Genomic DNA, 72,089 nt, shown 5'->3' with positions numbered 1-72,089 from the left:
AAGAACCAAGTAACAATCATCTTCATTGGGAAAATGACACCCAACATCCCTAGTTTATCAATGTGCGACTTCATCTCCAAGACGTGTGCACACACAAACCTTCCATCTTGGTGTTTGCATGCCAATAGAGCTTGAGTCACCTTGAACTTTTCAAGTCGACGAAAACGTGGATCAGGGAGAATCATGGGAGGTGGTGGAGGAAGAGAAGTATGATTTCCATTTCCACCATTGCACGAAGAAGGGATCGATCTTTCACCTTCATCGTTACGTGGAAGATCATCTTCAGACGAAAAGCCTTTTTCAAAGGATTGAGGAAGACCATAATTGTCAGAACTAGACATCTACAAAAAGGAGAAATTCAAGTCAGTTGATACAATCCTTAATACAACACCCAAATGAAATATTAAGGCTAGGACCCAACACAATAATTCACAATTCGGAAGAGGGATGCTGTAATCCAATTGCAAATTATTTGAAGGTAGGTAAATGACGATTTACCAATTCCGCCACGAAAACAAAATTTTTTTAAACGGATTAGGTTTTAAATGAAATTCCTAGATCTTTGAGATTCATTGAACTTTTCAATGGCATGTTTAATATCGATTATGCCCTTCAAGTTTGTGACTGGGATACCGAGGATCACAAACAATGTGTGAATAACCATGCAAATTAGCTTGGTACTCTCGATGTCATTTATCACCAAATCAATGTGCTGGTTAGCCACACACGCTCCATCAATTTATGATAATTTACGAGAAACCCATCGACATCCTTCATTAGTCCACATTAGTGTGTCAGTTAACCACACACGTTCCACTAACTGACCAATAAGGTGCAATGTGCAATTTCATGGGTTAGCATCAAATTCATATTTTCCTAAAGTAACTAAGATTGGGAATTTATATAAGGGTTTAGTTACTTTCTATTTTAATTATACTTATTAATGAGAGTTTGTGTCCTATCATACCCGTTCGGCTAACAACCCTCCACTAGTCAAGGGTGCGGTGGGTAAGAGTAGATACCCAATGGCGGTCATTTTACAGGTCGCTTCCTTAAACACCCATTATAGACCAGCTTCGTGAATGAGGTCTATTAACGGTAAGATTGACCTTTTCTTATACACACACACACATATATATATATATATATATATATATATATATATATATATATATATATATATATATATATATATATATATATATATAAATTAAACTTTTAATATTATAATGGTATAAGGGTGTATTTTAAACTTTTAAAATACTAGGTGGTTTAATCTTTTAATAAATTAAGCTTTTAATTTAATTAATTTTAAACCATGTCAAGGAATAATTAATTATCTCTTAATTAATCTTTTAATTAAATTATTAATAAAACCATGAGGGTGTATTTTTTAAACTTTTAAAACACTAGGGTTTTAGAATTTAATAGTTCATAACTAAAACTTTTAATCAAATTTTAAATTCCAAAACTTGAGGTTAAATTTTGAAACTTTTCAAAATTTCTAGATCAAATTTAAAACAATTAAGTTAATCATATAATTTTATCTTTATCATAAATTTGACCTAATCCAATTTATTTGGTAAGAAAATTCAAATCAAATTTTACAAATAATTAATTTATCACATAATCTTGTAATTATCTTAAAATTTGACAATTATCCTTTAATTAGATGAGGATATCCATTATCATATTACAAAATTCGAATTTAATCAATAAAAACAAATTATGGTACTTATCCAAATCTAATTTAGGCCAAAATCTGAAAATCTTCCAACAAACCCGATGCCACGTCGTGACAGGCCATGACACGTCGTGAAGCCCAACACGTCGTGTTCAACTATGAACACGTCGTGTTCATCAGGCAGAAACCAAAATCGAAAATTTTTTCAGCTTTGAAAACTTTACAACTACATCATATAACAGAAAAACACCCTAGGCTCTTATACCACTTATGGGTTTTAAGCATTACAACATTCCTATGGTGCACATGCAACCCTATTTGCTTTAGATCTAGGTTTTTCTCAAGTTATACATGCAAATTAATTATCCAAAGCAAAACCCTAATCTAGCATACTATTTTCGAAATTCACATATGAAATAGGGTTAGAAAATTACCTCACTTGTTATATTTTAATAACAAGAACAATTCTTGACATTTGAAAGCTTAGTGCCCCAAGTGTTACACCTCTAATTGAGTTACAAACACTCAACACAACAAGGATGAAGGAGAGAGGAGGAAAATCGGCCACCTTAGGGTTTCTTAAGCTTAGGGCCGAAATTCCTTGGTCTTGGGGTCTATTTATACTTGTGACTGCTAGGGTTTCAGGTGGAAACCCTAATTTGACTGCTTAAGCCTTAATCAGCCCATGGACACCTTCTAGAATACTCCTTGGACGAATTCTCTACGGGCTTACCATAGAATTCGTCCAACCTTATCTTCCAAGGTGATCCATCAGCCCAATTGCAACTATCAGTGATTTGCAATATCAATCCTCATTCATTTAATAAGTCTCTTTTGATCACTAAATTAATTTCTAATCAATATTAATTAAATAATATGATTTTCAAATAATATATTAATCTTATAATATATTAATAAAATCATTATGAATACCAATTTATTATTCATATAATAAATATTACTCTCTCTCTCTCTCTCCACTTGTCATTCTATCAAGTTGCACGAGTGAAGGCAACTCAAAAGAACCATGCTCATAATCAAATCAAGAACATACCAAAAATAGTTATGGGCTTAGACACCTAATCCAACAGATTATGAGCCTACTATTGTTATGTTGTATGTGTGATGGAAGATGTGGTGTATTGGAGAACTCACCAATCCTTGTGTTTACGTTTTAAAGTTAAATGTTTTCAAGTTGTTCCGGTGAAAAATGATGTGTCACCTTGTTTTGAGACTTCCGATGTTTTCACGATACCACTCTCATTTGAAGTTATGTTTTTATGATATTTAAACAAATGGAATTCTAATGTCCTTTTGAAAATATGATTTTGGAATTGTCTTGAATCATAATTGAAGGAACGATGCTAAGGGTGATTGGTGACTAATGGTTCCGACTATTTGATCGTATTTTTCTCCCAGAGCGTTGATCAGATATGTCACCAAGTCTTTCTTGAGGATGGAGTTCATTAATATTAAATAAGCAAGTCGGAAATCACCTTGTAACATACTCCCAAAAAATGTGTAGCTTTAACCAAAATCGAAGATGACTCACTGGTAAACAGTATCGCTACATATTCATAATTTCTTAATGCTTTCAAACACTAGAAAAAAAAAAAAAAAAAAAAAAATAGAGTCCCAACAGATTTCAACTAACTCATTTCTGAGAAGTTGTCTGAACAGGTTCAACCACCTCTGCTTCCAGCGTCTGTTGTGGTTCAGACACTACTACTTCACCCTCTTGCGCTTCCGGAAGCTTCCATTTGTTTGATAAGGCCATGTTCATCATCTCATAAATCTTTCCCCCAAAATGCGACGGGCTCTCAGGCTATGCATATAAAAATTATTTCAGTAATTTACAAATTTGGTACCCAAAGTTTCCAACTTTTACCATGTTTAGTCCAAACTTAAATTTCTTTTAAAATTAGCTCCTTGTGTTATTGTTTCATATCAATTTTGGTCCTTAGAACCTTGAACTAAGTGCCAAAATCAATATGAAACTTACTCCAATTTCGGACCAAAACGGTAAATTTCAAAAAGCACAGGGACCATTTTTAACAAATCAACGAAAATTATATCACTCACAGTGAAACCACTAGAAATCAAGGCAGTATCATATAAAAGGTCAATAGCTCTCATTGCCTCATCATCATCAGCATTACTCCTGCAAGCCTCCTGCATAATTTCATAAATAAAAAAATATATAATTACATTCCAATTTTAAATAAAATAAAAAAACATTTTTTAAAAATCATACAGTCAATGTCTGAATGATTGGATGTTCCGGATTAATCTCAAACACCCTCCTACTTCTCATGAAATCCAAGCTAGACGAGTCTCCAACCGTCTGTGCCTTCATCAACCTAGGATTTCACAAAAACATTTAAAAAAAACAAAAAATCTCGCAAGTTATTTTTTTATAAAAAATAAATAAAAAATCATACCTTTCCATGTTGGCAGACCAACCGAACTTTCCGGAAACAAGTACACAAGGGGAAGCTTTTAACCGATTTGAAATTTGTACACTTGCAACCTTGTCACCCAAACGTTTTTTCATCCAATCACAAACATGTCCAAATTCTTGTTTCATTTCTTTTTCCTTTTCCTCATTTTTGTCACCTAAAAAAGTAAAATAACAACTTTAGCAATAAATAAAAATAATCTTCTAGGTTTTGAGTTTTCAAGACTAACTAACCAATATCCAAGTCTTCCTTGCTGATGTCAACAAAGTTCTTTTCTTTATATGATTTAAGATTTGTAACAGCAACTTCATCGATAGGGTCAACTAAAAACAATACCTGTAAGAGAATCGAATAGTTATTAAATAAGTAAAACGACAATCTCAAAAATATTAATTTTTTTTTTTTTTGTAAACTTACTTCGAGATCTTTCTCATAGAGTCTTTCAAGGAAAGGTGTGTTTTTTGCACTTGTGACACTATCAGCAGCAATGTAGTAAATATCTTTTTGTTCAGGTTTCATGTTTTCCACATATTCATCTAAACTTATCATTTCTTCTTCACTTTGTGAAGAGAAAAATCGAAGCAATGGAGCAAGTCTTTTATGGTTTTCACGATCTTCAATGCATCCTAATTTCAAATGCTTCCCGAAATTCTCCCAGAATTTTTCATAATCCTAAAATAAAAAATTTTAAATTTTTAAAAAAAATGAACTTTATAAAAGAATGAAAAAAGATATAAAATTACCTCTCGGTTTTCACTCATGGATATGCCAAGAATCATGTCGAATGCCTTTCGGACCAATCGTTTCCTCATTATCCGTACCTTTTATTTGAAAAAATTAAATTTAATAAAAGATTTATTTTTAAAATCCAAATAAATTTAAAGGAAAAGAATATTAAATGCACTTACAACTCGGCTTTCTTGGAGGATTTCACGTGATACATTCAAGGGAAGATCATTGGAGTCAACAACACCTTTCACAAAGCTTAGGTATCGTGGAAACTAAATCAATATATAAAAAGAAAAATAAAAAAAGGTTAAAACCAAAAATATAAAAATTTACGTTTTTGTCCCTAGAAAGTAAAATCTTTACCAATTCTCCATCAAAGTCATCTGAAATGAAGACACGTTTGACATAGAGTCTTATGTTCTTGGTTTTTGGATTGGCAATGTCTTCTTTCCCCATGGGAGTGACAGCTGGCACATACAGAATGGATCTGAACTCCACCTCTCCCTGTAATTTATCAAATATTATTTACATATAATATAAAATAAAAGAAAAATTGACACAAAAAGATTGCAATTTTCACCTCTGTTGTGAAGTGTGAAGAAGCTAAAGGTTCTACATATTCATTAAAAGTCTTCTTGTAGAATTCATTATATTCCTCTGTTGTAACTTCCTTAGGGTTTCTAAGCTGCAAAAAGAAAAATAAATAAATAAATAAATAAATAACATTTTCACAAAATTTGAAAATTATTTAAAAAACATAAACCTTTAAAAACTTACCCATATGGGTTGTGTCTCATTAGTGAGATCCCACTCCCAGTATTTCTCAACAACTTTCTTAGTTTTCTTCTTTTTCTGTTACAAAAAATAACATTAGATAGAATTTATTTAAAAAAAAAACAAAAAAACAAAAAACCCTTACAGCAACATTGTCATCAGTCTCATCTTTTTTGGATTCAGAAGGATCTTCATCAACTTCAATCTCTTTTGTGTATCCCTTTTCTTGCCATGTGTAAATTGGAAATGACACAAATTGTGAATAATTTTTAATAAGTCTCTCAATTTTTTCTGGATGAGCAAACCCTTTATCATCACGCTGATAAAAAAAATGAAGAATTGTGTTGTTATAGAATTGATGATGAGAAATTAGTCAAATTACATAAACAAAAAAAGATAAAATGGTTTTTTATTTTTATATGAATACTTTTAGATGTAATGTGATGCAAGATCCTCTAGGAATGAACTTTTCAGGATCAGTCTCTTCTCGGATAATATAAGAGTCAGAATTTGCTTCTCCTTCCCAAACGTATTGCTTATCAGACTTTGGACTTTTTGTTGAGACAACCACCTGTTGTTATTATTATTATTATATAAATTAATTCATGGTGTTCTATAAAAAAAAGTAAATAAAGGGTTGAAAGATGACCATACTTTATCAGCAACTAAGAAAGCAGAATAAAATCCCACACCAAATTGACCAATCAAATTGCTGTCTGAACCAGCTTCTTTGCTATCCTGTGATTTGTGTAAGTATATTATTTATAATTCTCAAAATAAAATATTTATATATGCTGATAAATACAATAAATCATAAAAGCATATACCTTTAAGGCTTTGAGAAACTTAGCAGTTCCACTATGGGCAATTGTTCCAAGAGAGTCAACTAGTTCTTGGTGAGTCATACCAATACCAGAGTCCCTGAATACACATATGGAAATTAGCAATTTTTCAACTAAATTTTCTTTTAATTAAGATTCTTAACTTACTGAATGGTAATTATTCCATTTTCTTGATCGGTTTTAATACGTATGTCAAGTTCTGAAGCACCCTCCAAAAGCTGTTGATCAGTAACACTAAGGAATCGAAGCTTGTCCAAGGCATCACTTGCATTGCTGAAAGTATGAAAGTTTTTTATTTATGTAATTGTTAGATGAATAGATGATCAACATAAGGGCTTAAAAGTAAATTAGAAATTTGCAAAAGTTTGAAACTTGCCTGATAAGTTCACGAAGGAAGACCTCTTTGTTGCTGTATAGACTGTTAACTATAAGGTCCATAAGCCGACTTACCTGCAGCATAAACATGAGCATCATGATTCTTGATGATACTCAACTTTGTATCATAAAAATAAAAAAAATAAAAAAGTAAGACATATGGTTTCCATTTAACACACCTCTGCTTGATATTCATACTTCTCCACGGGTGGATTGGGTGTTTGAAAGTCAGATACTGTTGACTCATACCGTTTCCCAGTTGAAAGCATGTTTCCTAATTTCAAAGGCTTTGTGGAAGCAGGCCCACTGCTTGTTGCAGTTGATAAAACAGAGTACCATCTGCCATTGGCATTCCTCTCTCCACTCTGTTCATGTCAAGTATATCAAGAAGATAAGTGACAAATACTTTTTGAGCTAATTGATGATATAAAACCATTTGAAAAATAATCGGCAGGGGATCCATAAGATAGACGATATGCGCCACTAGGCAAGCTTTCCATTACACCATTAACTTTGTGTAAGAAGCTGAAGGGATTTACGTAACTATGATAGAAAAACTCATCGAACTCCAAAGGTGATCCTGTTAGAGGAATACCTTCAGCTAGCCCTCACCCATGTTTATTAAAAAAAAAAGTTTTTTTTGAACGGATAAAGTGTCATATGGAAGCAAACAAATCAATCCAACGAAAATTCTCGAACGAAATGAAGAAACCACATCACTCACTTTGTGATCACGAAAAATGGTACACAGCCTAACGGCAATGACGTCTAACAATACATACAATGATACAAACATACAGAAAGCTGATGCTGGTAGGAGATGAAAACAGATTTAAGAAAAATCATACCGATTCGTTGATATTAAAAGAACCAATGGATGCCCCAGCCACTGCATCGCGGCGGAGATGGCCACCGTAACGGAGGAGAGAGTTCACAGAACGCCTAGATAGCCTGTGCATATTTGTGGAATCGAAGCTAACAGAGACGAAATGGAAAGGTTCTCCGAGACTGCGCAAGGGTTTTGATAGGGTTTCAGGGGAAATAGGGGTTTAAGGAAGCTTCTGGAGATGGGCGTTCTTGTAAACCCGACCTGTATGGATTCGTATATTTTATTTCTATATCTCGAATAACAGCATATTTCTAACTTCTTTTATTTTTAAGTAATGTATATTAATTTTTTCTTGTAATAAATTGTAAGGTATGTTGTTATTTCACAAAAACAAAACAAAAAAATAACTACATAAAAAACGAATATATACATACAAAAATAAATTACTTGTGCAAAAATTAAATAAGAGTATTTTACTATTTTAAATAATTAGTAAAAAAACTATATAAACCCTAACATGAATAAAAGTAAAACACTTCAAACTATAAGGAAAAGATTTTAAGCACCTTATATTCATTTTAAAATATATTGAATTTTGACCCATTTTTGCTCGTTGGGATTGGTCAAAATAGCTTAGAATATAACATTATTCTCGTCTATTCGGGACGGGGCAGACAGCCCACATACATGAAGAGAAGTATAGAGAGGGGGTTATCCTGATCAAAACCCTCCACACCCCACGATGGATTTACAATTTGTATTTTTCCTGTTAGTCCATAAGGATTGGACACCCGTATGTCAGGACCATACAAACCTGTTACGTGAAATGCACCAAAACCAAAGCAAGCCACACCTACAAGAAATAAATATATTCCAGAGATTTTGGGCAAATCCAAAGAAGGTTTTCCTGTACGTTCATCTAAAAATATTTCTGGATCCCAATACATCCAATGTCGATGATCAAAACAGAGATATTTCAGACAGATGAAAAATGGTCTCTAAGGCTCTTTAAATAATTAAATAGTTTATAATATAATATTATTCTTTAAATAATTAAAATTCGAACTTTATGAAATCACATACAAAAACAAACTTTTGAAGCAAATTGATATGAGGACCCATTTCTTCGAAGGTAAGAGTTGATCAAAGGCTCCTATTCTTCGGAGGAGAAAACTAAAAGTCTTCAGAGTGGGATGTTAGAGGTTTCTGAGTAAGTTATATACATGGTATCAGCTTTATTGTAAGTATGGGGGCTGACGCTAGATCAATATACGAAGCAAAAAGTAACTCCTCGGTCGCAACTATGATCGCCAAACGACCCTTAAAACGAGACATTGCATGTAAAATCATCAGGGAAATTGTCATAAAAGCCCTTAAGTTTTCCAAAAAATGTCGGTTTTACCCTTGGATGAGTTTTTGGGGTATTAAAGTCGGATACTTTCACTAAATGTATCAAATATCTCATTTAACAGGTTGGACCCTTAGTAGCCGGTTACCCATGTGCTGATTTGGCACTTTAGGTGACATGTCAAACAACATGGGCCCCATTTTATAACCCTCTCCCACATAACCCTTCCCCCTTGTTTCTTGCATCCTCTCACACCGCAGTATTCTCCCACGCAAAATGCCAACATCTTCTGCAAAATCAAGCTCGAATGTGAATTCATGATTCAAGAAGAAGATCGAAGTGAAGTGTTGGTGTGAAGATTTATGCCATGTGTTTGTTTCACGTACACCAGAAAATTCAGGCAAGAAATTTTGGGGGTGCCCTAATTATAAGGTAAAAATCATTTTTTCCTTTTCTTTAGTAGGATTGCAGTAAGGGTATTATGCATTGACCTAATTATGTAGGGGGGAGGAGGTTGTGGGTTTTTCAGATGGGTTGACGATGAAGGAGTTCAAAAACAAGATATGATGCCAGAGTCAAATCGGATTACAGAGCAGCGACAAATGATGACATTAATGCAGATGGTTGTTGTTTTGTTAGGGGCTATATTATTCTTGCTTGTTCTAGTAGTATTCAAGATTTAATGGCAGTTGGTTGTTATGTCACTAGTATTGTGATCTTGAAATATGTAGCTTTTGATGGTATGAAATATGTAGCTTTTGATGGTATTTGATACTTTGGTAGGTATATGTAATGTTAGGATTGTAATTTGTAATGTATGGATGTTAATTGCAATGTATGGATGTTAATTTGTAGTGTATGGATGTTAAATGGGGTAGAAATTGGTTTGTTTTGTAAGTATATTGCATAAAATGGTATTGTAGTAAATGGATGTTAATTGCAATGTTGGATGATTAATTCCAGTAAATGGAATTTGGAGTACAAAAAAAGGTAAGTGGTATGAATTTGGAGTAGAAACTGTTGAATATACAATTGGTGAATGGTAATAATTGTAATTTCAGTAAATGTAACAAGTGGTATGAATTTGGAGTAGATTAAATTAAAATGGTAATTGGTATGAATTTGTAGTAAATGTTTAATTACATACTACCAATATGTATCCATTACAAGTGTAATTGGTATGAATTTGTAGTTGGTATGAATTTGTAGTACAAGTTTAATTAAAATGGTAATTGAATTAAAATGGTAATTGGTATGAATTTGCAGAAACAATTGGTGAATGGTAACAATTCTAAAAGATTGAACATAATATAGAAGGGGGTGTATCCATTGCATATAGTTTAATTACATACTACCCATATGTAGCAGCCATCCATTTGTACCAAAATGCCTAAACAATGCACAAAAAAGGCAACCTAAATGGTAACAATTGGATGCATGCTGCAATCAAAGTGCCAAAAAAACAAAGTTTACAAAAGTGGCAACCCTGCAATCAAAATGCCAAAAAACAAAGTTTACAAAAGTGGCAACTTATACCATTCCCACTACACCCCATCCCCCTTCTTGCTAACAAACTACTCCAAGTTGATTGGCTTTACAGAAGAAGAACCACCACCATCTTTGTCATAGACACCCTTCCTTAGCTTTATCTTGGTAATCCTCTCAGATGTTTTTCTTGTTCTCCTAACCATTGGGACAACCTCATGTCCTTCATCATCACCCTGATTTTCTTCATCATCACCCAATTCTTCAACACCACCTTCAGGTCCATCAGCATCACCTTCAGGTCCATCACCATCACCAATAGCTTCATGTCCAACACCTTCAGCTCCACCATCCAGACCAACATCATCATCAGAATGATGACCATCAATGAAATCATTTACATCCTAGTGTAAAAATATATAGTTAGTTCACAAAAATCACCAGAAAAATTTTTAATTAATAAAAGATAATAGGTCTTACCAGTTCAACTGGTGGGGAATCATCCAATTCCACTTGTACCCCTGGCATAGCTTCTATTTCTGCATTAACAATGTCTTCAAGTCCTACTTGTATCTTCTCTGGGAGAATATCATCCTCTTTGCCCTCAGTAAACTCAATAAAATCATTATCTTCCACCTCATTATCACCATTTAGTGGATTGGACTTTGTTTTGTTTGTGAAGTTAACCTCTTGTAAAATTGCATCAATACCTTGTTCAATTTCATCATTTATTGATTTAAGCTTCCAACCAATACTGGATCCTACTTGCCCAAAAGTTTCACTACCTTCCATCACACTTGTTTGGCTAGTTCCTCCTTCTTGCATCATATGACCATCCTGAATATGAATTACTGGAACTTCCTGCACAACACCTTCTTCCAGCACCACACATTCTTCCTGCACCACACCTTCTTTTACAACAGTAGGAACTTCTACAAATGGAACTTGTTGAACCACACTTTGACCCACATTATAACCTTCTTGCATGACATTTTCACCAATCACATTTTCACCCTCATCAGCAACTAGAACTTTTTGAACCACACTCTCTTGAGTACCTAAAGTTGGAGTATTATTCCCAGTTTTTGCAGAACTAATCCTCCCACCACCTCTCCTTGTGCACAACTTCTTCCTAGGTACATCAATACTATTTCTCCTAAATCTTTTAGAACCTACCTGTTGCTGATGTTTTCTTGGACTCATCCTTAATGTGTTATGTTTTCTTGGACTCCTCCTCACTATGTTAGAGCATGAAGGTTGACTTGGGACATTTGGCTGACCAGGAGTTGTAGTATTGTTTTCTCTCATTCTCTCATTTAGTGACTGGTTAGGAACAGATACATGGGGGATGGGATGTTTTCTTGGCCTTCCTGTCTTCTTTGGTGGGGGAGGCACATATTGTTTTCTCTCATTCTTACATGCCCTCTTGTTATGACCATATTCCAAACAATTACCACATCGGGTAGTTCTTGCAACCTTCACTTTTGTTGTTGAAAACTTGCTCTCCTTTTCACTGGCATGCCTCTTTCTTTTGGTAGCAGGCCTACCAGGCATCCTCCTATACATTGGAGGCAATGGATTAATGTACTCAGTTTGGGCCCAAAGATTGATGCCATCAACAGGTTCAATGTTTGTTGAGTAACACTGCCTAAATTTCTCTTTAGAGAAGTATGCATTGATGTATGCATCTGGTGTTTGATGGATAAAATTAATTGCTGCATTTGCATGCACACAAGGGATGCCAGCCAAATCCCACAGCCTACATGAACATGTCATATCATCTAAGTCCACCCTATAACTGTCACACCCTCTTCTGGCCTCAAACACATGCCCTTGACTATGAATTATTCCCCATAACCTACAATCAAGTATCTAGTTAGTAACAATAATTAATGATTAAGACAAGATTTAGAAAGCATAAAATAATACCTCATATTTTTCCCAAATCTATTCATTTTTTTCAAAAATTTTGGACAAACATTTGAATTCCACTTTTCACTTTCCTCATTCATGTAAGCAAACCTGTCCATGATATAAATCTGTATCTCTTCAAGCAAGGTGATCAAAGGTTTTTTCCTAGCATCCAATATTATCGAGTTGAAGCACTCTGAGATCCCATTCTCAACTGCTTCACATGTATAGTCTGATCCAAATAGGCTCTACACCATGTTTCTAGTTGCTTTGACATCAAGTATTGATATGCAGAAGGGTTCAATTTCTTGATGCTTTCCATATGCCTCTTGAAGTCACCTTGTGTGCAACTCATAGAGGCAGCCCAAAACAACTTCTTATATTCTAAACCTGTGAAAGCCTTTCTAAAGTTGGTGTAACGCCCACAGATTCGGCTAGTCAATTTAGAGACAATAAGCATCAAAAATGAGTTATTAATGGAATATTATTTATAAGGAGTAATATCAACCAATTGGTAGTATATTTTACAAGGGTTCCGTACATATAAAGAACGCCGAAATCCGAGTTATAACGAAGAAGTTATGGCTCGTCGAAGTTTTACGGCAAAACCGGCACGGCACCGAGAGACGTAAATAGTGAATTTACAATATAGGACTTTTTGGCCTTAGTGATCTAAATAGAAGTTGTAGTATACGTTAAACCGAGAGCGTGCATAAAAAGAACGCCCAAATCTGACTTCGTATGAGGAAGTTATGAATTTTCTAAGATTTGGCATAGCAGTGAACGACCCGAAACTCGAATTTTAGATCGAGCGGTTTTTGGTCTACGCAACCTAAATGAGAGTTGAAGATCTCATTTATAGGAAGTCAACGATAAAAAGACAGACGAAAACGGATTCCGTATGAAAGAGTTACGAATTTTTCGCGGTCATTTAACAGTATAATCTCCTCCTACTGTTAAATTTAATATCGGTCGAGAATTAGCCGACGGAATCAAAATGAAAGTTGTAGATCTTATTTTTGCCTACGCGTGGATATAAAGAACGTAAAAAACGGAGCTCGTATGCGAAAGTTACGGATTTTAGAAGTCGGAAGTGTGTTGTGCGAAAATGGGTGACGTGGCACAATCTTGGCCATTGCTTTCTCCCCATGTCTTGCCACCAGATGGTGACATGTGGCACCAAGTTCAGCCATATTTCACCCTATAAATAGAACCTCTCCCACCCTCATTTTCTTCACACCTTTCCCATTCTTTCTTCTCTCTACACTCTCTCTAAACCTCCCAAAACTCCCCTAGCGCTAGAAGAAAGCCCCGGAGCGCTCGACGGCTCCGAGAAGAAGAGCTTTCGGCTCGGAAGTTCTGCCCCTGCAGAGCCCGACTTCTAGCCAAACCTCCTCGTAGGTAAGATACGCCTACGTTATTTTAAATATAGTTTTTATTTAAATATAGTAATGTTATTAGGACCTTATAATAAATATTTGGGCTATTATTATGAGTTATATAAGTGTCGTTATAATATATTTTTAACCACTCGCGGTACGGGGAATCTGGTTAGGAGGGCCGTTTGGGTTGTTGGATTTCAGAAGTGCTATATGCCAAAATGATCATGCCCTCCGGTGTTCCATGTTTGGCCCCTGTCTCTACATAGTGGGTGAAAAGTATTGTGTTAACGCTTATATAATAGTAATAATAGTTAGACTATTAATTAGTATCGTCGAGCATTAGACTAAACTCTAGTGGTAATGATACTAGGTTCTGTCAAAGGAGTTGTTTAAAGTAAACGAAGTGCCGTCCGAGTACCGAGTCACCACGTTATCAGGTGAGTGCATAGTCTCTTTCATGAATATGATTTTAATACAAGTATTGATTGAAGTATTAATTATATGTTTATGTGCGAGTTAATTGATGTTGTCTGAAATACGTGTTAAAGAACATACCTGAAATACGTGTTAAAGAACATACCTGTTTATATAGTCATTCGTCGTTAATCCGGGAGAATGGATTTAAACATAAACACTTGTCCCTAATCCGAGAGTATGGAATGGGCACAATTATTGATCCGAGAGCATGAATTAGATCCGAGAGTATGGGTTAAGTAAGAGGTAAAATTTAAGGTCCGAGAGTATGGATAGTCTCGTTGTAAGGATTAACGGGGTGGGGTAAGAGTTGCTTATAGATATATGGTGAAATTGTATATTTTGTGAGTTCTAAATTTTATATATGATATAACATTGTGGGATTGAAATCTCTATGTACTCACCAGGTTTCCCAACCTAACCCACTCAAGCTTATTTGTATCACAGGTGTCGATACGAAGTCACATTATACTGAGAGATTATAGAGATGTAGATCACTAGTGTAAATGAATGTAAGTTCTGTTTATGCTTATGTTTCTGTATTGACGATGACATCCCAAATGTTTTAAAATGAATAAAAATACATTTCTTTGGAAATGCTTTGATAACGTATTTATCATGTTTTACTAGGAACAAATTCCGCAACATTTTCACTAAAAGAGGTACTCTGATTTTTATAAAGCATAAACAAAATCGGTCTTTTCTGGCCGTGAAAATGGGGATGTCACAGTTGGCATAAATGTGCCTAGCACAATTCCTGTGTTCAACATGAGGCAATATATCTTTCACAGATTCAAGCAGACCCTACAAGACAATCATTTAATTAGTTTAATAGAGGAGAAATATGTAATAAGATAACTATGCAATTAAGTAGAGGACAAGTATGTAAAATTTTACCTTGTGTTGATCTGATATCACTACCAAACCTCTTCCACTATCAAGATCTAAATCATCCCTTAGAAGCTCAAGGAACCATGTCCAGTTAGCCTTATTCTCAACATCCACAATAGCCCAAGCAATTGGGTAGACCTGATTATTGGCATCTCTACCCATGGATGTCAACAACTCACCCTTTATTGCTCCCTTAAGAAAGCACCCATCCAAACCAATAACTCTTCTACACCCTCTTTTCCAGCCTTCACATATAGCTTTGAAACCAATATAAAACCTATGAAAATAGTTTATCCCATCTGGATTGACAGTTACACACACCTTACATGTAGAGTCTGGATTAGATCTTAACAACTCTTATGCATAATCCCATATTCTGGCATAATGTTCAGTCAATTTACCTTCAATTAGCTCCTTGGCCCTACGACATTGGCCTATAGACACAACACACCTAAACCTTTGTCTGATGTCAGTAATCATCTCTTTAAGCTTCACCTTAGGTTTATTTGCAATTTCAGTTATGTAGTGTCTACCTATCCATTCAAGAGTAACCATAGAGCCAAGTTTGAACTTCCTACCACAAACATGAGTAGCTTCTAAAGTCTTGATTTGAATAGATCTTTCATTGAACATCCATGAGGCATATAGTCTGAAAGGGCAACCATTATCCTCATTTCTTTTCCCACATCTTACAAGTATTCTTGTACTGTCACACTTCTCAAAGTAGAGTTGATACCCATTGTGGACTGCGTAGTTTTGGATACAAAACTTCAGCTGTGTAACATTCTCAAACATGTCACCAAGTTTTGGTTCCATTTTGTCCCATCTTGTTTTTGGATCATGTATTTTGTACTTGTTTATCACATGTTCTTGCTCTTCTTCATCTTCATCACTTTGTAAGTCACGACCATGGTACACTTGTGCTCTTACATCATTAGTCAAACTAGAGTTTCTAATATTTTCATCAGTTAGTAACACATTAAGAAATGTATCCTTACACTTGTCCAGTGGAGTAATGAACTCTTCGTCAGGTTCATGATCCATGTAGATGCCATGAAGCTCAAAATCCATCTCATTAAGACCAGAGAAAGGCTCGCGTAAACCAAAAAATGGGTATGTGTTGCCTTCGTCTTCTGAATCCCAATCTATCATAACAACCTGAAAAAACACACATTATCGTTATTCGATAACCTATGAAGAACAAAGAACTGTAATAACACAATCTTCAAAGAAATTACACATACCCTGTGAAATCGACTCTCCAATAACCTAATCTTCTTCAAAAAGCCCTAATTTTGCGATGAATGATGTAACGATTATGAGAAAGTATACTTTTACGTGCAAAAGGTTGAGATAAGGAGTAAACGGACGTAACAGATGTAACGGACGTGCCAACTCCTCAATTAAGTGCCAAATCAGCACATGGGTAACCGGCTACTAAGGGTCCAACCTGTTAAATGAGATATTTGATACATTTAGTGAAAGTATCCGACTTTAATACCCCAAAAACTCATCCAATGGTAAAACCGACAGTTTTTGGAAAACTTAAGGGCTTTTATGACAATTTCCCAAATCATCATTGTTTGGGCAACATCCCATGCTCCATGAGAGCATTCACTGTTATTTAATACATTTGTATCAATGAGTTTCTTTTGATGAGAAATTTCTATAACTTTACTATATGTTGTCAGGAAAAATAGGTTTATTGTTGTGTATTGTCGACTCCTTATTAAGCAGTTATAATTGTTGGAACCCATATCGATTGACTAGGTGCGAAATAATATATATCTCGAAGATAAACTGATATAAAAACCAATCAACACAAAGATGAGTAATTTGATAGTTTTATATATACAAAAAGCCAAATATTACAGGAAGAACGAGTGGTTAAGGAATGGAATTCACAGCCACACACTCTCTAATTTAAAGGCAAAATTATGGATTCATTTAATTATTTTTTGAATTCATATTATAATATATGTGAATACACGTTTAGAAAAGTTGAATCATCAAAAAATACATGTTAGAAAACAAACTCTTACATTACGAATAGTCTGCTAAATAATATTATACATTGAAACACGCATTCTCCGACCATCGGTTGGGAAATCAACTAACACTTTGAAGGAAAGTGAAAATACAAATCTTTTCACTCGTACATACTAATATATAGCCAGGACCTTTAGCATCTTATCCTAAATACACGACATGATTTTTTTTTTTTTTTTTTTTTTTTTTGCATTTTGATAAGTATTGTGATGATATTTCTAATTCTATAGATGATCCAATAAGAAGAAAGAATCGAGATCACAACAAATGTTGTGATGATATCGACTTGGGAATGACATACTCATGTGATGTATGGAAACACAATCGAATCAAGATCATAATGAACAACCATCAATTTGGAGGAGGCCAAAATCATATTGCAAAAAACCAAAGAAATACCTAAAAATATAATATCCAAACCCTTAAGTAGACCGAAATTAGTTGCCTCATGATTCTCTGGTGAAAATCAATTATGTATGTTGGCTGAACGTTACGTCTCGAAAAAGCAAAACATTACCACTCGTAAAGAATAAATTATACCCTTAGAATGTTTATCTACACTTCTTTGTCTTGAAAAAACACTTCTACAAGTCCATAGGGCCGTATTCAAGGTTCTAGTGGTTACCGAAAAATGTTGTTGTGTGTTGATACATTTCCGCCTTGTATAGTTGTATTGATATTTTAGTGAATAACTCTCTTTTATCACCGAAAGCAAACACCTAAATCACCTTTTTGCTTATACCATGTACGAGAGAACGAACATATATTTATGTCATCTTGTATTATTGTTTTTGTATGTTTGTTTGTTACACATGTAATAAGAATCATTAATAAAACCCAAAAAAAAAAAACAACAACAACATTACCGTTTTAGGCCATGCTGACCCCTACTAGACCTTTAAAAGAAATGATCCACACATCTTCACATGAAGATTAAAACCAATCAACAAAATTGGAATAGAACATTAGATATAAAGAAAATACTAAATACATGAAAAAATATACAAGCATGTATTATAGCATCACCACTTTTCTGTATAATTTTTTACTTCGATAGTGATACAAGTTATTTGCAACCAACCCTGTATTTGTATTCTTTCAAAAACAAAAATATTTGACCTTATAAGTCAACAAAATTTATAACATCTGACACATCAAGAGCAAAAGATCAAAATCGCGGGTGTAAGCTACAACTCGAATCTTTACAAAGCATGATTGAGCATCATGGCTAATAAATCTATGTATGAAGATGATAACAAATGTTGAATAACAGAGAAAATCTAGTGTGAAACTCTGTAAAAACCCCTAAATTCTAATGTGGCTTCTACATGTATTCAAGAATTTGTTGGGATCATATTGCTAAATGGATTTACTAAACCAGAAATCTGAGAAACTTGCCTCCTGTTTCATAAATAGCAAGAAAAACTCATTTTGATGCAAAAATGGAACATCATCATGTTTTTGATTTGACACCAAGTTTCCTCTGCCTTCTAGAAGCAACCCTGTAGTCAGATACTTGAATCCTGCAAAAAAGATTAGATAAAGCTGATGAGATTGGCAAAAAATTAAGTTAAGCCCGATAATTTTATAATTATAATGAAAAATATGCTATCAACTTAAAGTGCCCATAGTAATTATCGATGCCAATTGCTTTTGGTTCACAAGATTCCTTTGTTTTATCACCCAAGGGCATTTTATACCATTATCAAGAAAGGGAATAAAAAACCTCATAAAATCAATAACTTCAGTATTTACCTTCTAATGATCATGTTTTATCTGTAGGCCCCACGCTACCACATCTTTCCAAAAAAAATCAGATGTTACAAATTTGGTGCAGGACTTCTGTAAAAAAATTGACCACATAATTAGTCAATGCTCTTTGAAAAGCATAATCATAAAACTAAGACACTGTAATTAACCAACCAATTTTATACCTATTTCCATGGCTGGATTGCACCTCATGTTTATCTACAGAGGGCAAAGATGTCATTTTTCATGTAGAAAAGCTTCAACTAATTGTCTTCCCTCTATAAAGTTTCAATCTTTCAACAACCTCATGAATATCACAACTCCCATCAACTGCTGACAATTCTTTTGCCAACATTACATATGTCTGAAAATTAGGAACTCTGTTTTTTAATTCCATTATATGGATAAAATATAAGCAAGTGTCCACGTCAGCATCCTTAAAAACCCCATCAATCAAAACAGTCCACACAATCTCATCAGTGTCCCATTGTCTATCAAGCATGTCTTCAAATAACACAACTGCTTTACTCACTTGTCTTTCTTTACATAAAGCAGAAATAAGAAGTTTATATGTTTTGATATCAGGTTCAAACCCTTTTACCTTAATCAAATCAAAAAACTCTAAAGCAGTTTCCACTTTTGAGTTTTTACAGTGTGTGTTTATGAGAGAGAGATAAATATTTCGATCAGGATTCATAGATTTTTCTTCCATGTTCTTGAACAACTCAACTGCTTCTATACTCTTTCCTTCTTTACACAAACCAACAATCATGGTGCTATAGGTGTCAACTGTGGGCCCACACCCGTATTCTGACATTTTAACTAAAAGATTAGTAAAGGTTGGATCTTTTTCATGTGGGCCCGTGTTTTTTTCAAAAAGCAACCGACTTTCTGTTTCTAACCCTTTTAACAAGACTTGAAAAGTTCTGTAATTCGGTTTGCATGCTTTATCAACCATCTTTTTAAAAACTGAAAATGAAGGATTTATTTGATTTAGTGACACATATCCATTGATCAATGAAGTATATGTCACATAATCAGGAGTGATTCCTTTCTTCTCCATTTCTTCAAGTAATATTTCTGCTTCATTTGCTTTTCCTTCCAAACATAACCCGTTGATCAATGAACTATAAGTCAACAAATTTGGTGTGCAGTTTTTCTTTTCCATTTCTTGGAAAATCTTGAAAGCAAGATGAACATTACCATTTCTACACAATCCATCGATTAAAGTTGTGTAGGTAATCACATTTGGAATCACATCTTTTTCCACCATTTTCTCACATAATCTTTCTGCTTCATGTAATCGATTCCTTTTTGACAAACAAGATATGATTGCATTGTAGGTTTCAACCTCAGCCCTACAATTATCTGCTTCCATCTTTTCCAATAACACAATTGCAGATTCTACTTCCCCCTTTTTGCAATAACCGTTTATTAAAATGGTATAATGGACTTTATTGGGTGTCAATTTTTGATTTACCATTTCATGAAAAAGATTCAAACCTCCATCAAGATCCCCTGTTTCACAGAACCCTGAAATAAGTTCACCATAAGTCCACTCATCTGGTTTACACCCGTTTGCTTTCATCAAACTCAATAACCTCATTGCATTCTTTAAATCATTCTGTTTCAAGAATCCAATAATTAGTGTGTTATATGAAACAACAGTTGGAAACGGGCCTACTTTGGTCATTTTACTCAAAAGAACCATACCCTTTTGGAAATTTTTCATCAAACACAAAATGGTAATCATTTGATTGTATGTTTCGGTATTTGGCATACCATTTCTCTCCATCCAATCAAAGATCATAAACAAACCATCAAACCTCCCTATTTGACCTAACTCATATATCAAAGCATTATAAGTAACCACATTTGGAATCAAACCCTCTCTCAACATCTTATGGTAAAATCCAAGTGCCACCTCAGCTTGTCCTATACGAAACAAGCCACTGATAAGAGCTGTGTAGTTTTGCACATTTAGAACACAACCTGTTTTCGTCATCATAACTACAAGATCAATGGCCTTTTTTACTTGACCAAATGCACATAGTGAGGAAATTGGAACAGTGAATGTATAAACAGTGGGTTCAATGTTTTTGTCCATCATTTCTTTAAGCATGTCCAATGCCTCATCAATTCTTCCCTCTTTGCATAACCCGTTTATAAGATTTGTATATGTTGCTGAATTTGGTTCACAATCTTCTTTTATCATGCGATCAAATACCCTAAAAGCAGTTTCTAAATCTCTATTCCTACAATAACCAAGAATCATTGAACTGAAGGTGAATACATCCGGATACAAATCATACTGACTCATCTGATCTAAAAAAGATTCCGCCTCTTGAACTTTACCCTTTTTACACAACATGTTAATCATGGTGTTGAATGTCAACAAATTAGGTTTAATCCCAGAACTCATCATCTGTGTAAAGAGATCCCTAGCAGAATCGACCATTTGGAACTTTCCCATCTGAATCAATAATGTGTTAGAGCTATATAAACTATAAGCAAGACCTTTACTTCTAAGTTCATTCAAGTAATCAACAACCCCCATAAGCTCCTCTTGAGTTTTACACTCTTTCACCATTAAAACCCTAATATGATCTGTATCTGCTAATCGGCCTTCACGAACTAACCTGGTTAACATCGCCTTGTAGGAACTCAAATCATGTTTATAAGAATAGTTCTTTGAGATCCAATAGAAGAATCGGATAACTACATCTATGTCTTTATGGGAACTTACAATTCTGGCAACATGGATATGCTGGAGTTTGTGACTAACATGCTTGAGTTCTTTGTTTTCATACCAACGAGGATCACACAGGACTTTGGAAACGTTATCGACTAAATTAGGGTACGCACACTTGTTATTCTCGGCAGAAATGTTGGGTAGGGTTGAAAATCTGAGAAATGTGTGAGAACCCAGCAAGGGACAGTGCTTTCGGAGATCAAATAGAGATTTGGGTTTAAAGGGTTTTACCATTTCGTGATGAAAGATTGAGAATTCATTCATGAGCTGGCTGCTGCTGATATTGAGAAATTATCAGCAGTTGCATTGATGAAAATCGATTCAGGTACCGATTTTTCAAGCAAATGGTAACGGTGGCATGATTTGATGCGAGAACGTGGTCACTTGAAGACCATGTCTAGAGAAATTGGGTGGTAGAATAGATGGACGAACAAAAATTGGGAATCGAATGCGAGATATACCTGAAATAGATAATTTTCTTTATCTTTTCTTCTCGTAATTCTTGCCTTCACGGCTGGTAAAACCCAATGACCTAGGGTTTATTACGGAATTAGGGCAGACGATGGCCCGGTATCTGGCTAGTTCGCTTGTTTGGGATGTTCTAGTTTTTTGAATGCAACAAATTAGGACAAGTGTAAAAGAAATAAAAATCCCGCGCTGAGTTTAGTTAAGGAAAAATGAGTCGTTTTCCAGAAATTTTTTTCAAGAAAAATGAGAATTTTGAAAACGCATTTAGTTCGTTTATTTTTTTAAATTTTCACGGAAAGTTGAAAATTTTTGGAAAACTAATAAACATTGTTTTCCATATTTTTCTAATTCCAAAATTAAATTCTAAAATATAAACACCCACTCCCACCACATCCACCTCTACCTACCCTCACCATAACACCCCCAACCCACCACACCCCTACCTACCTACACTCACTCCCAAGTCCACCCCCACTAGGGCCGGCTTAATGTTTACTAAATCAAAGTTAGGGCTTAGGGCCCCCACATCAAGAGGGCCCCACAAACCAAGGAGTCAATGTATTATATCCCTAATCCGGCTAAGGCTCTCTAAACGGCTAAAAAAACGACGTTTCTTCTTCCACTGCATACATCATACGATTTCTGTGTTTGCGCCCTTCGCCTGCTGCCCTGCTCTTCTCGATCTTCTTCTTCTTCTGACTTCTGAGTTCTGATTCACAGCACAAGTTGTGCCACACATTACACAACTGCATATGCAGTTTCTTCCTTCTAGTTCTCCACTGCTGCACTGCATACGGTTTCTTCCTTCTCCATTGAAGCCTGCCTTCTCCAATCTCCATAAATGGTAATATGATATTGATTTTAATTTTTATTGTAGAGTGTAGACTGTAGAGTGTAGACTTGTAGTTTGTTTAGTTTAGATGATGAGAGAAAATTATTTTTTCATGTCATATGATATTGATCCATCTGTTCTGTGTCATAGATGATGAGAAAATTATTTCAAGCAGGAGATACATGTACATTACAATAAGCATTGTTCATGTTAATATGTTATAAGCTGGTACAACTAGTGATGCTTATTGTACATTGGATAATAAAAATTAAGTAAATTACATTTTCGTCCCTTGTGTTTGCTTTTTACTTATATTTGAGATCCGAAAACAAGATCCAAAGTTTCAAACCATACGCAAGAATGAGACAAATGTAGCATAATATAATGTTTTCAGATTTAAAATTCAACTAAGTACGTAATAATCATATAGTATACTTTATGATGTTTATTTAATTTAATGACTAGCTTTGAGATATATTACATTCAGTGTGGATGTATTATAAGTTATTTTAGTTTGTATTATAAGTTATTTTTCATTTTTTGAATTATGAGAAGAGTTAAATAAACATGTTGATAACAAATCATTAGCTAATGGATTATGTTGATAACTAAAGCTGGTTAGGGTTAATAGTTATTACTTATTAGTTAATACTTTTCAGATTTCAGTTTCTTATTTGTTTGGTTATCTAATTTTTTATTGAATTGTTCATTGATTACAATAGATTACAAAATATACAATCAGTGAATCAGGTTGGAACTTGGAATGAATTTGAGTTTTCAGTTTTCCAGATTTGAGATTTTCATTATCTCAGGGGCGGTATACTTCTAATCCATATCTTCTATACTTATAGTAGTTATCTTGGTGATTGTTCATTGTTATTATTAATAAAATACTTAATAATAATGTCAAAGAGAAAATACGAATCCGGGGCTTTAAAAAGGAAAAGGAAAATGCAACAAGAAGCTTTTATTGAATCACAAAAGGATCATTTTTAAAAATTTTAACGTCAAACAAAAATGTTAATAATGAACAAGAACAAACTAATTTTGATAATGAACAAAAACAAACTAATGTTGACAATAATGATCATGAACAAACTAATATCGAGAATGATAATGAACAAACTAATATTGATATTGATAACGAACAAACTAATAGTGAAAGTAACGACCAAACAAATAGTGAAAATGATAATGAACAAATTAATATTGATATTGATAACGAACAAACTAATAGTGAAAATGATAACGAACAAACTAATATTGAAAATGATAACGAACAAACTGGTAAAAAAGATAACATGCCTTTAAACATATATGATCAAAGTAGATGGAATAATATTAGTACTAATTTAAGAGATTTAATCGTAGAAAAATGTCCTATTAAGATTTATGATTTTAAATTTCCAAAAGATCAACATTTAAGAAGTTTTAGTACATCTTTTTATATGCAAAAAATACCAAATTGAGAAAAATACGAACCAACATGGTTGGTTTATTCCATAGATGTAGATAGAGTTTTTTGTTTTTGTTGTAAATTATTTAATGTGAATACATCTACGTGTTCATTAGCACATAAAGGTAATAATGATTGAAACAATATTTCTAGTATACTAAAAAGACACGAATCAAGTAACGGGCACATTCTTAATATGAGGTCATGGATTGAGTTAGAAACTAGATTAGCAAATAATAAAACAATTGACAAACAAATCCAAGAACAAATAAATAAAGAAAAAGAACATTGGAAAAATGTTTTAATAAGAATCATTGTTGTAGTAAAAACTTTAGGAAAAAATAATTTAGCATTTCGTGGAACAAATCAAAAGATTTATGAAGAAAATAATGGTAATTTTTTAACTATAATTGAAATGATTGCAGAATTTGATCTTATTATGCAAGAACATATTAGGAGAATTAATGACAAAGAAATTCATAATCATTATCTTGGACACAATATGCAAAATGAACTTATTAGTTTATTAGGAGAAGAAGTTAAAAGTAAAATTATAAAAAAATAAAAGAGGCTAAATACTTTTCAATAATACTTGATTGTACTCCTGATACAAGTCATAAAGAACAAATGTCAATTATCTTACGGTGTTTAGATCTTTCAACAACTCCAATTGAAGTTAAGGAGTACTTTCTAGGATTTTTAATTGTAGATAATACAACCGGTAAAGACTTATATGATGCTATAGTTGATGAAATTAAAAATATAGGACTAGATATAAATGATGTTAGGGGTCAAGGTTATGACAATGGATCAAATATGAAAGGAAAACATCAAGGTGTACAGAAACGATTGTTAGATATTAACCCTAGAGCATTCTACACTCCTTGTGGTTGTCATAGTTTAAATTTAGTAAGTTGTGATATGGCTAATTCGTGTGATAAAGCTAGTATTTTTTTGGAGTTATACAACGTATATATTTGATATTGCTTCATCAACTCAAAGGTGGAAAATATTACAAGATAATATATCAAACCTAACACTTAAATCATTATCGCAAACTTGTAACATTCGGATTCCCAGGTATCTTAAATTATGTATTTTATTGAGTTTTGGAGAGAGACTCGGCGAGTAGGCGCTCAGACTCGCCGAGTAGAGTCGCGAATCTCCATCCGGGTTAATGACCGGACTCGGCGAGTCCATACGTGGACTCGGCGAGTCCACGCTGTTTAATGAAACCCTAATTTCTTGGGTTTGGGACCTATTTAAAGGCCCTTATGGCCTTCAATGGCAGCTACCAGACCATAGAGAGAAACCCTAGAGTGCTTGAGCGTTTTGAGAGAGAAAGGAAGCCATTATTGACCTTGGAAGTGTTGTTTAGCAAGAAGAAGGAGGTACTAGCCAAGAGGAAGCATAGGAGGTTGCTATTCTGTGGATTTGGAGCTAAGATCTTCACATTTGAGGTAGTAATTCGACTCTCCTTCTGTTCTTATGCTGATCATATGGATTTAGGGTTTCTTAGACCCTTTGTTGGTTAGATTTGATGTCCAAATAGCCCCTTCTGGTGATAAGGCTTTGGATCTGGATCCATAGAGGTCCAGAGAGTCTTATTCATCAAGCTTTATGAAGAACAATAGAGGTCATGGCCTTGGGTTAAGGTATTTGGGGCTAAATCATCATATATGGTCATATAAATGTTGCTTGTGCATCAAGATCGAGACTTTACGTGATTATAGTGGTTGGGAAGGCCAGATCTATGAATTAGAGGAACAGATCTGACCTCAGGAGGTCATTTGAGTTGGTGCATGACATGAACTCGCCGAGTCCAAGGGCAGACTCGGCGAGTAGGGTTATGGTTTCCCGTGAATCACTCAGTGAGTGACTTGCCGAGTTGGGGGAATGACTCAGTGAGTCAGAGGGGGGATAGAGGACTCGGGTTCACGACTGAACTCGCCGAGTCACATTTGTGCACTCGGCGAGTCTGGTCAAGGGTTGACCGTTGACTTTTGTTGACTTTTAGGGTTTGGTCAACAATGGGACTTGTGGACTGTTTGAAGGGTAAAATAGCCTTTTAGCCTTCTTAGAGAACATGTGAGAGTCTAGTCTAGCCTAGAGGGCCGTTATTGACTGAGGTGATTATGTTATGTGTTTAGGCAGAGGCTAGATCAGTGTATACGCGAGCAGGATATTATCCGAGACATCCGAGGTGAGTCTTCTCACTATACTTTACCTAGAGTGGTAACAGAGTTATGTGACAGAGTTATTGTATGCTATCTATGTGATTTGTGGCACGACATTATTTCTATGTGATTTATGCTGTGTGTATACCAGAGTTAGGACCGGAAGGTCCAAAGAGCTAGGACAAGAGGGTCCACAGAGTTAGGGCCCAAGGGCCCACAGAGTTATAGCCTTGAGTGGCTAATGTGTGTTATGTTCTATAGTTATGTGCCAGTGTATTTGTATGCTATTTATGTGTTGAGATTTATTGTAATATGTGATATGCGTGATCCAGAGTTATCAGAGTTAGGACCTTTGGGTCCATAGAGTTAGGGCTAGAGAGCCCACAGAGAGTTGGGACTGGAGGGTCCCACTGAGACACACTGACCAGAGGGTCAGCAGAGTTATGGCCTCGAGTGGCTAATATATGTTAGAGTGGTATTTTGGGGGACTCACTAAGCTTTATGCTTACGGTGTTATGTGTTATGTGTTTCAGGTACCAGTGGTGATCGCGGGAAGGCGCCGGCATGATCTGTACACACACCCGCAGAGTTTATTATGATTTGATCTTGGGATTTGTAGTGAGATAAAATTGATACATTGTTTTTGAAAGCAATTGTGGATGAATTTATATGGTTTTAAAAAGTGAAAAATTGTTTTGAAAATTTGGGTGTTACAAGTTGGTATCAGAGCCTTGGTTTGAGGGATTCGGATACATCTTCGGGCGTATCTGAACTCAAACTGAGGAATTGAGAGATTTTCAAAATAAAATTTGCAAAATTTTTCACAAGAGTAAAGAGTTTTGAGACAAACAGAGCAGAGCCGTGTGTACGATCAGCCAGCCCCCGAACGGTGAATTCCCAAAATACCCTTGCAATTAGTGTTATGAGATATATTATGTTATGATATGCGATGAGTTATGCTATGCATGCTAGAGTAGACTAGGTGTTCTTATTAGGACTAGAGTGGCCTGATATGTGATGCCTTAGTCTAGGAGTTTTGCTGCTAGGGATACTTGAGAGTGTTTAGATAGCAGCGAGGAGTTATGAGAGAGCTGCTAGTGAGTAGCATATGGTTAAAGAGAGTAGAGTACTTGGGACTTGGGATCCAAGGAGGAGGACTTAGAGTGAATACTGATGCGGTGTGGACGGTAGTATAGGGCCCGTACTACTGAAGACACCGGAGCAACGCGCACCCTAAGTAAGAATCCATTGGGTACTCAGGAACAAGTAGGGTTGAGTTATCGAGTGCGAGTATACTCGATTGAGTCTCTGGTATCTTCATATTATGTTTCAGAGACATCATGGTTGGAACACCGCACACGCCGGAGGGCAGCGGTATTAGCGATGAAGAGATTCGCAGTATGATTTTGACGAAATGAACGTGGCGATCCGGAGGATTGTGAGTAGCGGATCGAGGGGTGATGTCATGGTTCGAGTACCATGATTAGTAGCAGATCGAGAGGTGATGTCATGGTTCGAGTACCATGATTGGTGGCAAAATAAGAGGTGATGTCATGGTTCGAGTACCATGATTAGTAGCAGATCGAGAGGTGATGTCATGGTTCGAGTACCATGATTGGTGACAGATCGAGAGGTGATGTCATGGTTCGAGTACCATGATTAGTAGCAGATCGAGAGGTGATGTCATGGTTCGAGTACCATGATTGGTGACAGGTCGAGAGGTGATGTCATGGTTCGGGTACCATGATTGGTAGCAGATCAAGAGGTGATGTCATGGTTCGAGTACCATGATTGGTGGCAGATCGAGGGGTGATTTTGTGGTTCGAGTACCATGATTTGAGGCGGGTTGAGAAGAGAGGACATGGTTCGAATACCATGAAATGTGGCGGTGAGTGCTTCTGGTTTTGCCGGTTATTCCGCAGCGATTATCTAGACCAAGGTCGGATGTGAAGGAGTATGGGCCCAGAAGGCCAGGAAGAACGAGTTTTAGTGGAGCATCCCTTGATAGGGAAACCGAGTTAGCTCCAAGGGATTGTTGGTGATATGCCATTCGAGTCGCAAGAATCAGAGTAGAGTAGGGACGGTGCGTTATGGTGGGATACGGTCTGAGCTGGGGAGCCGGCCGATAGTAGATATGTCACTTTCCGTGACCCGAGTGGTGCTATTTCCGTTTCTTGTGGGAGACGTAAGAGGTGTTGAGATTTCGGTTTCTGAGTTGGAGTGAACCCTATGGGATCGCACTGATGGTGACTTTTCAATCAGAGTATCCGACAGTAGGTCTGCCACGAGGGAGTGATATAGTTTGAGCAGGTTGACAGTGGAGACTGAAATGGTCAAGGATCAGGATGCACCCTATTTGAGTATAATAGGGCAGGTGTTAGGTGCGGTATTGGGCGATCAAGAAGGGTATATCAGGGCAGTGACTCCTATTGTTTCTGAGAGGTATAAGGGGTGGAAATGTGGTTTCGGCTCTTGTGATAAGGAGCATGTTGGAACGTTGGGCAAGGAGTCAAGGATGAGGAGTATGATGGTTCATTATTTCCAGATCCAGAGTTAGTGTTAACACGGGACAGTTGGGAGGTCCGGTGAGAGTATAGTGTGAGGTCCTGAATGACTAGAGGTAGTCACGATGGTAAGTTCTGAAGGTTGCATACGAGACCTTGGTATCTGGAGTTGTTTGATCCTTGTCAGAGAAATCATCAAGCGTTGCATAGCACCTTGCGGAATTAGGTGCGATGTTACTGGTGGAGACAGCATGAGGGATAGAGTGTTGGTTCACCAATTGGTGGTGGTTCGAACCCTAAGCGGGGAAGAACCGAGTATTTGAATTGAGGAATCCGCACCTGCTGCTAGAGTTACCGAGGTTCGGCCAGCGAAGGTCGAGGCACCGAAGGCTCGCGGGAGAACTTTACAGTTGACAGCGAAGGAGTTCCGCGCATCGCCCGATGTTGTGGCTGGTACTTTTTGTGGGTTCCGTACCTGTTTTGGTGATAATTGACTCGGGATCGAGTCGATCATTTGTGTCAATAACGTTTGGTAGGCACATCAGTAGCCGACGAGAGGCGTTGAGTCGACCTCTACGAGTTTCCATAGCGGACGAGCGAGCGGAGTATGTTATGAATGTGAGTCGAGGATGTGTACTCGAGATCTTCGGTGTTGAGTCCCCGATAGATCTGGTCCCGATAGCGATGGGGGACGTGTGTGTCATAGTGGGCATGGTTGGGTTAAGCCGATTTGGGGCTGTCATAGACTGCGAGCGACAGTTGGTGACGATACGAGACCCCAGTGGGGGAGTACTTACGGTGTACGGCGAGGGTACCCGATGTGGATCGGCGTTTTGTTCAGCCGCCAGAGCGAGACAGAGATTGCAGCAAGGCTGCAGCAGGTATGTGGCCTATGTGACGGACATACAAGAGGCCGTTGGGAGGCCAAATTCGATGGGTGACGTTCCGATAGTGCGTGAGTTCCCGGATGTTTTCCCGAGGAGTTGTCGGGTGTGCCTTCCGAGAGGCAAGTAGAGTTTCGCATCGAGTTGGTTCCGGGGGCAGCGCCTATCGCCAAGGCGCCTTATCGCCTTGCGCCGCCAGAGATGTAGTAGTTATCCTCGCAGCTTCAGGAGCTACTAGGGAAGGGTGTTGTGATGTTACGGGAAGCTGTAGTACTCACTAGTCAGAACAGGGTATTGTGATGCTACGGGGAGCTGTAGTACTCACCAGTCAGAAGAGGGCGTTGTGATGCTACGGGGAGCCGTAGTACTCACTAGTCAGAGAACAGGGTATTGTGATGCTACGGGGAGCCGTAGTACTCACCAGTCAGAAGAGGGCGTTGTGATGCTATGGGGGAGCCGTAGTACTCACTAGTCAGAGAAAGGGTATTGTGATGCTACGGGGAGCCGTAGTAATCACCAGTCAGAGGAGGGCGTTGTGATGCTATGGGGAGCCGTAGTACTCACTAGTCGGAGAGAGGGTGTTGTGATGCTACGGGGAGCCGTAGTACTCACCAGTCAGAGAGAGGGTGTTGTGATGCTACGGGGAGCCGTAGTACTCACCAGTCAGAGAGAGGGCGTTGTGATGCTATGGGGAGCCGTAATACTCACTAGTCAGAACAGGGCATTGTGATGCTACTGGGAGCCGTAGTACTCACTAGTCAGTGGGAGGTTGTGGTGATGTTATGGGGAGCCGTAATACACACTAATTAGCGAGAGGTTGTTATGAGGAAGCCTTCTTGATCTGAGCATGACACAGGAGGGTTTTAGGCTTGAAAAGCCCTACGCATGAGTTTTGGGAGCCTGGTGGTCGGACCAGGGGTGAGACCGGGGTCTCCTCAATGATTGGGAATCATTACATTCTGAGTAAGTGTGGACATCCAATCCGAAGGGATTGGATAAGTAAAGTACGCATGGGTTGCGGGTCCCCAAGCTATGAGTTGAATGAGTCATTGGAACGAGCGATTCCAACTACGGGCGGACCAAACTCTTGAGTTGAGTTGAGTCCTGGTGATGTGTTGTACAGACCGGACCGAAGGGTCCAACGATATAGACCGGACCGAAGGGTCCAACGATGAGTATCAGATGATAGAGGTCGGGGTTGAGTCGATCTCCAGTTGGGTACGAGGTTGCATTTCAGTACCGCCTACCACCCATAGACAGACGGGCAGAGCGGACGAACGATTCGGACGCTCGAGGACATGCTTCGGGCATGTGTATTGGACTTCGGAGGAAGTTGGGACACGTATTTACCCTTGGTTGAGTTTTCCTATAACAACAGCCATCATTCGAGCATTGGTATGCCACCCTTTGAGCTGTTGTATGGGAGGAGGTGTCGGACTCCTATTTGCTGGGGTGAGGTCGGGCAGCGTGTGATGGGTAGTACAGAGATAGTACTCCAGATGAATGAGCAGATTCAGCAGGTCAGACAGAGGTTGTTGACCGCTCAGAGCCGCCAGAAGAGTTATGCGGACAGACGTCGCTCGGAGCTTGAGTTCCAGGTTGGCGATTTAGTACTCCTGAAGGTATCTCCTTGGAAGGAGGTGATCCGATTCAGGAAGAGGGGTAAGTTGGGACCTCAGTATATTGGTCCTTTCAGGGTGACTGCCAGGGTGGGCAGGGTAGCGTATCGTTTGGAGCTACCTACGAAGTTGAGCCAGATTCACGATACCTTCCACGTGTCTCAGTTGAGGAAGTGTATCGCTGATGAGTCGGCAGTGGTTCCGTTAGAGGACATTCAAGTAGATGCGAGCCTGAATTATGTTGAGAGACCGGTTGCGATTGTGGATCGAAGGATCAAGACTTTGAGAAACAAGGAGGTGACATTGGTTCAAGTCCAGTGGCAACATCGGAAGGGTTCTAAAATGACCTGGGAGCCGGAGTTAGAGATGCGCGAGCAGTATCCAGAGTTATTTGTGGAGTGAGACTTCGAGGGTGAAGTCTGATTCTAGTGGGGGAGAATTATAACATCCGGATTCCCAGGTATCTTAAATTATGTATTTTATTGAGTTTTGGAGAGAGACTCGGCGAGTAGGCGCTCAGACTCGCCGAGTAGAGTCGCGAATCTCCATCCGGGTTAATGACCGGACTCGGCGAGTCCATACGTGGACTCGGCGAGTCCACGCTGTTTAATGAAACCCTAATTTCTTGGGTTTGGGACCTATTTAAAGGCCCTTATGGCCTTCAATGGCGGCTACCAGACCATAGAGAGAAACCCTAGAGTGCTTGAGCGTTTTGAGAGAGAAAGGAAGCCATTATTGACCTTGGAAGTGTTGTTTAGCAAGAAGAAGGAGGTACTAGCCAAGAGGAAGCATAGGAGGTTGCTATTCTGTGGATTTGGAGCTAAGATCTTCACATTTGAGGTAGTAATTCGACTCTCCTTCTGTTCTTATGCTGATCATATGGATTTAGGGTTTCTTAGACCCTTTGTTGGTTAGATTTGATGTCCAAATAGCCCCTTCTGGTGATAAGGCTTTGGATCTGGATCCATAGAGGTCCAGAGAGCCTTATTCATCAAGCTTTATGAAGAACAATAGAGGTCATGGCCTTGGGTTAAGGTATTTGGGGCTAAATCATCATATATGGTCATATAAATGTTGCTTGTGCATCAAGATCGAGACTTTACGTGATTATAGTGGTTGGGAAGGCCAGATCTATGGATTAGAGGAACAGATCTGACCTCAGGAGGTCATTTGAGTTGGTGCATGACATGAACTCGCCGAGTCCAAGGGCAGACTCGGCGAGTAGGGTTAGGGTTTCCCGTGAATCACTCAGTGAGTGACTTGCCGAGTTGGGGGAATGACTCAGTGAGTCAGAGGGGGAATAGAGGACTCGGGTTCACGACTGAACTCGCCGAGTCACATTTGTGCACTCGGCGAGTCTGGTCAAGGGTTGACCGTTGACTTTTGTTGACTTTTAGGGTTTGGTCAACAATGGGACTTGTGGACTGTTTGAAGGGTAAAATAGCCTTTTAGCCTTCTTAGAGAACATGTGAGAGTCTAGTCTAGCCTAGAGGGCCGTTATTGACTGAGGTGATTATGTTATGTGTTTAGGCAGAGGCTAGATCAGTGTATACGCGAGCGGGATATTATCCGAGACATCCGAGGTGAGTCTTCTCACTATACTTTACCTAGAGTGGTAACAGAGTTATGTGACAGAGTTATTGTATGCTATCTATGTGATTTGTGGCACGCCATTATTTCTATGTGATTTATGCTGTGTGTATACCAGAGTTAGGACCGGAAGGTCCAAAGAGCTAGGACAAGAGGGTCCACAGAGTTAGGGCCCAAGGGCCCACATAGTTATAGCCTCGAGTGGCTAATGTGTGTTATGTTCTATAGTTATGTGCCAGTGTATTTGTATGCTATTTATGTGTTGAGATTTATTGTGATATGTGATATGCATGATCCAGAGTTATCAGAGTTAGGACCTTTGGGTCCATAGAGTTAGGGCTAGAGAGCCCACAGAGAGTTGGGACTGGAGGGTCCCACTGACACACACTGACCAGAGGGTCAGCAGAGTTATAGCCTCGAGTGGCTAATATATGTTAGAGTGGTATTTTGGGGAACTCACTAAGCTTTATGCTTACGGTGTTATGTGTTATGTATTTCAGGTACCAGTGGTGATCGCGGGAAGGCGCCGGCATGATCTGTACACACACCCGCAGAGTTTATTATGATTTGATCTTGGGATTTGTAGTGAGATAAAATTGATACATTGTTTTTGAAAGCAATTGTGGATGAATTTATATGGTTTTAAAAAGTGAAAAATTGTTTTGAAAATTTGGGTGTTACAAAACTCGTTGGGAAAGTAGGGTAAAAAGTGTAAAAACAATTAGATTCCAAGCACCACAATTAAGAAAAGCACTTTTACAATTATCCAAAAATTGTGGAGATCCAAAAATTAAAAGTGAGGCTAAATGTTTAGCAACATATGAACTTGAACACTATGAATTTTTATTAGGAATGATTATTTGGTATGATGTTTTATTTGCTATTAACACTGTTAGTAAAAGTTTGCAATCAAATGATATGTGTATTGATGATGCTATAGATCAATTAAATGGACTTTTGTGTTTCTTTGAAGAATATAGAGAAAACGGATTTGAAAAGGCTTTAGATTATGCAAAAGAATTGGCTTTAGAAATGAACATAAAACCTGAATTTCGTGAAAAACGTATCATTTAAAGAAATAGACGATATGATGAAAATGTTGCTAATGAAACTATTAAAACTCCTATTCAGTTATTTAAAACTGATTACTTTTTATATATAGTAGATAAAACCATTACTTCACTTAAAAGTAGATTTGAGCAATTTAACGAGTTCAAAAATATTTTTGGTTTTCTATTTAGTATAGAAAAATTAAAATCATTTGATGAAAATACTTTAAAAGAACATTGTTTAAATCTTGAAAAATATTTAAAGCATGATGATAGCTTAGATATTGATGGTTTAGATTTATTTCATGAACTAAAACTTTTAAGACATATTGTACATTTAGAACGTGATACAATTATTAATATACTTAATTACATTAAAAAGTTTAGTTCTTTTCCAAATGCATATGTTGCCTATAAAATTATGTTAACTATTCCTGTAACCGTTGCCTCTGCAGAAAGAAGTTTTTCGAAATTAAAACTGTTAAAAAATTATTTAAGATTTACAATGTCACAAGAAAGATTAAATGAATTAGTTATTTTGTCAATTGAAAAACATTTAGTAAAAGAAATTGATTATGAAAATTTCATTAAAGAATTTGCATCTAAAAAGGCTAGAAAAATTAACTTTATGTCATAAAATATATTCACAAAAAACATACACATAAAAAAAAATTAACTCCGCCATTTGTAAACTTTTTAGTTTATTATTGCCGGTCCCAAGCCCGGATAAAGGAGGAGGGTTTATAATATTAAGTATAATAATGTCAAAGGGCCCCAATTTTTTGGTTCGCTTAGAGCCCCCAAATTGGTTGAGCCGGCCCTGACCCCCACAAACACACACATACACCAACCCCCACAAACACACACACACACACACACCAACCCCCACAAACACACACACACACACCCACCCACACCCCCACAAACACACACACCCACAAACACTCACACACACACACACACACCAACCCCCACAAACACACACACACACACACCCACACTCAACCCCACAAACACACACCCACCCACCCCCACAAGCACACACACACCCCTACAAACACACACACACACACCAACCCCCGACAAACATACACCCCCCTCCCCCCCCCCCCCCCCGCTAAACACACACACACCCACACCCCCACCCCCACATACACACCCACACACACTAACCCCCACAAACACACACACACCCACCCACCCACCCACATCCCCACAAACACACACACCCACAAACACACACACACACCACAAACACACACACACACACACACCCTCACCCCCACCCCCACAAACACACACACACCAACCCTATAAACACACACACACACACACACACACTCACCCCCACCCACACAAACATGCACACACACACCCCCATCCCCACCCCCACCCACACAAACATGCACACACACACCCCCATCCCCACCCCCACCCCCACCCCCACCCCCACAAACACACAACCACCCCATCCACACCCCCACAAACACACATACCCACAAACACACACACACCAACCCCCACAAACACACATACAAACTCACACCTACCCCCACCCCCACCCCATACCCACACACACACACACACACCTAACCCAACACCACTACCACAATCATCGACCTACCATCACCATCACCATCACCACCACCACCACCACCACCAGGGGCGGAACACGAGCATTAGATTTAAGGGGGGCCGGATCAAACTTCGAAACAAAGCAATATAAACAAGTTTAATTTGATTCACAATTATGACATATCAAAAATCCAAATAAAACCATTAACATGAAATATTCTTAGATCGTTCGTAAAAATAGATCTCGTCGATTTTTTTTTTAATCTTGCATGATTTTATGGTGTTACACTGATATCTTACGGAATTTTGTTTTTCAAAAAATATTTTTTTGCTCCTTTGTTAATTAGCTTATTTTGACAAAAAGAATTAACTATTTTTTTATACGTTTATAATCTGTTGAGAATTTAAATGTACATTAAAATTAAGTTTGTATGTATTATAAAGTTAATTAAAATTTAGTATGCTGATATATATAATTTTGGGTCAAAAATTATAACAACAAAATTTGTCACTAAAATTAATATTACAAAATAATTTAAAATATCTTATGGCATCGATCATATTTAAAAATATAATAACATTATTAAGTTTTACTTTTATTTACAGTATATTTTATTTTATTTAAAAGTCACATATATTTTAGCATTGCTTGTTATAAATAATATATTCCAATTATTTGATGTAGATAATAACAGTTTATCATCATTAGAAAAAATAAATAAATATTGACGTTAAGAATAAATAAATAATATAGATACATATTTATAATATGTATGGGGATAGAATATATTATTATTCTATAAATATATAGATATAGATGTGGCTTTGGGAGACGACTGAGGAGAGAGTACTCACTTTTCATTTTTGCATTGTTATTCAGTATTGCTTAATTTGATTTCTATATACGTATAGTAAAAGTAGGAAAAAGCTGGGGGGCCATGCTATAGCCCTCCGCCAGTGACCACCACTACCCCACCATCACCATCATCGCCACAATTGTCGCCGCCACCAACACCGCCTGTTCCCCCGCTGCTGCCCCCACAACCGCCACCGTCCCACCCCCACCCTACCACCGCTACCGTTTCTAAAAATGAAAACCGATAGAAAAATACACATCTAAACACGTTTTCTAATTTTCTAAAACTGAAAATGAAAAATGAATAAGTTTTAACTAAACGAGTTTTCTAAAATTTTCAAATGAAAATCGAAAACGAAAAACGAAAACTGAAAAGGGAAAACGAAAAACAGAAAATGAAAACTGTTTTTCCGTAACTAAACGCAACCTAAAGATTTTCAAAACATAGTGTTTTACCTTAAACAATTATTCCTTTTTTTTTTTAGTTATAACCAGCATTTAGAGTGTGTTTGGCAAAGCTTATTTGAAAAGATTTATGATTTTTTGACTAATAACTTATTTGGTGAAATAAGAAGTTTTTAATAAGTAACGGGTAGATTACTTATCATTTTTTGACTTATTAAAGTTTACCAACAGCAATAAGTTGTTTTTTACCCAAACACTTTTTTGACTTATACCGGTATCAAACCGGTAATAAGTTAAAAAGCTCATTTTTTAAGCTTTGTCAAACATCCCCTTAATAGGATTTGCACACTCTTACTCATTTACCACGTCATGTGGTTGCCTCGTTGGCAACTAACTATTGTATATGGCTGACATGACTTTCCATGTCAAAGAGCTTGCTTGTCTACCCTCTCACATCGTACTTTTTATCTTCTTCACCGACCTTGTATCTTCTCATGTGCAAAAGCGAAATCTTCTCCCTTTCGTATGTAACGCTCTTGACAAACTAACATAAAGTACATCCATATTTATACAAATGATTGTGTACATCCATATTAATATGTAACATACAAGAGGTTATCATAAAATTTTTTATACAAACAAACATCTAAGTATGAAGATGGATATTACAATTCTTTTAGAGCAAAACGCGAAACTATAAAAGCTACTCAAGATCATCCATATCTTTGCTACGGCTTTACCCTTTTCGGGGTTACTTGGTCTTGAAAGGCACATCAACAAACAACGGGTAAGCTACAAAAGCTTAATGAGTAACCTTAACGATGAGCACAAGTAATATCCACAAATCAAGCATATTAATTAAACCAACAATGACACAAATAATTTGTGATAATGCCTTACAAATTATTCTAACAATTATTCATAATATATTTTGCCACAAGGGCTCGCCACAACAAATGGGTCTTGCTACGATGGCTTACCACAACCAATGAATCTTTGGCACAAGGGTTCACCACAACCGATGAATCTTGCCTTTAACTCTTTTCCCACTACAAATTTCATTTACATCCATCAATAAGTATATATGTTTGATTCTTTGTTCCTAGAAACTTTTTCTAAGTTATGTTTTTACCCATCATCCTAAATTTCACTATAACAAGAATTTCAAGTTTTTTACTTGGACGTTTAACACTAGGAAACAAGTGTTTTACACCTTACTTGTTATTTCCTAACAAAATTTTCCTTGTTTAATAACATATATCAGCTAGGGTTCATAATCCCCTTTCAAATTGAGTCATAAAAGCAAGAATCGTCGAAGGAGAAACAATCATACATTGTTTCAAGTAAAAAAATGAACAAATTCTTGTATTCCCCTCGATTTCCAATTCAGATCTCTTCAATTTGGTGTTAAAGACCTTTTAGGGATGTTTTCCCTTGCTAAGGTATATTATAGGAAGTGTTGAAATGATTATGAGAAGTAGAAAGTTGATACTCTTTTTTCAATTAAAAAAATCATTGGCATTACACGGACCGTGTTTTCCACAACATGATCGTATTTTGCACCCATGCCTAAAATTAGCATAATACTTTATTTAATCGTGTATAATACACTTCTTTATGAAAACACGATTGTGTTTTGTGTTACACGAGCTTCTTTTGCCATAAAATGCACATTTAGGCATACAATCATCCTTGCCAACTTCCAACTTGTCCTTCCGGGTCATCGTTGCATTTGGCATGTTTTAGGTCGAATGCATTTTCACTTGAGCAGCTTTGTGGGTGATGAATCTCAGTTCTATCTCGATTCTCCTAGGTAAGCCGAGCCAGATTATCGGGCGAAGAATCAAGAACCCAACCCTGAAAAACAACACAATCAGCCATACATTCTCCGGGGTCGGCCCCGGCCGAACACTTCGATGGTTAAGTCAATATTCAATTGAGAATCGAATTCATAAGTCAAGAGTTTATGATCGAATTAACATACCTATACCTTTTGATTCAAACCTCCCTTTATGGCCATTCTTATCGAGAATGATCATTTTCTCCGGATGGACTGGCTTTGGTCAAATCGCCATTAATGCTCTGAAGACCAGACCGAAGGTGCTAGAGCTTGTACTTAGGATGGGTGGTTAATCATGGATTCTAAGCTCTGCAGTTGTTGTTAACGATATATTACAACTATTTACTATTACAACCGAGGTATCTAGGCCCAAGTATTGTACTTTCGGGGTTATGTAAGTATTTCACTTTTGCTCGCATTGGTTCGGTTGTAGTTTTCCCGTGGGTAGGTTCAGTCTATGTGCACGTAAGTTCAACCTCCTTGTCTCTACTTAGGTCCGACCAGAGAGCTTATTTAACCAACCGAACCAATATATAACTCATTAAGCCCCCTAGTTCGGATCATTATGAGCAATGAGTCGAATTAAGACCATTATAGCCGAACCATTCTCTAAACAGATAATTCTGAAGCTCACATAAATTGTGAGATGACCGCTCTATAAGCCTATTTTCCATCATTACCCTATTTCATAACAACTGTCGTTTCTCATCATTTCCATTCCGTTTTTTCTATATGTAAGGGAAAAACTCCACAGTTTCAAACATCCCTTCTACGATTTTTGATTTTCCTCTTATTATTATAGTTAACCCTTTTCTTATTGTATATCCCTTTGCAATTTGCTATGGCGAAAGACCATCAAGGTGTTCAAGCGATGTTGTCTTCCCTTGCCCCAAAACAATACAATTGAGTAGCATCGTCCAGTTGTATAGGATCGATTCTCATTTCCAGCCACAACTTCCGTCTCCTTCACAAATTCTTGCGATACTCTCAAGAATCCAAACAACTCAAAGATTTCCCAACTTCATCATTTCATTCACTATGAAACAAATGGTTTATACATCAACAGTTTACAACTGAAACCTTACTACATATGCACTCACTCTCATATGAAACTATCAACAACATAGAAAATTGTAAAACGTATGAACAAACCCTAAAATATGAACAAACCCTAAACTGTGTGTGAGAGTACAAGAGAGAAAGTAAAGAGTTCTCTAAAAAATATCTTGATCGGAATGAGCCATTGAGTCACCAGCTATCAGCTATATACCCGAGTCATACACTCCATGGATACATCCATAACCCGGATTATAACCTGCGTACAAACCCGACAATACCTGCACACTTTACATAACACACCCCTACACAAGTACTAAAAATACATCTCTTACCTTGAACCCTTTATAAATTAATGTTTAAGTTTGACACTAAAACTTTTACTTTTCTCAACATGCCCCCTCAAACTAAACATTAATTTGAGGAAACACATTCTCAGTTACTCTTAAAAACATTAATCATATTAAGCCTATTTACAATATATTCATGTTGACCACTACCAAGTGATTTGGTCAATATATCTGCATTTTGATCCGAAGATAAAACTTTATTAACTTTTAATATTCCATTTTCAATCTTCTCTCTTACAAAATGCAGATCAACTTCAAAATGTTTGGTCCTTTCATGAAAGACATGATTTAAAGCTAGCTTAATTGCTGATTCATTATCACAGAAAATATTTACAGGTAACTTTGGTTTTATATTTAAATCATAAAGTAATTTTAAAATCCATATAATTTCACAGGTTATGCTGCCTAGAGCCCTGTATTCAGACTCTGTGGAGGAGCGAGAAACAGTACTCTGTTTCTTGCTCTTCCAAGAGACTAATGAACCTCCTAAATACACAAGATAACTAGTCACAAACCTACGACTAAATAAACATTTAGCCCAGTCTGCATCTACAAACCCAACTAAATCAGAAGAATTTGACTTAATCAAATGAACACCCATACCTGGACCATTTTTCAAATACCTCAATAACCTGAAAGCAATATTAACATGAGACTTGTAGGGCCTGTGCATGTACTGACTTAACAGCTGAACAACATAAGAAATATCAGGCCTTGCAATAGTTAGATAAATCAATTTTTCAATAAGCTTTTGATACTCAGTTATATTAACCAAGTAATCTGATTTATCCAAATCTGATTCTCTTTTAATAACAAGATTGGACTCTAAAGGAGTTTTAACAGGTTTGCATGCAAGCATTCCAAATTCATGAAGTAACTCCATACAATATTTCATTTGATTAAGACAGATACCATTATCAGTTCTTAAAACTTCTATACCAAGAAAATACTTTAGATCACCAAGATCCTTTATTAAAAACTGAGATTTAACAAAACTTTTAACATTATTCAATTCAGTTACATTGTTTCCAGTTAAAATGATATCATCCACATACACAAGAAGAAAAACAAAAGTATCCTGAAAATTTCTAACAAACAAAGAATAATCATTTATACTTTGTTTGAATCCAAAACTGGAAAGAGAAGAGCACAACTTCTCATTCCATTTTCTAAGGGCCTGTTTAAGTCCATAAAGAGATTTCAACAATCTACACACTCTAATATCACCCTTTGAATGATACCCTTCAGGTTGGCTCATAAAAACACTTTCAGATAAGTTCCCATATAAAAATGCATTATTAATATCAAGTTGGAAAAGAGGTCAGGAATTATAAACAGCCAAAGAGAGGACTACTCGAACAATTACAATTTTAGCTACAGGAGAAAAAGTCTCCTCATAATCTATTCCTTCTCTTTGATTGTAACCCTTGGCTACTAGCCTGGCTTTGTATCTTTCTATATCACCATTAGATTTATATTTAATTTTATATATCCAACGACATCCAATGGATTTTCTACCTTTAGGAAGATTAGTAATTTCCCAAGTATTATTTCTATATAGGGCTTCCATTTCCTCATTCATTGCTTTGACCCAATTTGGATCTAAAGCAGCTTCACTATAACTCTTAGGTTCAACAGTTTTATTAAGACTTGAAACAAAACAAAAAGTATCACTATCAAGAGCTGAATAGTTAACAGACCTTTCTATGCCATATTTATGTTTTCCTTCAATAACATAGTCACTAAATATAACTGGCATGTGAATACTACGTCCAGATCTAGTTTCCCTAGTTGACAAACTATCTGAAGGATCATAAGTATTTAAGACAGTTTCCTCGGTCAAAGTAGAGGAACCTGGAAGCAACTCATCAGTGGGAGGCACATATGCCCCACCAGTCAAAGTAGAGGAACCTGGAAGCAACTCATTCTATCTATAAATAAGCCTTTAAGACTTGCCTATTTTTTTCAGTTTTAGGACCCATTTTTTTTTCACAACTCAAAATGTTATCAAATGTCCCATTCAATAGATTGTAAAAAGAGGAAATCGCATTCATACATTCTTGGATTATCATTAAGGATGATATTATTGTCATTGGTCTCACACAATTGATGGTATGATCACTTTTGACCTGCTTGACAAATATGTTTTATTATGAATTAGGTCGTAGAGCCTATAAAAAAACACTGAAAACCAAGTTTAAGGATTTAACAAGAGAGTTTAAGGGCTTATGACCCACAAAGCAACTTTTAAAGCAACCAACAACCTTAAACTAATATTAGCTAAGTTAAGTAAAAATCAAAGATCAACTTAGTTCAAAAATAAGATAAGTAATTAACAATAGTAATGTTATGCGACCTGCAACTATCAAAGAACATAAGTTTCTCTCAAGAAGTTCAATCTTACAAACTTGATGGTTAGAAGGTTAAGTATGAAGGAACATGTTCCAAACATACACCATATAGTCACAAAGGAGCGTATTCCAAACACAACTAATGGGGAGGATGTAAGAAGAAGCGTATTCCAACAAACATCTCCCAAGTCCACATCATAGACTAGGTATTTATGAACCATAACTAAAGGGTTTGTAGCTGAGTGGTATCAGGTGTTTGTGGAAAGGTTCCCTTCAGCCAAATAATGAGGGTTCAAGTAGTCTCGCCGGAGACGAAAGAGTAATGTAGAGAGTGTGTTGCGGTTGTCGTTCTAAAAAAAAGTCCATGAACCATAGTGTGAACACCACATATGTATGTATCTCACTTATGTATAATATAGATTATTTAGAAATCACTCACTGTCATCATACATCGTAATGACTAATCTCGTATGAATATAACAAGGGACTCATATGGGCACCCATCCTAGAATATATGCATATTTTTATTTCCCAAATCATTTTCAACATTTCATCATAAAACATCATTTCCTCACAAAGTATATTTTTAACATAAAACTTCATTTTACAATGAAACATCATCTCATCATAAAAACATTATTTAATATACAAACTTCATATCATCATAAAACATCATCTTTCTTTTAAAAGAAAACATTACAAACCAACTTATCAACGACTCATCATATATTATTTTTACCATCATTTTAACCTTTAAGGAAAACCCTTTTTCTTCCAAAATCACTTTATATAAAATACACAATTATTACTTATAGAAAAGCTCGTAACATGTAAAGGCACATAATAATTACGAAAAACTCGTAACATGTAAAGAAACATAATAATTATCAAAGAAATTCATAGTATATTTACAAACATAACATGTGAAAACTTTAGAGTAAAAATCATAGTATTAGACATATGCTCTAGATAAACTTATCTCATTGTCAATTGAGTAGTTAATAGAAATTCTCATATTGTAGCCGTATATGAAATTATTGTACGTTTGATTGTTTTTCCTTATTGGCATGGTTATAGCATTTTATTTCATTTGTTTTCTTATTATAACATTATATTTAGGAAAGTTCATCAAATTCTAGCATTGTACTTTCAATTTTTTCTTATTAAGACATTAAACGTTTACTGTTTATGTTATTTTAATTTGTCAACCGTGTATTACACGAGTTTTAACATAGCTAGCCTAATAATTCAACTTAATATTTATGTCTCATAATTCATCTTTTCATTTATTTATAAGTTTTTGATAGCTGATTTAACTTACATCCAACAAATCAAATTGATCCTAAAATGTAATATGTCAAGCAAATTGCTCAAATTAGATGGCCATATAATATACAAAATAGTCATGATATGAACTTATAAACCTAAATACGTATATTCATTTAATAATAACATACTACTAATTTAATTCAACTTATTAACACCCCCATTTACCCCATACATTTACAAGCCTAAAATGAGAATTACTTACCTTCTTCATATTTATATTAATTTAGTTCTTTATTTCTACCAGTATAAGCCTGAAAACAAGATGTTATGGAAATCATAGTCAAAATTTACAAAATCATAGTCAAACCGACACGTTTTTATTACGAGAATATAAAAAAACTCCAAAATCGCAGGTAATGAAAATTCATCATTCTCATCACTCCAACCCGTACAATTAGTTATTTTGTTAAAAAAATAAACATTCACCAATTTAAAATTTTAAAAAATAAAACTAAAAACATTTCATTAAAAAAAGGTAAACTACTATAAATGTTAAATAATTCATAATATGACAATTTAAATTCTAAGACAATAATAAAAATCTTAAAACGATAATTAAAAGCCTAAAATGAAATTCTACGCCTCTGATCATAAAGCGTTGAATTTGGCGAACACCAAATTCAACATCCTTACTTCTTTTAAATGGTCATGCGACGAAAGAAAGGAGCCACATATTTTTTCCTCTCTGATTTTGTCTTGATCGCTCATATCTCCTAAATTACGAGTGTCATACTCATTTGCTTGGTAGCTTCCATGAGTCGCAATTGATCAACTATGTATCACTTTCTCTCCTTCGCCTCTTCTTTGTTTTGATGGGTAAGGCCAACGATTTTCGGTGAAGAGCTCGTTAGTTCGGGAGGTTGTGACGATGCCAATGTCACTTTCTTTCCTTTTCGTCGCCTCCTTGGCAGTGCGTCGACATGAATCGTTTTAGGCTCGATGTTGAAATTAGATGGAAATTAGAGAGGTTGTGTAACTATTGAAGTCATGTTTATTGGTCCTTTTGGATGGAGACTGAGGACTCTCACCATATTTCTTGGCGTGTAACCATTATTCGTTGAATTTAAAAATATCCTATGTCGCCTCGTATGGAAATGCTTTCATTTTATAGCATTTGCAATACTCACTTTGTGTCACGTTTAAAATATCGACCTCAGATCTTCAGCTCGAACAACTATTCATCTTTTGGGTGAAGATGCAACTGAATTTGTAAACTTTCTCTTGCAACTCCTTCTATTTGGAACCCACTTGATGTTTTAAACGATTTGAACCCCATTGCTATTTAAAGTGGTCAAGAACTCGCTTCTAAAAAGAATCCGCTCTTTGTTGATTTCCAGTTTCCCTGTCTTCCGAAATGTCGACATAAGCCTTCGTTAACGCCACTTCTTCATTTTCGGACCATTTTTTTTATTTTTGATGGTCGGTATAATTTCATAAGGTGTTGGAGGTGGATTTGGGTTCGTTGCTTGATTCTTCAAATTCTTGCTTTTGAACATCATGAAATTGCAATGTTACAGGAGTAGAATCTTAGAACCGAGGGACATATTAAAACCAAAATTATCTTGAGATAGTCGAAATTGGGTATACACATGTTGCATCAGTAGTTAGTTGTAGTAGTCCTATACTGGGGTTGATATGGTGGAAATTGAGGATGATTTAAAATTTGAATTTCGAAAATTGCATTTATAATTGGTATAAATAGATTCAATATCCTTTTCAAAACATCATAAGTGCTAACATAATGGATGTTAAGATAGCATTTAAATCCATCAAAATCAAAATCCATTTGAAATACAAATCCACCGCACATTCAAATTTTCACACACAAAAAAAAAAAATCAAAAAATCAAAAAAACCCCTTTTATAAATCTACCATAATCTGACATTTATCTGATTCTTGTTTTCGTAACTGTTTTTTTCTGGATCTGAATAGGCTTTTGATTACAAGTTTAGATACGTCATTAATCAATGAGAGCTGATTCGTACACAACAAAATTTTGTCATCCATAACAATTTTTTATAATTAGACAAATTTACCATTTCCTTTATTGTACCAAACTGTACACTTTACCCCTGGACTATATAAATATATTTATTTCTACCATATATAATTTTTTTTTTGTAAAATTTCAATTTTACAATTTTATCTATGATACCAAACTTTACATTTTACCCCCTATCACTAAAAAATATACCTTTTTGTCGTAGAATTTTTTGTCACGCATAAACTTAAAAAATATATACAACTGTATATATTTCACTTAGTAGTAATGCTTAAAATCAAAACTTAGTTATATGCCCAAATTTTACCAAAAAAATATAATCAAACAAGCGTCCAATAAGAACTATAAACAACCTTCCAAATCAAAAAAATATAAAGAGCTAGCTGTTAAAAAAAACTATGACACCAAATCAAACGTATCTAATGGATATACGTTTAAATCGATTAAGTTGTTTTCACCATCCACTTTATTACATATCACATGTGATAATTCCACAAACTCAAATCTTGAAGGATTTCGTGTCGTGAAAGTTATTCCTCTTTTTCTTTTTTGATTTTGGAGGCCTTCCTTTTAGTCATTTAAAAAATATTTTAAGAAGTATATTAGTTATGAACATGGGCGATTCCAACATTTTTTTTTTTGGTTTGGGGCACTTTTTAATTTTTTTCAAAAACATAAAAGGTTTTACAAGTAAAATTTAAAATAATTAAAATATTTATATGTAAAAAACTTTAGCCATTGAGGTCATGTGCCCCCCTTCCTAAAGGCCTACATCCACCACTGCTTATGAATATTTAAAAACTACAACCGATACTTGTAACACATAAATCCAAAGTACGAGATTCACCCAACAACAATTGCATACATAAAATCGAGATGTAAGTAATTGCTAGCCAATAACCTGATGGTTATAAGGTGATCAAACTATTGTGTTACCTGGTTCTGATCTTTGTCTTCTTCGATCAAAGATTTATCGTCAGCTTCACATCCCCTTGCCAAAAAACAGCTGAAAATAAATTGATATTTGAAAATTTAGTAACAAATATTGTTTGGTACCTATGCGTTTCTATGAAAAGAGGCAACATATTTCTCATTGACCCAAAAAAAGCAAGGGAAAATAGCAACATACTTATGTGTTATCACCCTTTGATTTTTACCAAAATAGCAAGGGGTAAAACCGTAAAATGTAAAATAGAGGAAAGGATATAATTGTCCAGTCATTAAAAATTGTTGTGGCAAACGGCACCCTTTTAGTCAATCCAAACAATTGTCTTCACTCTGCGAAATTTTCTATTATCAGTCAATCAATAACAACAGCGTTCTTGGTTTTAAGTAATTATCCATCACACAAGACCTACAACTGTTGTTAATTTCCAATCGCCTTTCAGAATGCTCCAAGTCACAGCTTCTGGTTCTCTTCAACCATCATCAAACCCGTATCCTTTCCAAATCTGTAGAACCCCAATTGAACCTGCTCAATTACACGCTGTATCACTCAAAACAGCAACTTTTCATGATCCTTTGATATCTTCTCGCCTTATATCTCTCTATGCCCACTCTAAATGCAACAGTCTTGATCATGTTCGATCTGTGTTCGACCAAATTCAAGAACCAACATTGCATTCTTGGAACACCCTCATCAAATCCTACGTCGAAAATCAGCGGTCACAGGAATCCCTCTTAATGTTTCTTGAATTTATGTCACGGTCAGGTTTAATGCCTGATGTGTTTACTCTGCCTTGTGTGATCAAAGCGTGTGGAAGATTAATTGCAACAAAAGAAGGGGAGCAGATTCATGGGTTGATTTTGAAAATCGGGTTTAGGGATGATGTATTCGTTCAGAGCAGTTTGGTCAGCATGTATTCCAAATTCAAAGATATTAATTCTGCACGGAAGGTGTTCGATGGAATGACTGAAAAAGATTTGGTTTCATGGAACTCCTTGATGGATGGGTATGTAAAATCTGGTAACATTGAACTTGCAAAGGAGTTGTTCGATGAGATGACAGAAAAAGATGTCGTCTCATGGACTGTGATGGTTGACGGACTCTCCAAACATGGCAAAGTTGATGATGCCCGAAAGGTGTTCGATGAAATGCCAAACAGAAACCTACCATCCTGGAACGCAATGATTAATGGGTATATGAAAGCAGGTGACTTTCTTTCCGCCCGTAGGTTGTTTAATCAAATGGAAGACATAGATATAATCACATGGAACTCAATGATAGCAGGGTATGAATGCAATGGAAGATTTTCAGAAGCTTTAAAGTTGTTCACCCAACTTCTAAATTCAGGTTATATACCCACTCCTAGTACTTTAGTCAGCACTCTATCTGCTATCTCCTATTTAGCTCTTCTCACAAAGGGAAGATGGGTTCATTCCTATATAGTAAAAAATAATCATAAATTAGATGGTATACTTGGTACTTCATTAATAGAAACATATTGCAAATGTGGAAGCATCGAGAGTGCTTTAAAGATATTCAAATCTATACACAACAAAAAGTTAGCTCATTGGACTGCTATAATAGTAGGTCTAGGAACCCATGGACAAGCTAACCATGCTCTTGAACTATTTCAAGAAATGCTAAAAGTCAACATCATCCCTAATGGTATAACATTCATTGGTGTATTGAATGCGTGTAATCATGCGGGTTTGGTCAAAGATGGTCAAAGATTCTTTAAAATGATGGTAAATGATTACAAAATAGAACCTACAATCGAACACTACGGTTGTCTTGTGGACATTTTTTGTCGTGCGGGTTGTCTTGAAGAAGCTAAAAATGTGATAGAATCAATGCCAATGAAACCAAACAAGATAGTTTGGATGAGTTTGCTTAGTGCTTCAAGAATCTATAAAAATGTTGAAATTGGGGAATATGCGGGACACCATGTGAAACAAATTGATCCAAAATGTATTGAAAGTTACCTTCTTTTGTCTAACATGTATGCCACAACTAATAATTGGGACAAAGTGTCACACGTTCGAGAAACAATGAGGAAAATGGGATTGAAAAAAGATCCGGGGTGTAGCTTTATTGAGTTTGAAAATGGTGTTCATGAGTTTATTGTGGGAGATAGATCACACCCTCAAAGTAATGAAATATACCATAAGTTGAGTGAGATTAGGGAGAGATTGAAAAGTGTGGGACATGTACCCGATAAATCCCAAGTTTTGCTTCATATTGAAGGGGACAATGAGAAGGAGATTGAATTGGAAAGCCATAGTGAGAGATTAGCAATTGCTTTTGGATTAATTAATTATAAACCCGGGATTCCAATTCGGATAGTGAAGAATCTTCGTGTTTGTAATGATTGTCACTCGGTTACAAAGCTTTTATCCAAGATTTATGATCGTGAAATTATTGTTAGGGATAATAATCGTTATCATCATTTCAAAAATGGTTCATGTTCTTGTATGGATTATTGGTGAAATTTTGTGAAGTTGAGTTGAAGTTTCGTTTTTTCTACATGATTTGACTTTGTAAAAGTGATTTAATATTTCAAAGTTTAGAAAAACAATCGTATGTACAATGCAATTTGTTTTTTCTTATTAAGAAAAAACAATGTAAGTTCCTCACTTACGATCATCCAATCAGTACACTTCAATAACGTAATTTTAATGATATAAATTTAGTCAGAAGTTTATTTGTTGGGTGACAACACTTCTACAACATGAACTACTTCCATAACATCATCACAAAGATAATAACTCAAGAAAATAAGATCAGAAGATTAAGTGAAATAGTTCCTTGATATTGCATAAGGATTATCAAATCTACACATATTCAACTCATTTTCCGGGCACAAAGTTGGTAGCATAAGCCCAAGCATTGTTAGCAACCGGGTCAGCAAGATGGTCAAACAAATTCTCAATCGGACCCTTCCCTGTAACAATAGCTTGAACAAAAAACCCAAACATAGAAAACATGGCCAATCTTCCATTTTTAAGCTCCTTAACCTTCAATTCAGCAAAAGCTTCCGGGTCATCAGCCAACCCAAGCGGGTCAAAAGATCCACCCGGATAAATCTTATCAAGCCCTTCACCAAGTGGGCCCCCACCAACTCGGTACCCTTCAATGAGTCCCATGAGGACAACTTGTGATGCCCAGATAGCAAGAATGCTCTGTGCATGGATCAAATTAGGGTTTCCAAGATAGTCAAGACCACCTTCTGAAAAGATTTGGGAACCCGCCTTGAACCAGACAGCTTCACCGAATGTGACACCGTTTTTGGAGAGAAGCTCGGGGAAGACGCACCCGAGTGCACCGAGCATGGCCCACCGAGAGTGAATCACTTCGAGCTCACGGTTCTTGGCAAATGTCTCCGGGTCAGCTGAGAGTCCGGCGGTGTCCCACCCGTAGTCACCGGGGAATTCACCGGTCAAGTATGATGGGGTTTGCTCGGAAAATGGACCCAAGTACTTTGGACGATCTGGTCCATACCTGTCAAACCAATTACCGATAATATTACTGTTAGTTTGCAATCACTATGAAATTGGAAACGAGAAAATTAGACATTGATTTGTGAAATTTACCAAATGCTTTGTGGTGCACTTTTGACAGTGCGGCGCATGGTAAAGCGGCCACCATTGAAGCTGCCAATCTTCTTGACAAGCTCGTTTTGTGTCTTCAATGTTGCCTGGCCAGCGAATGCTGACTGTTGGATTGCAGAACTTGCCATTTCTTTGAGGGGATATAAGTTATGTTAATTTGTAGAGGGTATGTGTAGATGGTGGAGAATTGCAATGTTATATATAAATTCAACAATACTGGTGGATTAGAATGCGTACAATTCAGCATCACTCTGATTGGTTAATTCGATTTGGTTTCGGATTTTTAGAGGTGGGATGGCGCAATGGCGGTCCTTCTGCCATGTGGGTCTCAGTTTCTTGGTGCGTCTATTTGAGCCACCAAATATAAAACGAATTATAGAGTAGATTACAAGTGTACTACAACCCCACCCCCTCCCCCATCGTTCCCCACAGCTGATAAACCATATCACCAATGAGAATAATGGAAAATCAAAAAATAAATATGAAAGTCCTCAAGAATTAAATATCCTAAAAAAATAAGTTTTTATTTTAAAAATAAAAATATATAATAAAAAAAATTAAGTATAGTTGCCCATTTTGCCCCCTCAAGTCCTCAACGCCCCCATGACACACCGATTTTAACTATCCGTGGCTAGTCGATAAAGTTTACTATCCACCCACTTTGAAATCAAAGCTTAATCAACAAAAGCAAGAAATTTGTAGCGGTTTGTCAATGAAAATTTAGCAACCAAATAGCGGTGGACAATATTAACCAAATAGCGGCGGACAATATTAACTAACAGATACGAAAATATTAACATAAACAACCTACAAATTACCAAAACACCAAACTGCCAAAATATCAACTTAAACAAAAACACCATATTAACAATAACCAAACTACTAAACTACCAAAGTATGAGCATACAACAAAATACCAATAAAATGATTTCCAAACTAACGATTAAAAAAAATATCAACATAAACCAACATATCAAATTAACATTTACAACCTACCAATGATCAACAAAAACCAAAATAACAATTACCAAACTACCAAAGTTTGCATATAAATAAAACTACCGATTAGCAAAGTTTATAATTAAATAATCAACATAAACCAAAATTACCACAGTAACATGCATTCATCGTTCCTGATATGAAACTTTGAAATTAAATAAACTATTTTTACACCAAATGCCTTTAACATGACCCCTTCCAGCACACATAACCTTTTCAAATACATCTCGCTTGTCTGGGGGATGGGTTGCTTGAGGAGAATGAGGCTTGTGTTTGTTCGACAAACTCTCGCGCTGAAGCATTATGTATTTTACAAAGATGAAAAATAGATTAATATCCTTGCTATTTAATGAAAAAACAATGTACTTCTAACTTTAATAAAAAAAACAATGATGTAGTTTGCTTTTAAGAATTAAACAATATACATATAATTTTAACCAATAACCACTTACAAATTGTTGCTTGACTATTGGGCCGTTGAATATCACATCTTTACCAAAGCATCATGAAAGGTCCGGCCCCTAATCTTATTATGTTTAACATTAAAAACTAGATTATATTTTAAATAAACAATTATATATATATATATATATATATATATATATATATATATATATATATATATATATATATATATATATATATATATATATATATATATATATATATATATATATATATATAGGTAGAGGTTCATTTGAGACCACCTATATTTTGTGAGACATGGAGACCAAATCTTGGCCTTTGATCAAAACTGATCTTGTGGCTAATAAAAAAACGTGATTAACCATAATTAATCTAATTGATTAGTTAATGAGGGGTAGATTAGTCCCTAGGTAAAATTTAATATGGTCAGATCTGATATAATGTTAGTGTTATCTTCACGTCATCAAGAAATCATCTGCTTTGATTCTTCTACCAAAATATTCGCTGGATCAACATTCCTTGTTCTTCAATTCAATCTGATCGATCTTCTATCTCCTTAAATCTTCTATTCTTTCAACCGATAATTAGTTTGAGTTGGACATTGATCGCACAATGCTAAATAATAGCTTTTAAAGTCGCGATTTCTGTGTTTCACGAGTTCATGTTCTTCATTCTTCTGCATCTGCAATTGATAATCTGAGTGATTAAGGTTTATGTTCATCTATCGACACCAACAATTAATTACAAGATTGTTACTGATTTTAGCTCTGTGATGACCGATTTCATCCAAGGTAGAGGTTCAAGTGTTCAGTTGCTTTATGCTTATCTTCATCTTCAACAATTGCTAACGATCTTTCAAACTGTGATTTGTATTCTACATCACGATTTCATCAATTGATCAAGGTTTGAGTTTTCTTCCATGTATTTTCATCGCTTTCATTGTTACTTGCATGTAACATGTTCAATTGTTAACCTTGTAACATGAACTGATTGAATCATCAAGCTACTAGTGATTTCTCCAATTCATATATGTATGATTTGTGATTTCAGCAATCAAACATCATATTGATTGATTGAAATCAATTATTGTTCTTGAGAAAATTCTCTTAAACTATACATGCATTCTACATGTTTGATGAAAGTCCTGAATGAATAAAGATTATGATGTATCACCCCTTCCTTCCCATACATAAACTCCTATTTAAGAATTAGTATATTTCCAAAATATGAGTTAGAATTGGAGTAAAATAATTCAATATTGACTAATCTTATTAAATTTACCTTAGTTTTGTTAAAATATGTAATTTTCTTTAAACACAAATTGTTAGAGATGCATTTTACCACACTTTTGTTTAAATATGCTCTTGTTAACCTGTAAGAAACAAACATGTTGTACTAAAAAAATATTAGATGCTATTAAATAAATTATGGTTCTTATAAAGGTAGTATATGTTAACAATGGGTTATTTTATGGCTAATTTCATAAGAATGTATATTTTTCTGATTATATCTATTGGATACATACCATCAGTGATATGTTAAGTATTGGTGATTCAGATATTCTCCATAATGAGGAAAATCAATCGGAAACCCAGGTAGATTTTTTTACCAATCTCAGTTATTCTTATAGAATATTGATCATATATTTATTAATTCCAATTATTAACATCATGTTGCTGATTAGTTCATGTTACCGCATATTATTCTTATTGAATATTGAGCATACATTTATGATTAAATTCATATGAATGCACATTATTTTTATTATATGTTAATGTGGTGGTATATTATTTTTTGTAGTTCTAAGCGACAATGTTGCAGCACAATATGGCTCTTGCAAACAATCCATTTGACCTGATGGTTATTTCTTTTGGATTCAAGAGGTTGAAAGGAACTTGAATATTTGAATCTAGACTTTTTCAACTATAAGTATCGAGATTCACGGATATGTAATAGATTTTATATGTCACAAACATGTAATAGACGTTTTATGGTTGTTAGTGCATTGTTATTTAACTATAACTTGATAAGAGTTTTGAGATTCATATTCATCCCTTTGTCTAACAATGTAACCATATAATGAAGATTTATGATACTATGTTGAAATTTTGTTTTCAAAATATCAATGGTTTTCTAATTATTGCGATTCTTTGTTTTAGTTTCATCGACTTTTGGCTTTTGATTTTCCATTTAATCAATTCATGTACATAAACAAAATTAATATAAATACTCAAGATTCAAAAATATTATGAAAAACATGCCTTTATAAACAACACATTAATAATTAAACTAACAACATTCTTGTAACATTAACTATTAATTCTATCATATTACATATTCTAAAATCAGAATATGACACACAATTTTAGAATATGACACATAATTTTAGAATATTTTACATTACCTCACTATTAATCAAGTGCTATCACAATATTTTACAAAGAGGTTCAAAACAAATTGTTTCGAACGAAAAGCAAAATGTATAAAATCATATATTACATATTATTTAACAAAAAGTTTGAAGCAAGTTGTTTCCAACAAAATCATAATGTCTAAAATTATAATATGACACCTAATTTCAGAATATTTCACATTACTTCAGAATATTGCACACAATTTCGGAATATTACATCTTAACAACATAATATTAAATATTGAATATTTAGAATTACTAGAATAATAACATATCAAAGAGTTTTAAACAAGCCTAGATTTAATTAAGCATTATTCTATTAGAATATTCAACATATAAGTTAGAATATCCTACATCATTATTATATTAGAAGATTATGCATATAACTTTTGAAAATAGATAACATATAATATTATTCTAGTAGAATATACACATTATTTTCAAGTAATTAATCAAATTATTCTATTAAAAACATAAACATTATTTAATTAGAATAGTTTGCACAAGGAAATCTTTAACAATGAACAATATTTTCAAGGAATAGTTTGCACAATGTTCTCTCTATATATTATCATCTTTTCATACTAGAATAAATTGAACAATATTGTGTACATCTAATTACATGATGTATTTATCCTTTCGACATCTAAATTAGAATTTGACAAAAAAATATGCTCCAAAGTGAGTTTCCTATTTAATTTCACAAATGTATCCATATATGTTGATTTTAAGCATTTTGATCATTATCCTCCATTTCACTATCTTCGGTTTCAATCATTTCCTCTGTCCCTTGATTTTGGGTTTCTACAATTCCAACATGCGCTTATTCACTTTCTGGCTTATTGGTACTTCAAAAAATTATACTCGAAAATAAATCACTGAACTGTTTTGCCAATTCCATGTTCTATTTTCATTTGGAAACATCGATATACAATTAAAAACAATTTCTTCCATATTCTCTTTTTCTACAAAAACTTTCTAGAAGACCTTTTCAAACATTTCTTCATGTTCCTGAAAAACAATAAGACACTAAAATTATAAGTATAACTTATTAAATGAAATCATAATATTCAGTTGAATAATAAATTATGAAGTACCACACGATATATCATATCAGAATGGTAAAATATAAATTATGAACCAAAAGCATGCCATATCAGAATCTCTAGAATTACGGAAAATAGCAACATATTTTAATCTTTCTACTACTATAAACAATGTACTTTACTTCTTACTCATTATAGCAACATAGTTTCAACAAGGATCTATTTATTAGCAACATGATTATCAACAAGGGTTCATTTTCATCAATTTATCATAAATTTTGCTATTACATAAGGATTATCAACAAGGATCTATTTATTAGCAACTCATAATCAATCGATTTTCAGTAATACATCATTAAAATGGAAATGAACAGGATACTAACTCAAATATACTAAATCAGAAAGGCTAGAATATTATACTAGAAGCTAATATATAAAACATAATTCCTAGAATATTTTACTACACAAATCAAAATGACTAGAATAATATGATATATAAAATCAGAATGACTAGAATATTGTACTAAACATCAATGTTTTAAAATTCATCATCAGTTTCTCTATTACAGACATCTAAATTTTTTACTGAAGGATTATCATAAATAACTGATTTTAGACATCGATTTTTTGTAATCTCATATCAGAACATCAATTTTCAGTAATTTATCATCAAAAAATTTTGCTATTACTAAAGGATTAAAAACAATGATCGATTTTCAGCTATTTATCATAAATTTTGCTATTACATAAGGATTATCAACAACTCATAATCAATCGATTTCATCAATTCATCATAAAAATGAGAATGACTACCATACTAACTCTAATATACAAAACCAAAAGGACTAGGATATTATACTAGAAGCTAATACACAAAACCAAAAAACTAGAAATTTTTACTACACAAATCAAAATGATTAGAATAATATGTTATACAAAATCAAAATGACTAGAATATTGTACTAAACATCAATGTTTAACAATTCATGATCATTTTCTCTATTACATACACCGATAAGGACTTTCTAGATTTCAACATTTATTTTCAACAATTCATCATCAATTCTATATTATCAAAGGATTATGTACATGATCGATTTTCAGCAATTATTCATCAATTTTTCAATTATAAAATAAATATCAACAAGAATCAATGAAAAACTCATCAACAATTTCGATTTTTAGCAATTCATCATCAAAATTAGAATGGATAGAATACTAACTCTACCATACAAAACTCAGAATTACTATAAAAGTATACTAGAAGCTCATATACAAAACAAAACAGAATGATTAGATATTGTACTATACAAAATTAGAACTAGTAGAACATTGTTTTGAAAGCTAAAGATTAAGTTTTTGTTGGAAAATAGCTTTATGTCCTTTCTTTTTGAGTTAATTACTTCTCTTTGGTTCTTTAGACTAGACTTCAGTACATGCTTTTAATCACTCTATCTACTTCATATAATGACATTGGTGATTAATCTTTTATATTAAGAAGGGGAATTGGAATCTGATTCTCTCGAACAAGACATTGTTGAAAGGTGAAATCAAAGCCTTTGATGGGTATGAGTTCTAAAGTCGATTCTTAAAACCAGAATGAAACAATCTGAATAACATAATTAAGGTTTATGATTTTGAATGGTCGTCGATTCCTTCTATTTAGAAGGATAGGGTTTATGTGAATTTAAAGGATGACAGATTAAGGAAAGAAAGAACCTGTATATATGATTTTGATTCCTTAGCGATCTTCTTGGTTTGATCTTCAGTTTTTGTAAAAACCGAAATTAACTCTATTTGATTCACTTTGCTTCAATTGGGAGAATGGTTAACAACGAGGGTATGATCTATGGTTTTTATTTGATATACTAGGGTTATTCGACTTAGAATATGTACAACCCAAATTATTCATCGGTTCAATTACACAATCCGAAATTTGAATAGCTTGAATTAATACTTGTTTTGTGAAGGAATGGCTGATAATTGAGATTAATTAAGAAGGTTGAGGTTATGAAGTTGAAGGAATAAGAATTTGTTGATAATCGAGATTGATCGAGGGTTTTCTGATCGTTTTTGGCTACGTGAATCAGTTAGGATTTGTTTCGAGTATGAATCAGAGGATGAATTCGAGCTAGAATCAGAATAAAGAGCTCGACTTTGCAATCGATTTAGGGTTAATCTGAAACAAATTTGTGATGGAAGGGTTTCCGATTGATGAAAGGGTTTTGGGAAATGAAAATCATATGAATGCGTTTGTGAATGTGCCAGGTTACGTTTCTACCCCTCCGTGTTTTCTAGTTAATTACAAAGTTTGTGTTATTTACACAAACTGCCACCGCCTGTATTTTGTTTTTTTTATTAAATCTAAACCACATATCAATTTTGATCAAGGGCTAAGATTTGGTCCTCATGTCTCACAAAATATAGGTGGTCTCAAATGAACCCAACCCTATATATATATATATATATATATATATATATATATATATATATATATATATATATAAACGTAACTCACTTCTTTGTACCAAACGCTACTATCATTGTTTTTCATGTTTTGCGTTGTTTGATGTTGAATGTCTTAGATGTGTGTCCAATCTAAAAATTGTTCACTGGGGGGGGGGGGGGGGGGGGGGGCTTTGCTCTCTCGATATCTTTATACCCTTCCATGTTAATAAAAATTTTTCACATCATTTTTTCTGAATGCTTAGACATTGTATGTTTAAATGCCCTACCATAATTGTCTATGTTGGGGATATCGGAACTGTCAAGATTGAAATGTGCTACTAATAAAAAAATAGTCAAGTAAAAAAGCAGTGATAAGATAAGCATATTAAATATAGTTATATAAATACTTTATCTCTAGATACTCGATCATGACATTCTTCTCGGCAGGGGAAACTTTATTCCAATAAATATATTTCTAAATAGGTGGTCTGCTAGATATACAAACCAACGTTGCGAACTAAAGATCATGTGTCTTATAACCCTAGTGAAAGTAGCAACACTAGTGTCTTTGTCAAACACAAAAGGGAAAGGTCAATTCTCGTTCTTCTGCTAAGTGTCCTAAGCGCAAAGTAAGTTTTTTTTACCCTTACTTCTTCCTTTTTGGTTAGAGCGATTGTAATTATAATTACGAAGGTAAGTCACGATAATTTATAATAAATGAATGAATATAGTAAATAAACATATCATAATAAGACTTGACATCGAAATCATGCTGACCACGACCTCGACCAAATGGAGGCGATGGATCCTCAAAAAGAACTCCTTCATGACCGCGCTGCATGACATCATCCACTAAGTAGAGGAACAATCCAAATGAATGTCATAATCTGAAAAGTTAAAAGATATAGAATAGATATATACAATATCAATAAAGTTTTTTATTACAACGAGAAATACAATGAGTGCCCCTCTCAAACACAAATACAATTTTCTATTAGAACGAGTCAAGTAGGATTACAATTTACTCCCCCATATACTTCACTGTATCTCTTAGATGTTTTAGTATCATAATTCATGTCGTTCCCATCATAATCAGTGTCACCCTCAAAAACTTCATTAACAATACCCATTGGTGGAGTAATTATATTGTCACCTAATAATAATGAGTTTCAAAGTATTGGCTAATTATAATCGATTACAAGTGTACAATTAGATGAAAATTTATTATGAATGACATCGATATTTTTAGAGGATCCATTGTCAACATTTTTAATGCAACCATCGTTCAATGGTAGATCCCAAATTTTTTAATGATTAAAATTTTTGACAACCCATTAATGGTTATTGTTTTGGTTTCCAAGAGAAGGATCTCATATATAGAACACTTTTTTGGTTTGCATAACAAACACAAGTTGATCCTCTTGGTCCCATTATCAACGTTCTATACTGTGTTGATATTAGTGATATTATTGTCATATATAACTCCCTTTTGATTATTGAACCACTTGTAGTGAAATAGTATATTCAAATAACCATGTGGATAATACTACTTGTTAATATATTCTAGTTGAACATATTTATCTTTATTCTCTCTCCCCCTCTTTCCATTAGGACCCTAAAGTTTTATGTTGTTCATTGTTCGTTATGTCCAAGTACCATAAACCTAACACCATCGACTATTTAAGAAGTTTAAGGAGAGACATTTATACTCACAACCTTTGAAATAGCTGCCAACTCTTCGTGAAATTATGGAGAATTTTGTGTTCGCATTAGATAGACCTTACAAATATAAATGTTAAAGAAATGAAAGTATAATTGCTATTTCTTTCTATAATGGAAAAAAAATGAAAGAATGATTCTATAATTAGTGAATTAACAAAAGTACATAGCTATTTCTTGCAACAACAAAGTTGAAGGAACAAAGCGTCTTTGTGTATGATGTTGTATGTGTAATGTTCTAATAAGAGAATAAATTGAAAGTGTGTTGTCGAAAATTAAACTAATGAATTCTCTTCGAACCCCAAATCAAGATTTAAACCTCTAGGATCCGAGTGAAATGAGAAATAAGTAGATACTTAAAAGAAATTATAAATAGGAATGAATAGCAATGTGCTTGAAGCCTAAAGTGCTTAAAAATTATTCAATATGATAGCATTGTGTTTACCAAAATATATGTCTATGTCAAAACCTTGATTAGATGAGATATTGCCTAGAACAAATAAAAGCCACAAGTCAAATACACAACCACTTACAAAACTTTAGTACTTTAATTACCACCCATTATAGCAACATACTTATTTTTTACCAATCACACAAATACTACATACCCACAACCACTCATACCACACTGTTGGACACACATAAAGACATAAACATAGGAGCGTTCCAAACTGATAATAGTCTTGGGAAAACAGAGAAAATTGGGCCCTTCAAATGTCAAATTATCAAAATTCATATAAAAAAAGAAAAAGAACAAAAAAAACTCACAATTCGTGATTATTAATGTTTGTGAGAGAGAAAATACTTTGTTCGTAAATTTTTAATGCTTAATGATGTCCAATAAGTTTGATATAAAAAACAATTTTCTCTTAATTCATTTTACTAATTTTTGAACATGCAAAGTAAGGATTCAAGAATAATATTAGACAAAAAGAATAAAAGATAATATCATTTTTAAAGTTTTAAATAATTGTTAGATTTAATGTTTAAAACAAATTTCTAAACTACAAATTTGACAAAGCCATTTAAATATGTTAATTTGCTAAACAAATAATGATTTTTTTATACTTTGATGCATTACAGACTAAGCTTTTTATTTGAAGAATACAGATAGGCATACCTTATCCAACAAATTATTATGATAAATCAACTTACTAAAGAAAAACATGAATTAGATTAATTGTAACACTCCAAAAATCAAAGAAATTTAAAATTTTCAAAATCAACCATTAACCAACATTGTTTACAAAAGGAGTCATTGTTTCAAGAACCAGTGACATAAAACATGATGATGTGCACAATCACTTTTTGCTTTCCCACGATCCTCAGAAGTACCTGAAACAATAAACTAAAACTGTAAGGCAAAGCTTAGTGAGTTCCCCCAAAGTACCAACACACATACATATAACAACATTTACTGGGTCCACAACTTAAAAAGATTGGATTACCATTGAGCCCACAATATGAGTCTGGCATGCCTATCGGGCCTTCAACTCATATCTAGATTGCTCCCGAGCCCACAACATAAGTCTGGCTTGCCCTCGAGGCCCACAACTTATGTCTGGATTGCTTCCGAGCCCACAACATAAGTTTGGCTTGCCCTCGGGGCCCAAAGCTTATGTATGGGTTGCTTCCGGGTTTGTTGGCTACCGTACAAAGCAGTACAACCTCAACCCAACCATACTATGTCGACATATGTGACGAATAAACATAAAGATAGAACCAACAAATATAGGTAATCATACAGATCTACTAATTAACCACATACCAACATAACACTATCCTATAACCAAGATACATAATCTAGTGGGCTGACATTGGAGCCTTTGGCCCACGGGTACAGTGAAGAAAACTCACCTCTCAGTCCGAACAAATAGCTGAATAAATCTCTGCTTCGAATACCGGCTCTACACGTCACCTATTATTCAAATCATGGCCCAACTTAACTTAATATCAAAATACCCAAAATACCCTTTGGTCAAAATTGGTCAAATCCTCGTCAAAGTCCAAAAAGTCAAAAAGTCAACCGAGTCAACTCAGCTGAGTACGCCCGGCGTACTCATCTTGTACGCTTAGCATACACAAGGTCTAAAATCAGGGCTCTCATTGCATACGCGTGGCGTACGCTCATGTATGCCCACGTATGCTGGCTGAATGATATCCTTCCGTTAAAGGGCTTATTTCACTAAGTCTTTTCGTACAAACGTCGATCTAGCCCCCAAATATCATCTTAAGTCATAAAGTTTCCAACTTTATGACTTTGCATGGCTAGGAAGTGCTCAAAACTAAAAGCCCTAACTTCTTAACCCATTAAGACATCACAAATCTTGCATGGAAGGGATAGAAGGCCCAAGATCACATTTTTATGGTTCATAATAGCTCCATGATGGATAAAGTTTCCAACTTTATCCATTAGAATGGTCCCAACAAACAAGATCTAGTCTTTAAGTCTCAAAGGGACCCAAAAGTGCATCCTTTTCAACTTAATCCATTAAGTCTAAGTCTCCAACCTTCAGATCTGAATCAAAATGATGTTTAGATGGATAAAGTTTCCAACTTTATCCATAACAAGGTCACAAAGTTTCAAGATCTAAACTGTATGCACTTAAAGTGACCAAAAGCTCATAACACCCAAAACTAGCTAGATCTAACAATTTCATCATCAAGATTCAAACTTTATACCTCTAGAAGAAAGATCAAGGTGAACAAAGTTTGGATCTACAATCTCCAATGCAACCAACACTTCTTCAATGGGTTCCTTCTTCTCCAAGGTGCATCAAGAGCACTCCAAAGCACTTAAAAGCACATTCTTTTTGCTCACAAGGCTCAATCTAGGGTTAGGGTTTCAAGAGAGGGTGTTGGAGAGGTGGAGGTTGAGAATAGAATGGGTTTGGGAAAGTTAAGGAGCTTAAATAGGGCTTAAACCACAAAAATTGGGTTTAGGCACTGATCGCGTACGCCCTGCTTACGCGGCTAACCCAAAAATCGTCCTAACTTCAAATGGTCGTATCTTCTTCGTTCCAACTCTGTTTTATACGTTCTTTATATCCACGGAAAGGTGTTGAAGAGCTCTATAATATTATATAAATATCTTGGACTAAAAACTTCTCGAACAAAAAATCCATATTTCATGCAAGAACCCGGCCTATGACTTTCGACCCAAAACACAATTCAAGGGTCAAATCTCTTAACTATCATTATCTCCTTCCACAAGGACTAAAATTTTCCTCCTTAACGCCCAAAACCTTACACAATCGATTTTCGGTCCATGGCTTAGAAATGGCTGGAAACAGGATGTTACATTAATGACATTCACTTGGGCATTACATCAAATACCTAATGGGCATAAGATTGATAAAGCAATTTTAGTTATAAAGTAATTTACCCGATGATGTAAAATAAAATGTAATCGTAACATTATGCATGATATTGAAAACTCAACTTTAAATACAACTTCAAGCATAAATATGAGTTAAGAAAAGAAACAAATGGTTTTATGAGTGTTTTAATGTCAAAAGGCCTAAAATTGTAGCAAACATGGTATTCACGACATCTAACCTCAAAAGATCAAGCTCCAAATCTTGGTTTTTGCTATCAACAGCCTGCACACATGACTATTATGTCAGGAAACAACAGCATATTCTAATATCCAAGATCCTATATAAAAGGTAATTGTAAAGAATAGCTCAAAATTTCATGACAAATGAATCATTTTGGAAAATTTAACATCAAAACAAACATTTTACTCATATTACTCCAACATAAAGAATCAACTACCGAAATTATATAAATCATTTTGGCTAGAGCAACTGAGAAAAGCTACAAAACAAAACAACATGACACAAATACCAAATCTATGTATCCTTAGTCATATGAATCACCATGGACCTTCAAATAAAGAGAAAATCAAACTCTGAAACGAAACATTCCATAAAATCTCATACAAAATATGCTAAAAGAAATTAAAAAACATAACCTAGACAAATTATTACAAATCAACAAATATACAAATTTGCCTCCTAAATTTGGAGTTGTGTTAAAAATGACCACCATATATGGTAGTGAAGGGGCAGAACATGATTCATTCATAGAGATTGAAAACTCGCATATATTTTATCAATTATGGTGACTGCCAAAATCTGATACCAATCGGAGGGCTAGGAAGGTGGGTCGCGGTTCTGATTCTCTTGGCGGACACAATTCTCAAAAAGTTTTAGAAGACTGCATATCTTTCTCTTTCTTTTTCAAAATTGTCATTCTTGAACTACAATCAAACCCTAACTTCATCAACTTATAGTCTACATTCCTTGCCTCATAGGAAAGCAATCGAACGACTGGAATGAGCGATATGAACACATATCACATACATATACAATCACATACACACACGCGCACACACACACACATAGATACATAGACATTGATAAAACATTTAGAATAACTCAAAGAATTGTATCAGAACTAATAAATAAGCAAGATGTTGAAAACACAAAATAATTACTAAAATGATAATCGAATTTAAAATAGTTAATATCAACATTCGAATTGGCTGGTCTATTTATTTTGATTGCTTGAAGTAATTATTCTCCAATAAAGATTATACATGAAGTTTTGTAGTAAAAAAATGGGTATGATTTCAAATTTAATTTTTTATATAATAGTTTTCAGATTTATTGACTATGATGTAAATACTTTCCGAAAATATTTGAATTTTGAAACAAAAAATTAAATATTAACTGATTTTATGTGATATGATTATACCTTGGAGCTTTAAGAAAATGACATGTAATAAACAATAAATAAATATACGTAATAAAATGACACGTAGCAACCTAAAACCATTATTTTATTAATATAAGTAGAAGTAGATAGGGAGATATAACTTAATAATATTTGATTGTATTGTAAAATTCTTTTTATGCCCTTATATATTGATTTGTTCAGAAATATTCTTGCGTTCTCAACCTTTTCCTGTTCTCGATTTAACCTCTCCCTTTCTTGCATTTAGCCTTTCCAAAAGTTGCATCATGTGCAACGTTGACAAGCAATACGAAGTACATGAGTGCTTTTTTGTTACATTCATGTAGCTTCTTGGAAGTAGTTCCTTATTGCAACACCGTAGTGTTGCTTTTAGTATTTTTGCAAAATAATCCATTGAGCACATTTCAATATCGTACTTTTAATGAAATAAAATAAGTCATACTCTATCCGAAGTTTATTTTTTGTGTAACAATATTGCTACAACATGAACCACTTCCATAACATAATCATAAAGATATTAACTCAAGAAAATAAAGATCAGAAGATTAAGTGAAGTAATTTCTTGATATTGCATAAGGTTTAAAATCTACACATATTTAACTCATTTTCCGGGCACAAAGTTGGTAGCATAAGCCCAAGCATTGTTAGCAACCGGGTCAGCAAGATGGTCAAACAAATTCTCAATCGGACCCTTCCCTGTAACAATAGCTTGAACAAAAAACCCAAACATAGAAAACATCGCCAATCTTCCATTTTTAAGCTCTTTAACCTTCAATTCAGCAAAAGCTTCCGGGTCATCAGCCAACCCAAGCGGGTCAAAAGACCCACCCGGATAAATCTTGTCAAGCCCTTCACCAAGTGGGCCTCCACCAACCCGGTATCCTTCAATGAGTCCCATGAGGACAACTTGAGATGCCCAGATAGCAAGAATGCTCTGTGCATGGATCAAATTAGGGTTTCCAAGATAGTCAAGACCACCTTCTGAAAAGATTTGGGAACCCGCCTTGAACCAGACAGCTTCACCGAATGTGACACCGTTTTTGGAGAGAAGCTCGGGGAAGACGCACCCGAGTGCACCGAGCATGGCCCACCGAGAGTGAATCACTTCGAGCTCACGGTTCTTGGCAAATGTCTCCGGGTCAGCTGAGAGTCCAGCGGTGTCCCACCCGTAGTCACCGGGGAATTCACCGGTCAAGTATGATGGGGTTTGCTCGGAGAATGGGCCCAAATACTTTGGACGATCTGGTCCATACCTGTTTAAAGATGGTAATTACAGTTAGTTCTAGTAGCGATATATGAATTTGGAAACAAGAAGAACATCGATTTGTGAGTTTTACCAAATGCTTTGTGGCGCACTTTTGACTGTGCGGCGCATGGTGAAGCGACCACCATTGAAGCTGCCAGTCTTCCTGACGAGCTCGTTCTGTGGCTTCAAGGCCTGTTGGCCGGCGAATGCTGACTGTTGGATTGCGGTGGTTGCCATTTCTTTTGAGGGTATTCAAGGGACGGTGGTTTGTAGAGGGTGTTTGTGGATGGTGTAGGATTGAAGGGTTATATATGGAATTTAACAAGGTTGTTGGATTAGGATGAGTACATGTCAGCATTATTTGATTGGTTTACTGGATTTGAATTGTGATTTTGAGTGTGAGATAGTGGTCATTCTTCTGCCACGTGGCTCTCTGATTTTTTGATGTGTTGATTCTCAGCCACCAAAAATAAAACGTAAAGTAAATCATAAATTTGGTCCTTTGTCTTGGTTGATATTTTAGGTCGGACAGAAAATTTTCCAATTTTAACCTTTTTCAAGGTTTTATGACAATGATGGTCTTTAGGGTGTTAAAATTAATTAAGACAAAGTTACATGTTTGTTCCTAACGTATAGGTTTTATTGCATCTTAAGTTTAACTATGATCATTGTGGTGGTATTGGTCCCTATTTCAAACTAGTGAATTTAAGGTTGATTTTTACGCATCAATGACTACAATCAAATTTTGACGATGTTGTCGGGAATGTTTGTTCTTAGTGTTTAGTTCCCTTTTTGATTCGTTTTACTATTTTTTATAATCCTACAAATCCAAAATTATTTTCCTTTTTGCATTTAGTTTAGTATTAAGTTATCTTTTATAAAAATTTCTTGTTTACTTTGCATATTTTCACTACCTTTGTATTTATACTCACAATTTGAAAGGAGCCTCCCTATTGCAATTTGATCCAACAATTGAAAGATCCACACTTGGGATGTGAAATCATAGTCACCGTTCCACACCTCAAGTTTTGAATGTTGAGAATGTGACGGTAAGAGCAATTCTTACTATAGGAGGAAAAAAAAGGAGTTGAGACATAAGAGAGAATAAGGGATAACAGAGAAAGTATTTATATTATTACTCAAAAGCCGTATCATCTATTACTTCCGAACGATATTTACTTGTAACTAATTTCATTCCTATATCATATTTTCCCCATTCAAAAATTGACTTGTCCTCAAGTCAAATCAACATCAGAACCTATGGCTCTGGGATATTGAGCTTTCAAGTACTCAACTGATTCCCATGTTGATTCACATTCTAGAAATCTATCGCATTGAACTAAGTATTGAATATGAGGAACATTTTGAAAATTGACAGTTCTTTTTCCCAAAATTGCAGCATGTTGTACCTTCTTTTCCACATCATTAGCTTGAAACCAGGGAGGAATATGAGCTGCCATAGGTAATTTCCCAAAAAACTTCTTAAGTTGTGAAACGTGAAACACATCATGTATTTTGGCTTCTGTGGGTAATTTGATTTTATATGCTACTATACCAATAATTGAAAAAATTTGAAAAGGACCATAAAACTTCTTAGCTAATTTCTAATTTCCCCGTAATTGAACTGATTGTTGTCTATATAGTTGAAATTTTAGCCATACCTAATCCCCAATACTAAATGTTCTCTCCGATCTATGTTTATCAACTTGTTGCTTCATTCTGAATTGAGCTTTTGTTAAATGTTGTTTTAAAGAATTAATCATCATTTCCCTTTTTCTCAATGATCTATCAATATATTCCACGTTTGATTCTCCTGGAAAATATGGCAAATGTATTAGAGGTGGAAAACTCCATTCTTTTGGTGTTTCCCCATACATACACCTCAAATAAGACTCTAAGCATTTGTTCACTACTTCTGTTTGACCATCAGTTTGGGGATGGTAAACAGAAGAAAGCTTCATCTTTGTTTCATGTAAAGCAAACAATCCTTTCCAAAATTGACTAAAAAAACATCTCTGTCACTTACAATAGTTCGATGCCATCCATGAAGTTTGAAAAAATTATCTAAATAGCATTGAGCTACTTCAATGGATGAAAAGGATGTGATAATGGCATAAAATGAGCACTTTTGCTTAATCAATCAACCACCACAAAAATGACATTTTTGCCTTGACTTTTAGGAAGACCTGTAATAAAATCCATAGAAATTTCCACCCATACTTCATCAAGAATTGGTAGAGGCTGTAAAAGCCCTGGATCTGCTATATTTTGTGACTTTGAAGCTTGACATATAGTACATTTCTTAACAGATCTACTCACATCCTTAGTTAAACCCTTCCAAGTAAACAAACTCTTGACCCTTCTTAGTGTTATCTCTTCCAGAATGTCCAGCTTCACCCGTTGTGTGCTACCATTGAAGTATTTTCATTTTTAAGTCTTCACTATTTCCAATAAAAATATTTCTTTTCTTCCTTAAAATGCCATCTTTGAACATATAATGTGGTATTAGTTGTTGTTGCTCACGTAGTTGGATTATTGTCCTTACTTTTACATCCAAAGTATAACTATTCTTGATGAAATGAATTAAATCAGAACATACCAGAGAAATAGCGATGCATAAGATCTCTGAACCTTGAACTCTTGAAAGTGCATCATCAACTATGTTTTCTTTCCCACTTGTATACTGAATTTCATAATTGAAACACATAAGTTTGGATAGCCAAATTTTTTGAAAATGGGTAGATATCTTTTGCTGTATTAACCATTTAAGACTCTTCTGATCTGTTTTGATGATTAAATGCTGCCTTGACAGATATTGTTCCCACTTTTGAACAACAAATACAATTGCTAACAATTCTTTCTCATAAACTGAAAGTTTCTGCCATTTAGGTCCTAATGATTTGTGGATATATGCAAAAGGATGATCTGATTGTGTCAATACAACTCCAATTACATTATTAGATGCATCTGTTTCAACTATTAAATTCTGAGAGAAATTAGGAACAACCAATAGATGTGCATAAATGAGGTCCTTTTTATGCTTTTCAAAAGCTATTTATGATTCATCAGTCCATTTAAAACTCTTTTCTTATAAGATTAGTAAGAGGTCAAGAAATGACAGCATAATTTTGAACAAATTTTCTGTAATAGCCAGCAAGTCCCAAAAAATTTCTCAACTCTTTCACATTTGAAGGTATCGCCCAATTTCACACAACTTTTATCTTCTTGTGGATCTATTTCAACACATTTTCCTTAAATAAAATGCCCCAAATAATCCACCTTTTCTATTGCAAGCTCACATTTATAAGCTTTGGCATACATTTGATTTTGTCTCATTAGCTTGAAAACCATTTTTAGTTGTTGCCAATGTTCATCAATGAATTTGCTGTACACCAATATATCATCGAAAAAGACCAATACACATTTCCTTAATAAATATTTGAAAACGTTTTTCATCTAATACTGAAAGGAAGTAGGAGCATTATTTAGCCTAAATGGCATAACTAAAAACTCATAATGACCGATATGAGTTTTGAATGCGATTTTATATATGTCATTAGAATGAACTCTTAGTTGGTAATACCCTGCTCTTAGATCAAGTTTACTAAACACTGTTGCCCCAATTCATCAATGAGTTCATCTATAACCGGAATAGGGAACTTATATTTGATTCTTTTTCTATTTAATTCTCTATAATCCACATATAAGCACCATGAACCGTCTTTCTTTCCCACTAAAACAGCCGGTGAAGCAAATGGGTTGGAACTGTTCTGAATAATTCAATTATCTAACATATTTTGAACTAACTTTTCAATTACATCTTTTTGTTTAAGTGGGTACCTGTATGGTCGAATACTTACAGGTCCAATGCCTTATTCCAATGGAATTTTATGATCAAATGCCCCCCCCCCCCCACTTAAAGGTGGTAAGCCTTTTGGTTCTTCAAAAATGTATTTATATTGATTCACAAACTGTTGCACTTCAGGTAGCATCTTCATTTCTGATGTCATAAATGCTGGTTCAACTTCTTTATTTTCATCTTATTTTGTTAGAAGTTGTAACAAGTACAATTGACTTGCATTTTGCACCAATTTTTCTGAAACTTCTCCGTGTAATATCTTGATTTTATGTAAAGACTCTCCTTTTTGAATTATAGTTTCGCCTTCCCGTTCAAATTTCATGATCAATTTCTTGAAATCCCATTGTATAAGCCCTAACAATTCGAGCCATTGTATGCCTAAAACCATATCATCACCACCCAATGGTATAAGCACCATATCCGTAATGAATTATTTAGATTGTATCATCCACGTAAAAGTTTTGCAAAAATGTTGAAAATGAAGATGATTTTCCCCAGCCACCCTTACATTTTGGGTTGCTATCTATTCAACTTTGTACCCTAGTCTTTTAGCTGAGTTTAAATCCAAGAAGTTGTGGGAACTTCTAGAATCGATGAGAATATGTATCGACTTTCTACCTACAAACCCCACAACTCTCATTGTTTGATATCCTTGAATTCCTGACAAAGCATTCACATAAATACATGGTTCTTGATCGCCCAAAAGAATCATATCAATATCATCTTCGTTTTTACCACTATCATCTTCATCTAAACTCATAATCTCTACTATAAAGATTTGAGTTTTTTCGAACTGACATTTGTGATTACTGTCATATGGTTGGTCACAGTAATAGCATAGTCCTTTTTCTTGTTTTTTACTCTTACTGATGCAGGAATATAATTTCTTTGTCCATTATTTTGAGGAAAATTTTGAATCGGGTTTTTGAGTGGAATAATTTTGGGAGTTGGAAGTAATGGTGGTTTTAGTATTTTCAAGCAAAGGAATATTACAATGAGGTTTATTGGCTTGAATATAAGGAAATACTATCTTTTGGGAAGTGTATGAAGAAGGTTTGACATAAGCACTTAGTGATTCTTCCTGTAATCTTGCAATTTCAATTGCATCACCTATTGATTTAGGTTTAAAGGCTTTGACAAATGGTTTGATATTAGTTTTTAATCCTCCCACAAAACTATTAAGGAAATATTCATCACTGAGATATCCATTCCTTTGCGTCATTAATCCCCTTAGATTTTCAAAATTGTCCACATAATCTTCTATTGAACCATTTGATGCAGCTAATTAAATTCCTCAACTACATTAGTGCCTATATAATCTTTAAATCAATCATACTGGACTGGTAGAAAATCATTCCAATCGTAATTCTTATTAACAAACAAATAGCTAGAGATCCAAGACTCAACTTTACTGTCATGTGTAATGATGCAAAATCGACCCATTGATCTTCAGGAATCTTGAACAGAGAAAAATATTTGCAACATTTCATCCCCCAATTTCTAGCATTCATACCATCGAAGACGGGAGATTCAATTTCAGGAACATACCCCAAGGTTCTTGGTTGATCATGTATGATCGCCTTGATTATGTTTTGCCCTAATAGTGATTGATGTGATTTATCGTTGTTCGTCTTCATCATGTTCATCAATTCCACTAAATGAGTCTCAGTCAACGTGAATTGATTTCCAATACATGAAAATTGTGTCCTCATTTCACCTTCCATGGATTCTTGTCTGTGTTCCATCACTCATATATGATCTTCCATGATTTTTCGAAGTTTATTAACTGTAACTTTCTTCCTAATTGGCACCAAAATTTTCAATCGATTCAGATTTGAATAAAGGAATAAGTGGTGGAACTCATAGTTGGATCAAGAACTACAGTAAGGGAAATTCTTACCATAATAGAAGAAAGAAGGAGTTAGACATAAGAGAGAATAAGGGACATAACAGAGAATAAGGGATGAGAGAGAAAGTATTTATGTTATTGGAAGTGATTTGTACACAACAATAGTGTATCTTCTATTATATCTGAACGATATTTATACATCTATTGTGGCACGTGACTCATTTACTTGTAACTAATTTCATTACCATATCAGAGGAATGTAGAAACCATTGTCAAGAAGAAGTTATTCAAGAACCTACTGAGCTAATGGTGAAACGTAGAGGCTGATTATGTATAAACCTCGATTGATAGCACCCAATTATGCAACCAATGAACATCTATTGGAGTGCACAACTTCAAGATTAAGATACATGTTATTTAAAATGGTTCAAAACAACATACCTTATGACGGATTACCCAATAGTGATCTAAACGCACATATTACAAGACTTTTGGATATACATCAGGTTCAAGATAAAAAATATTATGTTAAACCCTAACCCTTTATCTTTTCATTATGTGGTCGTACGTTGGTGGATCTTATGACTATCGGTCGAATCTATCACCATTTGGGAGAACCTTGGTGATCAAAATTTGAAAATATATTGTCCGTCTATAAACACCAATATGCTAAATATATTACATTGTGTAAT

General features: G+C 35.0%; 4 protein-coding genes and 1 pseudogene across 5 annotated transcripts; 1 reads left to right on the top strand and 4 right to left on the bottom strand.

Moving 5' to 3' along the window:
* Positions 1–3,130: 3,130 nt before the first annotated feature.
* HSP89.1 (HEAT SHOCK PROTEIN 89.1) lies at positions 3,131–7,962 on the bottom strand. The gene is made up of 19 exons (XM_079070970.1): positions 7,712–7,962; positions 7,043–7,228; positions 6,865–6,938; positions 6,636–6,761; positions 6,474–6,567; positions 6,301–6,384; positions 6,074–6,217; positions 5,792–5,965; positions 5,650–5,724; positions 5,453–5,557; positions 5,236–5,376; positions 5,052–5,144; positions 4,887–4,964; positions 4,561–4,815; positions 4,377–4,479; positions 4,126–4,300; positions 3,939–4,044; positions 3,767–3,856; positions 3,131–3,509 (listed from the first exon to the last, which is right to left on the bottom strand). The coding sequence occupies exons 1-19, from the start codon at positions 7,820–7,822 to the stop codon at positions 3,339–3,341; spliced, it is 2,385 nt and encodes a 794-aa protein (XP_078927096.1). The 5' UTR covers positions 7,823–7,962; the 3' UTR covers positions 3,131–3,338.
* A 10,327-nt stretch (positions 7,963–18,289) lies between these two features.
* Positions 18,290–22,332, bottom strand: LOC145137386 (uncharacterized). Of its 2 annotated transcripts, none has more exons than XM_079071515.1 (3): positions 19,167–22,332; positions 18,988–19,074; positions 18,290–18,755 (listed from the first exon to the last, which is right to left on the bottom strand). In XM_079071515.1, the coding sequence occupies exon 1, from the start codon at positions 21,995–21,997 to the stop codon at positions 19,241–19,243; it is 2,757 nt and encodes a 918-aa protein (XP_078927641.1). In that variant the 5' UTR covers positions 21,998–22,332; the 3' UTR covers positions 18,290–18,755; positions 18,988–19,074; positions 19,167–19,240. The 2 variants fall into 2 exon arrangements, with proteins under 2 accessions (XP_078927641.1, XP_078927642.1); XM_079071516.1 differs by having other exon boundaries at positions 18,988–19,071.
* A 25,027-nt stretch (positions 22,333–47,359) lies between these two features.
* On the top strand, positions 47,360–49,724 carry LOC145136395 (pentatricopeptide repeat-containing protein At5g66520 pseudogene; annotated as a pseudogene).
* An 87-nt stretch (positions 49,725–49,811) lies between these two features.
* On the bottom strand, positions 49,812–50,816 carry LOC145136396 (chlorophyll a-b binding protein 5, chloroplastic). Its single transcript, XM_079070513.1, has 2 exons — positions 50,614–50,816; positions 49,812–50,521 (listed from the first exon to the last, which is right to left on the bottom strand). Exons 1-2 carry the CDS (start codon positions 50,757–50,759, stop codon positions 49,870–49,872), a joined length of 798 nt encoding a protein of 265 aa, XP_078926639.1. The 5' UTR covers positions 50,760–50,816; the 3' UTR covers positions 49,812–49,869.
* Positions 50,817–64,988: 14,172 nt separating this feature from the next.
* Positions 64,989–65,991, bottom strand: LOC145137113 (chlorophyll a-b binding protein 5, chloroplastic-like). The gene is made up of 2 exons (XM_079071251.1): positions 65,781–65,991; positions 64,989–65,696 (listed from the first exon to the last, which is right to left on the bottom strand). The coding sequence occupies exons 1-2, from the start codon at positions 65,924–65,926 to the stop codon at positions 65,045–65,047; spliced, it is 798 nt and encodes a 265-aa protein (XP_078927377.1). The 5' UTR covers positions 65,927–65,991; the 3' UTR covers positions 64,989–65,044.
* Positions 65,992–72,089: the final 6,098 nt, after the last annotated feature.

This window comes from Lactuca virosa, chromosome 9 (genome assembly GCF_052849685.1).
Source record: "Lactuca virosa cultivar CGN04683 chromosome 9, Lactuca_virosa_CGN04683_v6, whole genome shotgun sequence".
NCBI lineage: Eukaryota > Viridiplantae > Streptophyta > Magnoliopsida > Asterales > Asteraceae > Lactuca > Lactuca virosa.
This window is presented reverse-complemented; position numbering and strand designations above follow the sequence as displayed.

Excerpts from the sequence above, each read along its gene's own strand:
- HSP89.1 (XM_079070970.1), bottom strand. The coding sequence starts at position 7,822 with ATGCACAGGCTATCTAGGCGTTCTGTGAACTCTCTCCTCCGTTACGGT. Across the intron at positions 7,229-7,711 it reads CTTTTAATATCAACGAATCG|AGTGGAGAGAGGAATGCCAA; the intron begins GTATGATTTTTC and ends TGACATGAACAG. Across the intron at positions 3,857-3,938 it reads CAATCATTCAGACATTGACT|GAGGCTTGCAGGAGTAATGC; the intron begins GTATGATTTTTA and ends GAAATTATGCAG.
- LOC145136396 (XM_079070513.1), bottom strand. The coding sequence starts at position 50,759 with ATGGCAAGTTCTGCAATCCAACAGTCAGCATTCGCTGGCCAGGCAACA. Across the intron at positions 50,522-50,613 it reads AGTGCACCACAAAGCATTTG|GTATGGACCAGATCGTCCAA; the intron begins GTAAATTTCACA and ends TTGGTTTGACAG.
- LOC145137113 (XM_079071251.1), bottom strand. The coding sequence starts at position 65,926 with ATGGCAACCACCGCAATCCAACAGTCAGCATTCGCCGGCCAACAGGCC. Across the intron at positions 65,697-65,780 it reads AGTGCGCCACAAAGCATTTG|GTATGGACCAGATCGTCCAA; the intron begins GTAAAACTCACA and ends ATCTTTAAACAG.
- LOC145137386 (XM_079071515.1), bottom strand. The coding sequence starts at position 21,997 with ATGAATGAATTCTCAATCTTTCATCACGAAATGGTAAAACCCTTTAAA.